The 60,948-nt window shown below is 49.6% G+C and overlaps 15 non-coding genes across 15 annotated transcripts; all 15 read left to right on the forward strand.

Moving 5' to 3' along the window:
• Positions 1-306: 306 nt before the first annotated feature.
• Trnak-cuu lies at positions 307-379 on the forward strand. Its single transcript has one exon. It is a non-coding gene; the product is annotated as a tRNA-Lys (tRNA).
• Positions 380-700: 321 nt separating this feature from the next.
• Positions 701-772, forward strand: Trnat-agu. Its single transcript has one exon. It is a non-coding gene; the product is annotated as a tRNA-Thr (tRNA).
• Positions 773-7,541: 6,769 nt separating this feature from the next.
• On the forward strand, positions 7,542-7,614 carry Trnak-cuu. Its single transcript has one exon. It is a non-coding gene; the product is annotated as a tRNA-Lys (tRNA).
• Positions 7,615-7,935: 321 nt separating this feature from the next.
• On the forward strand, positions 7,936-8,007 carry Trnat-agu. The gene has a single exon. It is a non-coding gene; the product is annotated as a tRNA-Thr (tRNA).
• A 6,767-nt stretch (positions 8,008-14,774) lies between these two features.
• Positions 14,775-14,847, forward strand: Trnak-cuu. Its single transcript has one exon. It is a non-coding gene; the product is annotated as a tRNA-Lys (tRNA).
• Positions 14,848-15,168: 321 nt separating this feature from the next.
• Positions 15,169-15,240, forward strand: Trnat-agu. Its single transcript has one exon. It is a non-coding gene; the product is annotated as a tRNA-Thr (tRNA).
• A 6,762-nt stretch (positions 15,241-22,002) lies between these two features.
• Trnak-cuu lies at positions 22,003-22,075 on the forward strand. Its single transcript has one exon. It is a non-coding gene; the product is annotated as a tRNA-Lys (tRNA).
• Positions 22,076-22,396: 321 nt separating this feature from the next.
• Trnat-agu lies at positions 22,397-22,468 on the forward strand. Its single transcript has one exon. It is a non-coding gene; the product is annotated as a tRNA-Thr (tRNA).
• Positions 22,469-40,575: 18,107 nt separating this feature from the next.
• Trnak-cuu lies at positions 40,576-40,648 on the forward strand. The gene has a single exon. It is a non-coding gene; the product is annotated as a tRNA-Lys (tRNA).
• A 321-nt stretch (positions 40,649-40,969) lies between these two features.
• Positions 40,970-41,041, forward strand: Trnat-agu. The gene has a single exon. It is a non-coding gene; the product is annotated as a tRNA-Thr (tRNA).
• A 489-nt stretch (positions 41,042-41,530) lies between these two features.
• Positions 41,531-41,603, forward strand: Trnar-ucg. The gene has a single exon. It is a non-coding gene; the product is annotated as a tRNA-Arg (tRNA).
• Positions 41,604-42,043: 440 nt separating this feature from the next.
• Positions 42,044-42,116, forward strand: Trnak-cuu. The gene has a single exon. It is a non-coding gene; the product is annotated as a tRNA-Lys (tRNA).
• Positions 42,117-42,437: 321 nt separating this feature from the next.
• Positions 42,438-42,509, forward strand: Trnat-agu. The gene has a single exon. It is a non-coding gene; the product is annotated as a tRNA-Thr (tRNA).
• A 6,693-nt stretch (positions 42,510-49,202) lies between these two features.
• Positions 49,203-49,275, forward strand: Trnak-cuu. Its single transcript has one exon. It is a non-coding gene; the product is annotated as a tRNA-Lys (tRNA).
• A 321-nt stretch (positions 49,276-49,596) lies between these two features.
• Positions 49,597-49,668, forward strand: Trnat-agu. The gene has a single exon. It is a non-coding gene; the product is annotated as a tRNA-Thr (tRNA).
• The last annotated feature ends 11,280 nt before the right edge of the window (positions 49,669-60,948 follow it).

Genomic DNA, 60,948 nt, shown 5'->3' on the forward strand with positions numbered 1-60,948 from the left:
GGGGTTGTGTAGCGAAATTTTCGGCACAGTGCCGATCAGGAGAGATTTTTGGAACTACTGCGTCTGACTCAGGACCCAAGAGCTACGCCACAGGCGTGTGCGCACAGTCTAGCATGTGTGTTGAATAATGGTGCTGATAGCCACGTATCATTTCAAGTAGATTTGATGCCTTTCGGAAAATTTATTTCATTGAATAGGAATTGTAGCTCATTTGTGGCAGCAGGAAATAAGCTGTAGTCAAAAGGATCTTCCATAGATGGTCGCAGGTCGCATAAATACTGTATGGCTCGTGACGCGTTGTGTGGAGCCCGGCTAGCTCAGTCAGTAGAGCATGAGACTCTTAATCTCAGGGTCGTGGGTTCGAGCCCAGCGCTGGGCGGTGGAAAATTTTGTGTCTACGCGGATGCAACCTGCGCCCCTCTCGTGAGCCTTGCGTAATGAACGTAACGGGTTACGACGATGCCTAGCTTCGTATGAATATCAGAGGAATGGTTTTTGAAGCTGAAAGTAGCTCTGAAATGAAATAAAAGTGTTGTTTTGGAATTTTAGGCGTACATCGATATCGTGTGAGATGTGTAGGAAAGCAGCAGCTGTGCTAACTAAATACAAATAATGGTCGCTAATGCGGTGCGTTTCCAGCTGAAGGGCTCCGATTGACTGGTCCATAAGATTGAAGTACCCGAATAGTGCGGTAGGCGGCGCCTCCTTAGCTCAGTGGCAGAGCGCTGGTCTAGTAAACCAGAGGTCGTGAGTTCGATCCTCACAGGAGGCAAAAGAATTTTGTAACAGCCCCTTCTACCGTAGATCTTTCGAAAAAAGCTGTCAAGGATAAAAAAAATTCAGTTCCACTTGAGACGCGCTGGAGTGAATAAGTGTCGCGAGCTCCGAGTCCCTAGCGGTGTTTACGTTTTGCTGTTTGTCTCTCATCGCGTGTTGTGTTCCCGTTCCGTGTTTCAGTATCGTGTTGTATCGTTTGTCAGTTGTGTTTTGTCAAGTTTAAGTGCTATTCGCCCTTGGCGGGTTGATTAGCGTCATGTCACGTTTATTTCCACGGATGAATACAATCAAGTTTCAGTTTGACAAGTCCACCAGGTCCGTTCAACCAAGCTCTCTTGAAGTGCACGACTGGATTGTGGATGTTGTTGGCATTACATCGGAGCAAGTGCATACTGCTTATTACGATCTGGAGCAGTATTGTTTTTTCGTCAAACTGCTGGACCCTCTTGTGATGGAGCGTTTACTGGCAAACCATGGTGGCACGATCGACTTTCTTCACCGTGATGGAACAGTGAGTACTGTTACAATTTCTACTGCTGATCTCGAGTACAAAATTGTGAGAGTGTTTAACTTGCCACCTGAAGTAGAGAATTGCTATCTGCGAGAGGTCTTATCTGCATATGGCGAGGTTAGGACTATTAGGAATGAGTTGTGGTCTCGTGAACACCGGTTGCAATGCTACAGTGGAGTGAGATCTGTAGAGATGCATGTTAAAGTCAGCATTCCGTCACATAATATGGTTTGTGGGTACAAGGTACTAGCCACCTATGCCGGTCAGACGCCCACCTGTCATATCTGTAATGAGAGTGGGCATCTGCGTCAGGATTGTCCGCGTCGCGTATTTGTCCTGAAAAACACTCTGCAGAGGAGGCAGCGGCTGACGTTCAGTGACGTTCTGATGAATGGTAAAGTTGAACAGCCTGCTGCTACTTCACCTTCCGCAATTAGTACCGAACCTATTACGCTCGATGGCAATCAACTTACGGCGTCTTCTGTCGATGCGCACTCTGAAACGGCTGCTAGTGAACGGAGCAATTCCAGTCAAAAGAGACCTCATGACTCAGTTAGTGACTCCTCAGATGAGGAAGAATCTAACCAAGCGAACCCTGTTCAAAAGCAAAAATCCAGTTCTGGTGACGGCGGGTCAGAAGTGAACGTTATGGAGGTCGAATCCACGTCTCAGGGCGGGAATGTTAAGGTATCTGCGGTAGCTGTTGCGATGCCTGCAACTGCTACTGTCCAGGTTGGGACAGAAAGCTCTCCCAAAGCGACAGCAGAGGCCGAGGGGCAGGAATGTGAATCTTCTTTTCCCGTTACTGAGCGGCCTGATGTGGCGACTGCCAGTGACTTGGCAGTTTCCAATACCGAAGAACGGCAACTTATGGCACAGGATTTGCCAGGTCCCCCACGTGATAGTCACAGTAGGCAACAGGTTTCGCAGCATAAAGGCGTTTCTCAAACTCATGCCATGACTCAAGATCCTCAACGACGCCGCTTGAATCCTCCGCCGAACGTAACTCACAGTCGAAGTCAGATAAGGCGCGAAGCGGCTAAATTAGAAAGAAAATCACCTGAAGGCAAAGTAGCACCCCCCCCAGGGGCACTTCGAGAACGCCGACGCCGATTGTCCTGCAGGTCCGCCCACGACTTCTATAGTTGCCACCGATGCACAAACTTAGCAGCATTACTACCTGAATTGAGCCTACATGATTATGTGCACTTCATTGGGCGTTCTTATACTCTCAGATATATAGTGTACGGTGCCCCACATACGCGAATACAAGTGCGTGTCGCTAGTTTGACATAATGAGTCAAACTTATAACATTGTAACTCTGAATATCAACAGAACTACTTCGCACTTAAAAAAATTATCTTTGAAACAATTTATTTACGAATCGGGGGCGGACATAATTTTGTTGCAAGAAGTCATGTTTACTGATTTTCATATACCTGGCTTTAACGCTTTTTTTCAACGTCTCATCAGACGATAGTACAGGAACTGCTATAATGAGTCGTGTCGGGATACCAGTAGTGATACTGGATAAACTTGAATCCGGAAGAGGCTTAAGATGTCAGGTTTATGATGTCACGATTTTAAATGTTTATGTTCCATCGGGTACCACTAAAAAGTCAGAGAGGGCCAAATTCTTCAAGGAAGATGTTGTGTATTTGCTTCGGAATAATCCTATCAAGGTCATTGTTGGAGGTGATTTCAATTGTGTTGTCCATCGGAAAGACCAGACGCCACATTTTAATTATTCTCAGGAGCTTCATGAATTACTTAAAACTATGCGATACAAGGATGCCTGGGAAGTCCTCTTCCCTACGTTAGTCAAATATACGTTTCTTACTTCGCCCTCATGTAGTCGCATTGATCGAATATATGTCTCTGAGAATATTAGCACTCACGTACTAAATGCGGACGTCATCCCCACGTATTTTTCCGACCATTGCGCTCTCTCCGTTTCCATAACATTGGTCAAGCAGTCCACTCGCGCATACCGCAACCAATGGACCCTCAATATCGCGCATTTAAAAGATGACGATCTTGAAGATTGCGTTCTCGACACGTGGACGAAATGTTTAAGATCAATTCAGAATTACGGAACCAAAACCGAGTGGTGGGTCAAACTTGCTAAGGTGAAGTTGAGACAAACATTAAAAAATTACAGTTTTCACAAACGTATGGCAGAAAAAAGGACTATTGAATTCTACTACACGGTTTTACGAGAACTCCATGAACAGTCACATGGGTCAGACACTCACCTAGCACGGATCAAACGAGTAAAAGCCAAACTTTTAAGCATCACACGGAAACGGTTAGACGGATTGAAAATCAAATCAAAAGCAAAATCTCTCTTGGAGGATGAAACAACCTCAATGTACCATTTGATGAAACATCAGTCTAATCGGCGACGTACTTTTCTTGAGGATCTCAAACTGGAAGACGGTAGGGTACTCACAGACCAAGGTGACATTGTCGGTGCACTCCATCGGCATTACGAATTGCTCTACAACGAGGACCAGTCTGGTAACTGTGATGGCTTTGAAGTCATCAACTCATTACGTAATTTAATCACCATAGATGACAATAATTCCTTGTTTGTTGACTTCACAGTCGACGAGGTGTTCGACCTGGTAAAGACATCTCTTCCAAATAAATCAGCGGGTCCAGACGGTATTCCTAAAGAGTTTTATCAACGGTATTGGCATATCATTGGAACAGTGTTTACTGAGGTCATTAATGAACTCGTGAGAGGAGGTGCAATTCCATCAGAACTCAAAGAGGGCAAACTTGTCTTGATACCGAAAAGCACGGGCCAGAAGAAAATCGATAACTTTCGTCCTCTCATGCTCATGAATTATGACTATAAAACATTAGCAAGGGCGGTTAAAGAACGGATGACTCCCCTACTCCGGAAAGTTATCCACACCCATCAAGCCTGTTTTCCTGGACGGACAATAATGACTACCATCTCTGAATTTCGTGATTTGATTTCTGTTGCTGCAGTCACAAATATTAAATGCGCGATATTATTCCTAGACTTCTGCAAGGCCTTTGACCAAGTCAGTCATCGATACGTGGAACTTGTTTTGCAGCAGCTGGGGTTTTCGGATCGTGCGGTGCGTATTATTCATCAACTGATGACTGGAATTACGGCGAAAATCATTGTAAATGGACAGTCGACGAAAGTTATTCATGTTCGGAGGGGCGTTCCGCAGGGCAGCCCGCTGTCAATGTTGTTATATGTTCTCTCGTTGGAACCTTTTCTACGACAGATCAATGAACGATTGACTGGAGTGACTGTTTCTGGGGCCACCATATCCGCCAGAGCTTACGCCGATGACGTAGGAGTTGTCATACGACACGGCGGTGAAATAGCCATCCTCAAAGCAGAGATTGATAACTACAATAGAGCATCAGGTGCGAAGATTAACGCACAAAAGAGTAAGTTGTTGAATCTTCGAGGCTTCGAGAACGTACACATCTCTTGGGCCACTCTGGTGGACCATCACAAGACGTTAGGCATAAGCTTCAACAAGTGCCCCATGAAGATGACAGCAACCAACTGGAGAGAGACAACCAACAAGATACGAGGAGCGCTGCGTGAACTTAGCTGGCGCTCTACGAATCTCCTGCAGACAATTCGAATCATAAACACCTATGTTTTCTCTAAAGCGTATTACATTGCACAGATCTTTCCAGTACCTAGAATGCAAGCCAAACTTATCATGAGACTGGCTAATAGACAAGTCTGGAAAGGGAATCTTTTTAAAGTGCGACTCGTCACCCTGACCCAATCGAGGGCAGCAGGGGGTTTAGAACTCACTAACATTGCGAGGAAAGCGAGAGCGTTGTACCTAAAAAGAACCTTATTTATGATTAATCTTGCCCACAGTAACGTCACTTCTCAACTATTCCAGGTAGTCCGGCCAGAATGCATGAAATCACCGATCAACGTGGGAAAACTAAACTATAAGTTAAAGCATATACGAGAATTTTACGTAGACATCAGCTACTTAGGTGATGACATTCTCCGCGCGACCAACATAACTTCCAAGAAACTATTAGAACACTGGGACACATCTGACATCCCAAGTAAAATCGAAGCACAATATCCGGCCATTTTATGGCACAATGTATGGACCAATATTAACCTCCCTATCCACTCCTCTGAGGTGACGTCCACGTGGTACAGAGTCGTCAATGACATAGTGGCCACCAACGAAAAACTCCAAAGGATTGGGCTTAGTGACACGTATTACTGTTGTCAATGTGGACTAGTCGACACTCTCCTCCATCGCTTTACGTGTGCCGGGCATCTGCGAAACTGGGATTGGACTAAGACCAAAGTTGGAATCCTCACCCGCCGTGGTGGACGAAATCACACAACAGAGATGCTTTTACGCCCACAGGAAAAATACTACCCTGCAACCAAACACAACAGTGTGATGTGGCTCTTAGGCCATTTCGCAAACTATGTAATAAACGTAAAGGGACCTGACAACATAATAGACTACAAATTGTACATGGAAACGGCCTACTGGAGAACGAAAGCATTACGCCATTACAAAAGCCTCTTTGTGAACATGCTAGATATTGTTTTTGAGAAGACTGGTGTAGGGTAAGCGTCCATGTCAAGTTACGAGTACTTCGCTTGGCCTGACAGCGTGAAAAAAAAAAAAAACAAAAAAAAAAGAAAAGAAAAAGTGACTAGGATACTTGGCTTTCACATAGGAGGATAACAATAAAAATTAAACAAATAAAAAAGGATAAGGCGTCGAAATTCGGTATAAAAAAAAAGAAAAAAAGTGGCTAGGATACCTGGCTCTCACCCAGGAGGCCCGGGTTCGATTCCCGGTATCGGAATCGCGCGTTTTTGTTAAAAAAAAATAAAAAAAAATGGATAAGGCGTCGGACTTCGGATCCGATAAGAAAAAAAAATAATAAATAAAAAAAAATGGATAAGGCGTCGGACTTCGGACCCGATAAGAAAAAAAATAAAAAATAAAAAAAAATGGATAAGGCATCGGTCTCCTAAACTGGGAATTGTGGGTTCGAGTCCCACCAGAGGTACACGTTTTACTCACTAGGGCAAAATCACTCTCACCACATACAGGCGTAAATAAAAAAAAAAAAAAGTGGCAGAGCGCTGGTCTAGTAAACCAGAGGTCGTGAGTTCGATCCTCACAGGAGGCAAATGAATTTTGTAACAGCCCCCTTTACCGTAGATCTTTCGAAAAAAGCGGTCAAGGATAAAAAAAATTATGAATGGGTGCGGTATTTAAGAAATGCTCTCGCAAATGAATAGTGCGAATGGTGCTATTAAAGTAGGCACCAGAAACTGCTCCTTTTGCCAGTCTCCGGAGAATGCCGACGTGGAATACTTAGTTCTTGTGATGTATTTTCTACCCCTGGTAGAGACCCTCGTGGTTGTCGTAGTCGTCGTCGGCGTCGGCGCCGCCGCCGCTTTGGTAATAGCGGCAACTCGCCATTGTATGACATAGGGTGAGGTACCTTCTGCAAGCGACTGAGATGGCAGTAAGCGATTGAAGCTGATTTGCAACCTCTTGTTTGATCAGCGTCATAAGGGCTTGAATGTAACTTGCGACGGGACACAGCAAGAAGTAGCGTCGCCCTTTTAGTACTGAAATTGGAGATGGAGAATTGCGTGAAAGATGGGAAATTCATTCCGGCAAGCGTACAAATGGCGACAATGAGGTGTGTGTGGGGAAGCATATTAGGCCAGTGACCGTGTGGCCTAATGGATGAGGCGTCGGTCTTCGCATCCGAAGATTGCAGGTTCGAATCCTGTCACTGTCGAGTTTTTCCAGTTCTGCAAAAGATGCATGCTGTTTTACTGAGATGTTTGAGTTCTACAAATCTAGTTGAAAGTTGCTGCTGTCCGCTTCCTGGCTGCAAACCGGCGTCTACCTGAAGCTCAAGCAAGACAAAGGGGTTGTGTAGCGAAATTTTCGGCACAGTGCCGATCAGGAGAGTTTTTTTGGAACTACTGCGTCTGACTCAGGACCCAAGAGCTACGCCACAGGCGTCTGCACACAGTCGAGCATGTGTGTTGAATAATGGTGCTGATAGCCACGTATCATTTCAAGTAGATTTGATGCCTTTCGGAAAATTTATTTCATTGAATAGGATTGTAGCTCATTTGTGGCAGCAGGAAATAAGCTGTAGTCAAAAGGATCTTCCATAGATGGTCGCAGGTCGCATAAATACTGTATGGCTCGTGACGCGTTGTGTGGAGCCCGGCTAGCTCAGTCAGTAGAGCATGAGACTCTTAATCTCAGGGTCGTGGGTTCGAGCCCAGCGCTGGGCGGTGGAAAATTTTGTGTCTACGCGGATGCAACCTGCGCCCCTCTCGTGAGCCTTGCGTAATGAACGTAACGGGTTACGACGATGCCTAGCTTCGTATGAATATCAGAGGAATGGTTTTTGAAGCTGAAAGTAGCTCTGAAATGAAATAAAAGTGTTGTTTTGGAATTTTAGGCGTACATCGATATCGTGTGAGATGTGTAGGAAAGCAGCAGCTGTGCTAACTAAATACAAATAATGGTCGCTAATGCGGTGCGTTTCCAGCTGAAGGGCTCCGATTGACTGGTCCATAAGATTGAAGTACCCGAATAGTGCGGTAGGCGGCGCCTCCTTAGCTCAGTGGCAGAGCGCTGGTCTAGTAAACCAGAGGTCGTGAGTTCGATCCTCACAGGAGGCAAAAGAATTTTGTAACAGCCCCTTCTACCGTAGATCTTTCGAAAAAAGCTGTCAAGGATAAAAAAAATTCAGTTCCACTTGAGACGCGCTGGAGTGAATAAGTGTCGTGAGCTCCGAGTCCCTAGCGGTGTTTACGTTTTGCTGTTTGTCTCTCATCGCGTGTTGTGTTCCCGTTCCGTGTTTCAGTATCGTGTTGTATCGTTTGTCAGTTGTGTTTTGTCAAGTTTAAGTGCTATTCGCCATTGGCGGGTTGATTAGCGTCATGTCACGTTTATTTCCACGGATGAATACAATCAAGTTTCAGTTTGACAAGTCCACCAGGTCCGTTCAACCAAGCTCTCTTGAAGTGCACGACTGGATTGTGGATGTTGTTGGCATTACATCGGAGCAAGTGCATACTTCTTATTACGATCTGGAGCAGTATTGTTTTTTCGTCAAACTGCTGGACCCTCTTGTGATGGAGCGTTTACTGGCAAACCATGGTGGCACGATCGACTTTCTTCACCGTGATGGAACAGTGAGTACTGTTACAATTTCTACTGCTGATCTCGAGTACAAAATTGTGAGAGTGTTTAACTTGCCACCTGAAGTAGAGAATTGCTATCCGCGAGAGGTCTTATCTGCATATGGCGAGGTTAGGACTATTAGGAATGAGTTGTGGTCTCGTGAACACCGGTTGCAATGCTACAGTGGAGTGAGATCTGGAGAGATGCATGTTAAAGTCAGCATTCCGTCACATAATATGGTTTGTGGGTACAAGGTACTAGCCACCTATGCCGGTCAGACGCCCACCTGTCATATCTGTAATGAGAGTGGGCATCTGCGTCAGGATTGTCCGCGTCGCGTATTTGTCCTGAAAAACACTCTGCAGAGGAGGCAGCGGCTGACGTTCAGTGACGTTCTGATGAATGGTAAAGTTGAACAGCCTGCTGCTACTTCACCTTCCGCAATTAGTACCGAACCTATTACGCTCGATGGCAATCAACTTACGGCGTCTTCTGTCGATGCGCACTCTGAAACGGCTGCTAGTGAACGGAGCAATTCCAGTCAAAAGAGACCTCATGACTCAGTTAGTGACTCCTCAGATGAGGAAGAATCTAACCAAGCGAACCCTGTTCAAAAGCAAAAATCCAGTTCTGGTGACGGCGGGTCAGAAGTGAACGTTATGGAGGTCGAATCCACGTCTCAGGGCGGGAATGTTAAGGTATCTGCGGTAGCTGTTGCGATGCCTGCAACTGCTACTGTCCAGGTTGGGACAGAAAGCTCTCCCAAAGCGACAGCAGAGGCCGAGGGGCAGGAATGTGAATCTTCTTTTCCCGTTACTGAGCGGCCTGATGTGGCGACTGCCAGTGACTTGGCAGTTTCCAATACCGAAGAACGGCAACTTATGGCACAGGATTTGCCAGGTCCCCCACGTGATAGTCACAGTAGGCAACAGGTTTCGCAGCATAAAGGCGTTTCTCAAACTCATGCCATGACTCAAGATCCTCAACGACGCCGCTTGAATCCTCCGCCGAACGTAACTCACAGTCGAAGTCAGATAAGGCGCGAAGCGGCTAAATTAGAAAGAAAATCACCTGAAGGCAAAGTAGCACCCCCCCAGGGGCACTTCGAGAACGCCGACGCCGATTGTCCTGCAGGTCCGCCCACGACTTCTATAGTTGCCACCGATGCACAAACTTAGCAGCATTACTACCTGAATTGAGCCTACATGATTATGTGCACTTCATTGGGCGTTCTTATACTCTCAGATATATAGTGTACGGTGCCCCACATACGCGAATACAAGTGCGTGTCGCTAGTTTGACATAATGAGTCAAACTTATAACATTGTAACTCTGAATATCAACAGAACTACTTCGCACTTAAAAAAATTATCTTTGAAACAATTTATTTACGAATCGGGGGCGGACATAATTTTGTTGCAAGAAGTCATGTTTACTGATTTTCATATACCTGGCTTTAACGCTTTTTTTCAACGTCTCATCAGACGATAGTACAGGAACTGCTATAATGAGTCGTGTCGGGATACCAGTAGTGATACTGGATAAACTTGAATCCGGAAGAGGCTTAAGATGTCAGGTTTATGATGTCACGATTTTAAATGTTTATGTTCCATCGGGTACCACTAAAAAGTCAGAGAGGGCCAAATTCTTCAAGGAAGATGTTGTGTATTTGCTTCGGAATAATCCTATCAAGGTCATTGTTGGAGGTGATTTCAATTGTGTTGTCCATCGGAAAGACCAGACGCCACATTTTAATTATTCTCAGGAGCTTCATGAATTACTTAAAACTATGCGATACAAGGATGCCTGGGAAGTCCTCTTCCCTACGTTAGTCAAATATACGTTTCTTACTTCGCCCTCATGTAGTCGCATTGATCGAATATATGTCTCTGAGAATATTAGCACTCACGTACTAAATGCGGACGTCATCCCCACGTATTTTTCCGACCATTGCGCTCTCTCCGTTTCCATAACATTGGTCAAGCAGTCCACTCGCGCATACCGCAACCAATGGACCCTCAATATCGCGCATTTAAAAGATGACGATCTTGAAGATTGCGTTCTCGACACGTGGACGAAATGTTTAAGATCAATTCAGAATTACGGAACCAAAACCGAGTGGTGGGTCAAACTTGCTAAGGTGAAGTTGAGACAAACATTAAAAAATTACAGTTTTCACAAACGTATGGCAGAAAAAAGGACTATTGAATTCTACTACACGGTTTTACGAGAACTCCATGAACAGTCACATGGGTCAGACACTCACCTAGCACGGATCAAACGAGTAAAAGCCAAACTTTTAAGCATCACACGGAAACGGTTAGACGGATTGAAAATCAAATCAAAAGCAAAATCTCTCTTGGAGGATGAAACAACCTCAATGTACCATTTGATGAAACATCAGTCTAATCGGCGACGTACTTTTCTTGAGGATCTCAAACTGGAAGACGGTAGGGTACTCACAGACCAAGGTGACATTGTCCGTGCACTCCATCGGCATTACGAATTGCTCTACAACGAGGACCAGTCTGATAACTGTGATGGCTTTGAAGTCATCAACTCATTACGTAATTTAATCACCATAGATGACAATAATTCCTTGTTTGTTGACTTCACAGTCGACGAGGTGTTCGACCTGGTAAAGACATCTCTTCCAAATAAATCGGCGGGTCCAGACGGTATTCCTAAAGAGTTTTATCAACGGTATTGGCATATCATTGGAACAGTGTTTACTGAGGTCATTAATGAACTCGTGAGAGGAGGTGCAATTCCATCAGAACTCAAAGAGGGCAAACTTGTCTTGATACCGAAAAGCACGGGCCAGAAGAAAATCGATAACTTTCGTCCTCTCATGCTCATGAATTATGACTATAAAACATTAGCAAGGGCGGTTAAAGAACGGATGACTCCCCTACTCCGGAAAGTTATCCACACCCATCAAGCCTGTTTTCCTGGACGGACAATAATGACTACCATCTCTGAATTTCGTGATTTGATTTCTGTTGCTGCAGTCACAAATATTAAATGCGCGATATTATTCCTAGACTTCTGCAAGGCCTTTGACCAAGTCAGTCATCGATACGTGGAACTTGTTTTGCAGCAGCTGGGGTTTTCGGATCGTGCGGTGCGTATTATTCATCAACTGATGACTGGAATTACGGCGAAAATCATTGTAAATGGACAGTCGACGAAAGTTATTCATGTTCGGAGGGGCGTTCCGCAGGGCAGCCCGCTGTCAATGTTGTTATATGTTCTCTCGTTGGAACCTTTTCTACGACAGATCAATGAACGATTGACTGGAGTGACTGTTTCTGGGGCCACCATATCCGCCAGAGCTTACGCCGATGACGTAGGAGTTGTCATACGACACGGCGGTGAAATAGCCATCCTCAAAGCAGAGATTGATAACTACAATAGAGCATCAGGTGCGAAGATTAACGCACAAAAGAGTAAGTTGTTGAATCTTCGAGGCTTCGAGAACGTACACATCTCTTGGGCCACTCTGGTGGACCATCACAAGACGTTAGGCATAAGCTTCAACAAGTGCCCCATGAAGATGACAGCAACCAACTGGAGAGAGACAACCAACAAGATACGAGGAGCGCTGCGTGAACTTAGCTGGCGCTCTACGAATCTCCTGCAGACAATTCGAATCATAAACACCTATGTTTTCTCTAAAGCGTATTACATTGCACAGATCTTTCCAGTACCTAGAATGCAAGCCAAACTTATCATGAGACTGGCTAATAGACAAGTCTGGAAAGGGAATCTTTTTAAAGTGCGACTCGTCACCCTGACCCAATCGAGGGCAGCAGGGGGTTTAGAACTCACTAACATTGCGAGGAAAGCGAGAGCGTTGTACCTAAAAAGAACCTTATTTATGATTAATCTTGCCCACAGTAACGTCACTTCTCAACTATTCCAGGTAGTCCGGCCAGAATGCATGAAATCACCGATCAACGTGGGAAAACTAAACTATAAGTTAAAGCATATACGAGAATTTTACGTAGACATCAGCTACTTAGGTGATGACATTCTCCGCGCGACCAACATAACTTCCAAGAAACTATTAGAACACTGGGACACATCTGACATCCCAAGTAAAATCGAAGCACAATATCCGGCCATTTTATGGCACAATGTATGGACCAATATTAACCTCCCTATCCACTCCTCTGAGGTGACGTCCACGTGGTACAGAGTCGTCAATGACATAGTGGCCACCAACGAAAAACTCCAAAGGATTGGGCTTAGTGACACGTATTACTGTTGTCAATGTGGACTAGTCGACACTCTCCTCCATCGCTTTACGTGTGCCGGGCATCTGCGAAACTGGGATTGGACTAAGACCAAAGTTGGAATCCTCACCCGCCGTGGTGGACGAAATCACACAACAGAGATGCTTTTACGCCCACAGGAAAAATACTACCCTGCAACCAAACACAACAGTGTGATGTGGCTCTTAGGCCATTTCGCAAACTATGTAATAAACGTAAAGGGACCTGACAACATAATAGACTACAAATTGTACATGGAAACGGCCTACTGGAGAACGAAAGCATTACGCCATTACAAAAGCCTCTTTGTGAACATGCTAGATATTGTTTTTGAGAAGACTGGTGTAGGGTAAGCGTCCATGTCAAGTTACGAGTACTTCGCTTGGCCTGACAGCGTGAAAAAAAAAAAACAAAAAAAAAAGAAAAGAAAAAGTGACTAGGATACTTGGCTTTCACATAGGAGGATAACAATAAAAATTAAACAAATAAAAAAGGATAAGGCGTCGAAATTCGGTATAAAAAAAAAGAAAAAAAGTGGCTAGGATACCTGGCTCTCACCCAGGAGGCCCGGGTTCGATTCCCGGTATCGGAATCGCGCGTTTTTGTTAAAAAAAAATAAAAAAAAATGGATAAGGCGTCGGACTTCGGATCCGATAAGAAAAAAAAAATAATAAATAAAAAAAAATGGATAAGGCGTCGGACTTCGGACCCGATAAGAAAAAAAATAAAAAATAAAAAAAAATGGATAAGGCATCGGTCTCCTAAACTGGGAATTGTGGGTTCGAGTCCCACCAGAGGTACACGTTTTACTCACTAGGGCAAAATCACTCTCACCACATACAGGCGTAAATAAAAAAAAAAAAAAGTGGCAGAGCGCTGGTCTAGTAAACCAGAGGTCGTGAGTTCGATCCTCACAGGAGGCAAATGAATTTTGTAACAGCCCCCTTTACCGTAGATCTTTCGAAAAAAGCGGTCAAGGATAAAAAAAATTATGAATGGGTGCGGTATTTAAGAAATGCTCTCGCAAATGAATAGTGCGAATGGTGCTATTAAAGTAGGCACCAGAAACTGCTCCTTTTGCCAGTCTCCGGAGAATGCCGACGTGGAATACTTAGTTCTTGTGATGTATTTTCTACCCCTGGTAGAGACCCTCGTGGTTGTCGTAGTCGTCGTCGGCGTCGGCGCCGCCGCCGCTTTGGTAATAGCGGCAACTCGCCATTGTATGACATAGGGTGAGGTACCTTCTGCAAGCGACTGAGATGGCAGTAAGCGATTGAAGCTGATTTGCAACCTCTTGTTTGATCAGCGTCATAAGGGCTTGAATGTAACTTGCGACGGGACACAGCAAGAAGTAGCGTCGCCCTTTTAGTACTGAAATTGGAGATGGAGAATTGCGTGAAAGATGGGAAATTCATTCCGGCAAGCGTACAAATGGCGACAATGAGGTGTGTGTGGGGAAGCATATTAGGCCAGTGACCGTGTGGCCTAATGGATGAGGCGTCGGTCTTCGCATCCGAAGATTGCAGGTTCGAATCCTGTCACTGTCGAGTTTTTCCAGTTCTGCAAAAGATGCATGCTGTTTTACTGAGTTGTTTGAGTTCTACAAATCTAGTTGAAAGTTGCTGCTGTCCGCTTCCTGGCTGCAAACCGGCGTCTACCTGAAGCTCAAGCAAGACAAAGGGGTTGTGTAGCGAAATTTTCGGCACAGTGCCGATCAGGAGAGTTTTTTTGGAACTACTGCGTCTGACTCAGGACCCAAGAGCTACGCCACAGGCGTCTGCACACAGTCGAGCATGTGTGTTGAATAATGGTGCTGATAGCCACGTATCATTTCAAGTAGATTTGATGCCTTTCGGAAAATTTATTTCATTGAATAGGATTGTAGCTCATTTGTGGCAGCAGGAAATAAGCTGTAGTCAAAAGTATCTTCCATAGATGGTCGCAGGTCGCATAAATACTGTATGGCTCGTGACGCGTTGTGTGGAGCCCGGCTAGCTCAGTCAGTAGAGCATGAGACTCTTAATCTCAGGGTCGTGGGTTCGAGCCCAGCGCTGGGCGGTGGAAAATTTTGTGTCTACGCGGATGCAACCTGCGCCCCTCTCGTGAGCCTTGCGTAATGAACGTAACGGGTTACGACGATGCCTAGCTTCGTATGAATATCAGAGGAATGGTTTTTGAAGCTGAAAGTAGCTCTGAAATGAAATAAAAGTGTTGTTTTGGAATTTTAGGCGTACATCGATATCGTGTGAGATGTGTAGGAAAGCAGCAGCTGTGCTAACTAAATACAAATAATGGTCGCTAATGCGGTGCGTTTCCAGCTGAAGGGCTCCGATTGACTGGTCCATAAGATTGAAGTACCCGAATAGTGCGGTAGGCGGCGCCTCCTTAGCTCAGTGGCAGAGCGCTGGTCTAGTAAACCAGAGGTCGTGAGTTCGATCCTCACAGGAGGCAAAAGAATTTTGTAACAGCCCCTTCTACCGTAGATCTTTCGAAAAAAGCTGTCAAGGATAAAAAAAATTCAGTTCCACTTGAGACGCGCTGGAGTGAATAAGTGTCGCGAGCTCCGAGTCCCTAGCGGTGTTTACGTTTTGCTGTTTGTCTCTCATCGCGTGTTGTGTTCCCGTTCCGTGTTTCAGTATCGTGTTGTATCGTTTGTCAGTTGTGTTTTGTCAAGTTTAAGTGCTATTCGCCATTGGCGGGTTGATTAGCGTCATGTCACGTTTATTTCCACGGATGAATACAATCAAGTTTCAGTTTGACAAGTCCACCAGGTCCGTTCAACCAAGCTCTCTTGAAGTGCACGACTGGATTGTGGATGTTGTTGGCATTACATCGGAGCAAGTGCATACTTCTTATTACGATCTGGAGCAGTATTGTTTTTTCGTCAAACTGCTGGACCCTCTTGTGATGGAGCGTTTACTGGCAAACCATGGTGGCACGATCGACTTTCTTCACCGTGATGGAACAGTGAGTACTGTTACAATTTCTACTGCTGATCTCGAGTACAAAATTGTGAGAGTGTTTAACTTGCCACCTGAAGTAGAGAATTGCTATCCGCGAGAGATCTGCATATGGCGAGGTTAGGACTATTAGGAATGAGTTGTGGTCTCGTGAACACCGGTTGCAATGCTACAGTGGAGTGAGATCTGTAGAGATGCATGTTAAAGTCAGCATTCCGTCACATAATATGGTTTGTGGGTACAAGGTACTAGCCACCTATGCCGGTCAGACGCCCACCTGTCATATCTGTAATGAGAGTGGGCATCTGCGTCAGGATTGTCCGCGTCGCGTATTTGTCCTGAAAAACACTCTGCAGAGGAGGCAGCGGCTGACGTTCAGTGACGTTCTGATGAATGGTAAAGTTGAACAGCCTGCTGCTACTTCACCTTCCGCAATTAGTACCGAACCTATTACGCTCGATGGCAATCAACTTACGGCGTCTTCTGTCGATGCGCACTCTGAAACGGCTGCTAGTGAACGGAGCAATTCCAGTCAAAAGAGACCTCATGACTCAGTTAGTGACTCCTCAGATGAGGAAGAATCTAACCAAGCGAACCCTGTTCAAAAGCAAAAATCCAGTTCTGGTGACGGCGGGTCAGAAGTGAACGTTATGGAGGTCGAATCCACGTCTCAGGGCGGGAATGTTAAGGTATCTGCGGTAGCTGTTGCGATGCCTGCAACTGCTACTGTCCAGGTTGGGACAGAAAGCTCTCCCAAAGCGACAGCAGAGGCCGAGGGGCAGGAATGTGAATCTTCTTTTCCCGTTACTGAGCGGCCTGATGTGGCGACTGCCAGTGACTTGGCAGTTTCCAATACCGAAGAACGGCAACTTATGGCACAGGATTTGCCAGGTCCCCCACGTGATAGTCACAGTAGGCAACAGGTTTCGCAGCATAAAGGCGTTTCTCAAACTCATGCCATGACTCAAGATCCTCAACGACGCCGCTTGAATCCTCCGCCGAACGTAACTCACAGTCGAAGTCAGATAAGGCGCGAAGCGGCTAAATTAGAAAGAAAATCACCTGAAGGCAAAGTAGCACCCCCCCAGGGGCACTTCGAGAACGCCGACGCCGATTGTCCTGCAGGTCCGCCCACGACTTCTATAGTTGCCACCGATGCACAAACTTAGCAGCATTACTACCTGAATTGAGCCTACATGATTATGTGCACTTCATTGGGCGTTCTTATACTCTCAGATATATAGTGTACGGTGCCCCACATACGCGAATACAAGTGCGTGTCGCTAGTTTGACATAATGAGTCAAACTTATAACATTGTAACTCTGAATATCAACAGAACTACTTCGCACTTAAAAAAATTATCTTTGAAACAATTTATTTACGAATCGGGGGCGGACATAATTTTGTTGCAAGAAGTCATGTTTACTGATTTTCATATACCTGGCTTTAACGCTTTTTTTCAACGTCTCATCAGACGATAGTACAGGAACTGCTATAATGAGTCGTGTCGGGATACCAGTAGTGATACTGGATAAACTTGAATCCGGAAGAGGCTTAAGATGTCAGGTTTATGATGTCACGATTTTAAATGTTTATGTTCCATCGGGTACCACTAAAAAGTCAGAGAGGGCCAAATTCTTCAAGGAAGATGTTGTGTATTTGCTTCGGAATAATCCTATCAAGGTCATTGTTGGAGGTGATTTCAATTGTGTTGTCCATCGGAAAGACCAGACGCCACATTTTAATTATTCTCAGGAGCTTCATGAATTACTTAAAACTATGCGATACAAGGATGCCTGGGAAGTCCTCTTCCCTACGTTAGTCAAATATATGTTTCTTACTTCGCCCTCATGTAGTCGCATTGATCGAATATATGTCTCTGAGAATATTAGCACTCACGTACTAAATGCGGACGTCATCCCCACGTATTTTTCCGACCATTGCGCTCTCTCCGTTTCCATAACATTGGTCAAGCAGTCCACTCGCGCATACCGCAACCAATGGACCCTCAATATCGCGCATTTAAAAGATGACGATCTTGAAGATTGCGTTCTCGACACGTGGACGAAATGTTTAAGATCAATTCAGAATTACGGAACCAAAACCGAGTGGTGGGTCAAACTTGCTAAGGTGAAGTTGAGACAAACATTAAAAAATTACAGTTTTCACAAACGTATGGCAGAAAAAAGGACTATTGAATTCTACTACACGGTTTTACGAGAACTCCATGAACAGTCACATGGGTCAGACACTCACCTAGCACGGATCAAACGAGTAAAAGCCAAACTTTTAAGCATCACACGGAAACGGTTAGACGGATTGAAAATCAAATCAAAAGCAAAATCTCTCTTGGAGGATGAAACAACCTCAATGTACCATTTGATGAAACATCAGTCTAATCGGCGACGTACTTTTCTTGAGGATCTCAAACTGGAAGACGGTAGGGTACTCACAGACCAAGGTGACATTGTCCGTGCACTCCATCGGCATTACGAATTGCTCTACAACGAGGACCAGTCTGATAACTGTGATGGCTTTGAAGTCATCAACTCATTACGTAATTTAATCACCATAGATGACAATAATTCCTTGTTTGTTGACTTCACAGTCGACGAGGTGTTCGACCTGGTAAAGACATCTCTTCCAAATAAATCGGCGGGTCCAGACGGTATTCCTAAAGAGTTTTATCAACGGTATTGGCATATCATTGGAACAGTGTTTACTGAGGTCATTAATGAACTCGTGAGAGGAGGTGCAATTCCATCAGAACTCAAAGAGGGCAAACTTGTCTTGATACCGAAAAGCACGGGCCAGAAGAAAATCGATAACTTTCGTCCTCTCATGCTCATGAATTATGACTATAAAACATTAGCAAGGGCGGTTAAAGAACGGATGACTCCCCTACTCCGGAAAGTTATCCACACCCATCAAGCCTGTTTTCCTGGACGGACAATAATGACTACCATCTCTGAATTTCGTGATTTGATTTCTGTTGCTGCAGTCACAAATATTAAATGCGCGATATTATTCCTAGACTTCTGCAAGGCCTTTGACCAAGTCAGTCATCGATACGTGGAACTTGTTTTGCAGCAGCTGGGGTTTTCGGATCGTGCGGTGCGTATTATTCATCAACTGATGACTGGAATTACGGCGAAAATCATTGTAAATGGACAGTCGACGAAAGTTATTCATGTTCGGAGGGGCGTTCCGCAGGGCAGCCCGCTGTCAATGTTGTTATATGTTCTCTCGTTGGAACCTTTTCTACGACAGATCAATGAACGATTGACTGGAGTGACTGTTTCTGGGGCCACCATATCCGCCAGAGCTTACGCCGATGACGTAGGAGTTGTCATACGACACGGCGGTGAAATAGCCATCCTCAAAGCAGAGATTGATAACTACAATAGAGCATCAGGTGCGAAGATTAACGCACAAAAGAGTAAGTTGTTGAATCTTCGAGGCTTCGAGAACGTACACATCTCTTGGGCCACTCTGGTGGACCATCACAAGACGTTAGGCATAAGCTTCAACAAGTGCCCCATGAAGATGACAGCAACCAACTGGAGAGAGACAACCAACAAGATACGAGGAGCGCTGCGTGAACTTAGCTGGCGCTCTACGAATCTCCTGCAGACAATTCGAATCATAAACACCTATGTTTTCTCTAAAGCGTATTACATTGCACAGATCTTTCCAGTACCTAGAATGCAAGCCAAACTTATCATGAGACTGGCTAATAGACAAGTCTGGAAAGGGAATCTTTTTAAAGTGCGACTCGTCACCCTGACCCAATCGAGGGCAGCAGGGGGTTTAGAACTCACTAACATTGCGAGGAAAGCGAGAGCGTTGTACCTAAAAAGAACCTTATTTATGATTAATCTTGCCCACAGTAACGTCACTTCTCAACTATTCCAGGTAGTCCGGCCAGAATGCATGAAATCACCGATCAACGTGGGAAAACTAAACTATAAGTTAAAGCATATACGAGAATTTTACGTAGACATCAGCTACTTAGGTGATGACATTCTCCGCGCGACCAACATAACTTCCAAGAAACTATTAGAACACTGGGACACATCTGACATCCCAAGTAAAATCGAAGCACAATATCCGGCCATTTTATGGCACAATGTATGGACCAATATTAACCTCCCTATCCACTCCTCTGAGGTGACGTCCACGTGGTACAGAGTCGTCAATGACATAGTGGCCACCAACGAAAAACTCCAAAGGATTGGGCTTAGTGACACGTATTACTGTTGTCAATGTGGACTAGTCGACACTCTCCTCCATCGCTTTACGTGTGCCGGGCATCTGCGAAACTGGGATTGGACTAAGACCAAAGTTGGAATCCTCACCCGCCGTGGTGGACGAAATCACACAACAGAGATGCTTTTACGCCCACAGGAAAAATACTACCCTGCAACCAAACACAACAGTGTGATGTGGCTCTTAGGCCATTTCGCAAACTATGTAATAAACGTAAAGGGACCTGACAACATAATAGACTACAAATTGTACATGGAAACGGCCTACTGGAGAACGAAAGCATTACGCCATTACAAAAGCCTCTTTGTGAACATGCTAGATATTGTTTTTGAGAAGACTGGTGTAGGGTAAGCGTCCATGTCAAGTTACGAGTACTTCGCTTGGCCTGACAGCGTGAAAAAAAAAAAAACAAAAAAAAAAGAAAAGAAAAAGTGACTAGGATACTTGGCTTTCACATAGGAGGATAACAATAAAAATTAAACAAATAAAAAAGGATAAGGCGTCGAAATTCGGTATAAAAAAAAAGAAAAAAAGTGGCTAGGATACCTGGCTCTCACCCAGGAGGCCCGGGTTCGATTCCCGGTATCGGAATCGCGCGTTTTTGTTAAAAAAAAATAAAAAAAAATGGATAAGGCGTCGGACTTCGGATCCGATAAGAAAAAAAAAATAATAAATAAAAAAAAATGGATAAGGCGTCGGACTTCGGACCCGATAAGAAAAAAAATAAAAAATAAAAAAAAATGGATAAGGCATCGGTCTCCTAAACTGGGAATTGTGGGTTTGAGTCCCACCAGAGGTACACGTTTTACTCACTAGGGCAAAATCACTCTCACCACATACAGGCGTAAATAAAAAAAAAAAAAAGTGGCAGAGCGCTGGTCTAGTAAACCAGAGGTCGTGAGTTCGATCCTCACAGGAGGCAAATGAATTTTGTAACAGCCCCTTTTACCGTAGATCTTTCGAAAAAAGCGGTCAAGGATAAAAAAAATTATGAATGGGTGCGGTATTTAAGAAATGCTCTCGCAAATGAATAGTGCGAATGGTGCTATTAAAGTAGGCACCAGAAACTGCTCCTTTTGCCAGTCTCCGGAGAATGCCGACGTGGAATACTTAGTTCTTGTGATGTATTTTCTACCCCTGGTAGAGACCCTCGTGGTTGTCGTAGTCGTCGTCGGCGTCGGCGCCGCCGCCGCTTTGGTAATAGCGGCAACTCGCCATTGTATGACATAGGGTGAGGTACCTTCTGCAAGCGACTGAGATGGCAGTAAGCGATTGAAGCTGATTTGCAACCTCTTGTTTGATCAGCGTCATAAGGGCTTGAATGTAACTTGCGACGGGACACAGCAAGAAGTAGCGTCGCCCTTTTAGTACTGAAATTGGAGATGGAGAATTGCGTGAAAGATGGGAAATTCATTCCGGCAAGCGTACAAATGGCGACAATGAGGTGTGTGTGGGGAAGCATATTAGGCCAGTGACCGTGTGGCCTAATGGATGAGGCGTCGGTCTTCGCATCCGAAGATTGCAGGTTCGAATCCTGTCACTGTCGAGTTTTTCCAGTTCTGCAAAAGATGCATGCTGTTTTACTGAGTTGTTTGAGTTCTACAAATCTAGTTGAAAGTTGCTGCTGTCCGCTTCCTGGCTGCAAACCGGCGTCTACCTGAAGCTCAAGCAAGACAAAGGGGTTGTGTAGCGAAATTTTCGGCACAGTGCCGATCAGGAGAGATTTTTGGAACTACTGCGTCTGACTCAGGACCCAAGAGCTGCGCCACAGGCGTCTGCGCACAGTCGAGCATGTGTGTTGAATAATGGTGCTGATAGCCACGTATCATTTCAAGTAGATTTGATGCCTTTCGTAAAATTTATTTCATTGAATAGGATTGTAGCTCATTTGTGGCAGCAGGAAATAAGCTGTAGTCAAAAGGATCTTCCATAGATGGTCGCAGGTCGCATAAATACTGTATGGCTCGTGACGCGTTGTGTGGAGCCCGGCTAGCTCAGTCAGTAGAGCATGAGACTCTTAATCTCAGGGTCGTGGGTTCGAGCCCAGCGCTGGGCGGTGGAAAATTTTGTGTCTACGCGGATGCAACCTGCGCCCCTCTCGTGAGCCTTGCGTAATGAACGTAACGGGTTACGACGATGCCTAGCTTCGTATGAATATCAGAGGAATGGTTTTTGAAGCTGAAAGTAGCTCTGAAATGAAATAAATGTGTTGTTTTGGAATTTTAGGCGTACATCGATATCGTGTGAGATGTGTAGGAAAGCAGCAGCTGTGCTAACTAAATACAAATAATGTTGGCTAATGCGGTGCGTTTCCAGCTGAAGGGCTCCGATTCACTGGTCCATAAGAACAAAGTACCCGAAAAGTGTGCTAAGCGGCACCTCCTTAGCTCAGTGGCAGAGCGCTGGTCTAGTAAACCAGAGGTCGTGAGTTCGATCCTCACAGGAGGCAAATGAATTTTGTAACAGCCCCTTTTACCGTAGATCTTTCGAAAAAAGCGGTCAAGGATAAAAAAAATTATGAATGGGTGCGGTATTTAAGAAATGCTCTCGCAAATGAAAGTGCGAATGGTGCTATTAAAGTAGGCACCAGAAACTGCTGCTCCGCATTCGATGGTTGGATTCCCTCTCTTCTTCATCGAAGAGTTTCACTGCCTGGGCTACTCTCAGGGTGCACCTTCGACGTGGAAGTTCCCTGCCGTGTCGTCTGCTTGCCGTCCATACTGCCTGCCGGTCCTCGCCGCCGCCGGCGTCGCCGCCTGCCGGGGCTCGCCGCCCCCGCCTGGTCGCCGCCTGCAGGTGCTCGCCGCCGCCTCGCCGCCGCCGCCGCCGCCGCCGCCGCCGCCTGCCGGGGCTTGCCGCCGCCGCCGCCGCCATCCGGTGCCGCCCGGTCGCCGCCATCGCCGCCGTCCTGACCCTGGTCTACGGCCGTCTTCGTCTTCATCCGTCTTCGTCTTTGTCTTTGTCTGTCCCCAGTTTCTGTCCTTTCCTCTTCGTTCTGTTCGTTCTTGTTTCTCTCTCCCGTCATGTCCGCCCCCACCACCACTGTCACTACTACCACCACCGCCATTGTCTATACCTCCCCTTCCGCCGAGCTCCGGCTCGGGTGGTGGCCCGTCGGGCCACTGCCCATGCCCAGCTCTCCCCGTCACCTTCGCCATCACCGCCGCCATTGCCACCATCATCGTCATCGCCGCCGTCGCCTTCGCCTTCACCGTCACCGTCACCATCTCCGGCGCCGACTCCGGCCCCGGGTGTGGTGTCACCGCCAGACACCACACTTGCTAGGTGGTAGTTTAAATCGGCCGCGGTCCATGTAGTACATGTCGGACCCGCGTGTCGCCACTGTGATCGCAGACCTAGCGCCACCACCAAGGCAGGTCTCGTGATACGAGAGTGGACTCGACCCCAGTTGTACGAGAACCAAGCTACCGCCCAGTTGTACGCGAACCTAGCTATCGCCCAGTTGTACGAAGCCTTTCTCTCTCATTAGCCGAGAGACATAATAGCCATCAGCTAAGTTAATGGCTACGAACTAGCAAGGAGCCATTTGTATCAGTGCCTATAGCTTCGAGTATTCAAGAGAGATGTATTCCAAGGAATCAATAAAAGTTAAGTAAAAAGCATCTACATACTTTTCTTCGTATTCATTATAAGTTCTCATGTTCCAGACTTCACGCCCGTCTGCATTAGTCTAGCGTTCCTTTCTTTTGGCTACTACCGTGTGGCGTAACAGTCTTGTTACGTCACTACACCGGGACCTGCCCCTCCCCGCCACCTTCCCATTGTTCCCGTCCCCCACACCTCCTCCTCCGCCGTCAAGCGCCCCTGTGGCACTCCTGCTTCCTCTGCTTCCAAAACGGCTGCGTCTCGTCCTCCTTCCCCCACCCATGATGCCATGGAAGTCTCCCCGCCTGTCCCTGCCCCCTCATCCTCCTCCTCTCTCCCTTCCTCCTACCGCTACCTCCTCTCCCATCCTGATCCCTCTCTCCTTGAAGCCCGGAACCTCACCCTCTTCCTTCACCAGCATTGTCCTGGTGCCCCCATCTCCCTCCTCACTCCTCGCCGCGATTCGGTCCTCATCTCCTCCCCCAGCCCAACCCTCCACACCTACCTCCTTTCCCGCATCCCTGTCACCCGCTTTGGCCCTCATCCCTCTCTCACCCGAGCTCCTTCACCACCTCTCTCCCGCCAACCCCAACCTCCGCGTCGCCCGCCAACTCTCACCGCCGTGATCACTCGGCTTAGTCCAGTGATCACGGAAGAGGAGGTGTTGGCGGAGCTCCAGGCGCATCCCCATTTGGAGGTGCGTGAGGCTCGCCGCATACATAACGCTGCCGGCCCCACCAGCCTTATGCGGGTTTTTTCTGAGCACGCCCCCTCCATTGACCGTCTCCTGAAGGAGGGTGCCCACCTTTTTAACCAGCGGTACAAGGTCGACCCCTCCCGTTCCCCTCCTCAATCCCTGCGCTGCCAGAGGTGTCTGCGCTATAACGCGCACCCCACAGCTAAGTGCCGCGAGGCCCCCACCTGCCCGCATTGTCGGCAAGCGCACTTCCTCAGGCAGTGCCCTAACCTCCAATCCCCTCCTTCCTGCAATACCTGCAATCTCCCCCATCCCACCTACTCCCAAAAGTGTAAAGCCCGACCCCCTCCAACCACTCCTGAACTCACCGTCCCTGTCCGTCCCCTGGACGCCCCCACCCCTCCTGGCAATTCCCTTCGTCCCCCCCCCCACCGCTGAGGACATCATCAGGTTCCTTACCATCGTCCTCCAGAATGTTCATCCCTTTCAGCGCCCACACACCCTCCAACAGATCTCCCTCGACGCCCGTTCCATATTCCAACTCAAGATTTACGCCACCTACTCCAACAACCAGGCCGATTTCACTTTCTCCTGCCTCGACACCCTCGTCTAAATCCCTATCATGGCGCGTCAGCAATGTATCCTTTTCAACAACATCCGCTCCCTACCCGCCAACAGGAACCTCTTCCTGCACACCCTTGCCACCCACCGCGTGGATGCCTTCCTCCTTAATGAAACCTTCCTCCAACCCCACCACACCATTCACACTTCGCCCTACCTCCTCCACCGCTCCGATAATCCCCTCCCAATTGCGCGTGGCGGAGTTGCCATTGGTCACCACCGCCAGATCCCCGTTCGGCTCCAACCTCTCCTTCCCGACCCCACCGAACACCTGATCCTTAGCCTCTTCTTCCCCGGCCTTACCGTTACCTGCGCCACCATCTATGGCCGCCCCAACGCTCCTATTCCCTTCGACTTCCTCTCCCACGTCGATCGTACCTTTTCCTCCTACGTGATCGCCGCCGACCTCAACATCCAAAGTCGTTCCACTGCCCAGTTACGGCGATGGCATCAGTTCCTCTCCACCCTTCAAGGTGACCTCGTCCCCAACCCCCGGCATACCCGTCCTGAATCCAACTCCACTCCTGATGTTATCCTCTCCTCCCCCAATCTCCTTGGCCGCATAACGGTGGATGTCCTGGAGCCTATTGGTAGCGACCATCTCCCTGTCCTCGTCACCGTTTCAGACGGTCGTCGCCCTCGCCCTGACCCTCGTACTGACCCTCCCCCTAAGTATGTCCACGACTATTCCCGAGCCGACTGGAATGCCTACCGGGATACCCTTTCCACCCAGGTCGATAGCCACCCTCTCACCTACCACCACCCTGACGATGTCACCCATGCCGCCTCCTTTCTCCAGCAGACCTTGTCTGAGGCCGTGGAGGCCCACGTTCCTACTGTCGCCATCCACCCCCACCGTCCTACCTTACCCCCACAATCCGTTCTCCTCCTCCGTGAATCCCGTCGTCTCTACCGTGCCTTCCTCCGCACGCGTGACCCGGACACACTACGACGCCACCGGCAACTCCAGCGACACGTTCGTAATTTGCTCGCGGCTAAGAAACGACGGGACTGGCGACAGACATGCACCCGTTTAAATGCAACCCTACCAATCAACTCGTCCAAGTTCTAGTCGGCCTTCCGTCGCCTTACCGGAACTAAACCCTCCCCCTAATACCCTCTTCTCCACGATGATCACCCCTTCCCTGACACCCTTAGTAAGGCCAATCACTTTGCCTCCTACCTCTCCGATGTCTTCTCCATCCCCGACGATCCCCAGTTCGATTACTCCCTCTTCCCGGATATCCGCGATCGAACTGACACCTCTGTCCCTCCCCTCGCTCCTGGTTTCCAGTACTTGGACAACATTACACACACGGAACTCAATGCCCCTATCACTACACAGGATCTCATTGTTACACTCCGCACCAAACGCAACACCGCTCATGGTCACGATCGTGTCACCTACCGTCACCTTCGTGAAGCTCCTGTCTCTTTCCTCTCCACCCTGGCCAGGCTCTACAATGTAGTCCTGTCCACCGGTTACTACCCCGACCTGTGGAAAACCTCCCGTATCCTCATGTTCCTTAAACCTGGCAAACCGCCGTCCGCCGTCTCCTCCTACCGTCCCATCAGCCTTACCTCGGTCTTCAGCATGGTCCTGGAATCTATCCTCACCTGTCGCATCCACCAGCATCTCCGCCAGCACCGCCTCCTTCCCGTCACCCAGTGTGGCTTTCGGCCGTCCTTCTCTTCCGACGACCTTCTCCTTCACCTCACTTATCTCCTTCCCGAACAGCTTAATTCCCGTCGCTCCGCAATCTTCCTCTCCCTGGACCTCGAACGTGCATATGACCGCGTATGGGATTCCGGTCTCCTCTTCAAGCTCCAAACCTTCGCCCTTCCCATTAACTACGTCCGTCTGATCGGCTCCTTTCTCTCCCACCGTCCTTCCTATGTCACCATCCATAACACCGATTCCTACACCTTTTTCCCCTCCGCCAGTGTGCCCCAAGGCTCCGTCCTCTCCCCCCTTCTGTACCTGTTGTACACGGCGGACATGCCGCCGCCGTCACCCCCCGTCCACCTTCTCCAATTTGCCGATGACACCGCCCTCCTTGCCCTTGCCCCCACCCTACAGCGCTCCCAACGCCTTCTCCAATCCCATCTTGACCGGTTCACCGCTTGGTGCAACCAGTGGTTGCTCAAGGTCAATCCCTCCAAAACCCAGGCGATCATTGTAGGCAAAACCACCCCTTCCTTCCGCCTCCTTGATTTCTATCTCACCGTCTATGGCCGTCCTATCGCCCTCACTCCCACCCTTAAGTACCTTGGCGTCACATTCGACCGTCGCCTCTCCTGGACTCCCCATCTCCAGACAATCCAAGCCAAGGCACGTTCCCGACTCCGTCTCCTCAAGCTCCTTTCCGGCCGCACGTGGGGTCTGGACCCCTCCACAATCCTCCACACCTATAAATCCCTCATCCGCCCTATCCTTTGTTACGCCCATCCAGCCTGGATCTCCGCCCCCCCTACCTTCTATAAATCCCTCCAAATCCTTGTACGCCATGCTCTCCGCCTTGCCTATCGCATCCGTCTCCCCTCCCCCACGCGGATCCTGTATGATCTCATCCCCTTCCCCCACCTCCTGCTTTTCCTTGAAAGAATACGTATCCTGTACACCTCACGTAAACTTGATCCTCCTCACCCGCTCGTTTCCCCGATCCTCTCCCACCCCCGCCCGCTGCCGCGCCTGTATTCCCACGTCCCACCCGGTCTCCATCTCTCCACCCTCCTTACCCTTTCCCAAGGTGGCTTCCGCCAGCTCCCCCTCCCTGATGATGTCCTCGTCCCCTCCATCTATCCCACTTATCAACTTTGATCCTCCCCCCTACCTCCTATGTCCTCTCCTTTAGGCACCCTCCCTCCCTCCCTTCCCTTTCCTCCTCTTTCCTATGCCCCCTCCCTCCACCCCTCTCCACCGGGCTTCACCTCCCCCTTCCTCCCTCCCCCTTCTCTCCTTTGCCCATGGCACCTCTGCTCCCCCCTCTCCCATTCCCCTTCCCATTCCTCCTCCTCCACCTCCTCTCTTGGCAGGTCCCCGGACTCGTACACGCTCAGTGAACATTCGCGCGCCGGAGATCATCGCCGTCAGTGTTTCGTGTGTGTGCCTTCGTTTGTGTGTAGTGTTGTTCGCCGTCACGCCCCCACCGTTCACGTGCCGTCGCCATCATCCATGTTCTGTGCATCGTGTCGCCCAGTGTTAGTGATGTTTCTCGTCTAGTGTGAACGGATACATGTTTTTTGATTTTTAGTGTCTACATTTTTTTTGCCCACCGTTATTACTGTCTACTCTGTGCCACCTTTCTGTACTACTTGTTGTAACACTCAAGGCTGAAGAGCGGCGTATTGTGCTGCTGCCAGCCAGCCTTTGTATAAGGTGTTAAAATCACAATAAAGAAAAAAAAAAAAAACTGCTGCTTCATTCGAGGCTTGGATTCCCTCTCTTCTTCATCGAAGACTTTCGCTGCCTGGGCTACTCTCAGGGTGCACCTTCCACGTGGAAGATTCCCGCCGTTTCCTTGCCGTGTCGTGTGCTTGCCGTCCATACAGCTCGCCGTCCGGCCCTCCTCGCCACCGCCGCCGCCGCTTGGTCGCCGCCTTCCGGTCCTCGCCGCCGCCGCCGCCGCCGCCGCCGCCGCCTGCCGGTCGCCGCCGTCGCCGTCCGAGCCGCCGTTTGGTCACCGCCTTCCGGTCCTCGCCGCCGCTGCCACCGCCGCCGCCGCCTGCCGGTCGTCGCCGTCGCCGTCTGGTCGCCGCCGCCGCCCTTCTCGCGCGCCGCTGCCATGGTCCAACCCCCCACCACCACCACTATCATTTTCACCTCTCCCTCCGCTGCTCCAACCACCATCACATGGAGCTCCTCCTCCACCCCACTTCCCGTCCTTCCTTCTCTCCCTGTCCACCCCACCCCTGCACCACTTTCGGCTGTAACCACCCCCAACTCCTCCTCCCCTATCACTGTCGCCCCTTCGACAGCAACTGACTTTCCGCCGCTCCCCGCACCGCCTCCGACAGGCTCCAGGCCAGCACGGATCTCTGCTCGACGTTCCACAGTCTCAGTGACACCCACGCCCCCTCCGTCTGCGTCATCCGCTGCTCAGGGTGGTCCTGCCCCCCAGCATCTCCCCCTGCAACCCGTACCCCTGCCCCCTCTCCACCCGGTCGTGCCCACGAAACCTTCAAAGCGCCCCAATGTTGACCCTTCCCCCGCAGTCTCCTCCAAAAAAAACCCCAACCCTCGTGACCCACCCACCCCATGGACGCGGCTCCGACCCCCGCCCCCACCCCGCCTGCCACCCACACCTTTGTACTCTCCAATCCTGGCCCTCAATTCCTTGATGCCCACTCCCTCACCCTCGCCATCCGGAAATATTACCCCAATGCTCCCATCTCCCAACTGATTCCTCGCAAGGACTTGGTCCTCATCAAATCCCCCAGTGCTTCCCTCCACACCGATCTCCTCTCCCGCATCCCCCGTATCCAATTTGGCCAACGTGCAACCCTCACCCCCTACCACACCCCGTCCTCTCCCCGTCAGCCTCAACCTCCCCGGCGTCCGCCAACCTTCACCGCTGTGATCACGAGGCTTAGCCCCCTGATCACGGAGGCTGAGGTGTTGGCGGAACTCAACTCCCGGCCCGACATTGAAATCCGCTCGGCCCGTCGCATCTTCAATGATGCCGGGCCGACTTTTCTCATGTGGATATTGGTTGGTTGCTTGTTTTTGGGGACGGAGACCAGACAGCGAGGTCATCGGTCTCATCGGATTAGGGAAGGACGGGGAAGGAAGTCGGCCGTGCCCTTTGAAAGGAACCATCCCGGCATTTGCCTCAAGCGATTTAGGGAAATCACGGAAAACCTAAATCAGGATGGCCGGACGCGGGATTGAACCGTCCTCCTCCCGAATGCGAGTCCAGTGTCTAACCACTGCGCCACCTCGCTCGGTCTCATGCGGATATTCACCGAATCCTGCTCCTCCATTGACCGCCTCCTCACCGAGGGAGCCCTCATCTACAATCAGCGCCATAAGGTGGACCCCTCCCGTTCCCCCGTCCAATCCTACCGCTGCCAACGCTGTCTCACCTACAACGACCACATTACCTCTGCCTGCAGGATCCCCCCTACTTGTCCCCACTGCAAAGCTTCCCACTTCCTCAAGCATTGCCCCAACCTCACCTCTCCCCCCTCCTGCAACACTTGCAACGAACCACATCCTACCTACTCCTCCAAGTGTAAAGCGAAACCTCCACCAGTAACCCCTGAGCTCACCGTGCCTGTCCGTCCGGTTGATGACCCCATCCACCCCAACAACTCGCTCCGCCCTCCCCCTACTGCTGAGGACATCATCCGTTTCACCACCATTGTGCTCCAAAACATCCACCCCTTCCAGCGCTCACACACTCTTTCCCAAATCGCCCTCGCTGCCTGTTCCATCTTCCATCTTACCACCTATGCCACATACTCCCACAACCAGGCCCACTTCACCTTCACCCCCCTCACCACCCTTGTCTAACTCTCCACTCCCATGGTACAACAACCGTACCATATCCTGTACCACAACATTCGCTCCCTGCCCACCCACAAACTCCTCTTCCTCCACAGCCTACATCACCACCGCGTGGATGCCTTCGTCCTAAATGAAACCTTCCTTCAACCCCGTATCTCCGTCTCCACGGCTCCTTACACTCTACACCGCACCGATAACCCGTACCCTCTCGCGCGTGGCAGAGTTGCTATAGGCCACCTCAAGCACCTCCCTGTCCGGCCCCAACCTCTCCTTAACAATCCTGCCAAGCATCTCACCCTCAGTCTCTTCTTCCCCACCCTTACCATCACCTGTGCCACCATTTATGTCGGCCCTCGCACCCCCATCCCGTACATCCCGTACGATTTCCTGGCCCACATTGACCGCACCTTCTCCACCTACGTGTTTGCCTCCGACCTCAATATCGACAGCCGTGATCCTGCCGACCTCCGGTGGTGGCATCAGTTTCTCACCACTCTCCAGGGAGACCTGGTTCCCCTGCCTCAGCACACCCGGCCCGAATCCAACACCACTCCTGATGTGGTCCTTGCCTCTCCTAACCTCCTTGGGCGCATCACTGTGGATGTCCTTGACCTCATTGGCGGTGACCATGCTCCTGTCCTCCTCACTATCTCTAACAGTCGCCATCCCCGCCACGCTCCACGCCCTGACGTCCCTCCTAAACTTGTCCACGATTATCCCGTGCCAACTAGGATGCCTACCGGGATTCCATTCACACCCAGGTTGACGGCCACGACCTTACCCTCCAGTCTCCTGATGACATCGCTCGCGCTGCTGCCTTCCTGCACCAGACATTGTCTGACGCCGTCGCCACCCATATCCCCACCAAAGCCATCCACCCTCACTGCCCCGCCCTGCCTCCACAGGCCATCCTTCTCCTTCGAGAGTCCCGCCGCCTCTACCGCTCTTTTCTCCGCACTCGTGACCGAGATACACTTACCCGCCACCAGCAATTACAGCGACACATCCGCAACCTGCTTGTTGCGAAGAAACGCCGAGCCTGGCGCCAGACATGTACACAACTCAACACCATGCTCCCCATCAACTCTTCCAAGTATTGGTCTGCTTTCCACCGCCTTACTGGGAACCGCCCCACCCCCCAGTACCCTCTCCTCCTTCATGACCGTCCCTTTCCTGACAACCTCAGTAAGGCCAACCACTTTGCCTCCCACCTCTCTGATGTTTTTTCCATCCCAGATGATCCCCACTTTGATTATTCCCTCTTCCCTGATGTCATGGACCATACGAATACCTCTGTTCCTCCCCTTGCTCCTAGCTTCCAGTACTTGGGCCACACCCCGCCTTCTGCCCTTAACACTCCCATCACTACACAGGACATCAGCCTCACACTCCGCACTAAACGCAACACTGCTCCCGGCCGCGACTGCGTTACCTACCGCCACCTCAAACACTGCCCTCCCTCCTTCCTTTCCCTCCTTGCCACCCTCTACAATGTCATCCTTGCCACTGGCTTCTATCCCGACCTGTGGAAAACCTCCCGTATCCTGATGTTCTCCAAACCCAATAAGCCTCCATCTGATGCCTCTTCCTATCGTCCTATCTGTCTCACATCGGTGTTCAGCAAGCTCTTGGAATCCATCCTTTCCCGGCGCATCCATCTCCACCTCCACCAAAACCACCTCCTCCCAAACACCCAATGTGGCTTTCGACCTTCCTTCTCTGCTGATGACCAACTCCTCCGCCTCACTCATCTCCTCTCCCTCCAGCTTAACTCCCGTCGCTCCGCCATTTTTGTCGCACTTGACCTTGAAAAGGCCTACGACCATGTCTGGCATCCCGGTCTCCTGTTTAAACTCCAAACCTACGCCCTTCCTATCAACTACATCCGTCTGGTGGCCTCCTTCCTCTCCCACCGCCCCTCCTATGTTACCATCCATCATGCCACTTCCCACACCTTCTACCCCTCTGCCGGTGTGCCCCAGGGCTCTGTCGTCTCCCCTCTCCTCTACCTTCTGTACACGGCAGATATGCCCCAACCCCCCCCTCCAGTACACCTCTTGCAATATGCTGATGACACCGCATTCCTCGCCCTCGCTCCTACCCTCCAACGGTCCCAACGCCTTCTCCAGAATCACCTTGACCTTTTTGCTGCATGGTGTAACCAATGGCTCCTGAAACTCAATCCTTCCAAGACCCAGGCAATCTTCGTTGGTCGTACCACTCGCTCCTTCCGGCTCCTGGATTTCTCCCTTACTGTCTGCGCACATCCTGTCCGCCTCACTCCCACCCTCACCTACCTTGGTCTCACCATTGACCGTCACCTCACCTGGATACCTCATCTCCGCTCCATCCAATCCAAAGCCCACAACCGCCTCCGACTCCTCAAACTCCGCTCTGGCCGGACATGGGGGTTGCACCCCTCTACCATCCTCCACACCTACAAATCCTTCATCCTTCCCATCCTCTGTTATGCCAGTCCTGCCTGGATATCTGCCCCCCCCCCCAAATTCTATCAGTCCCTCCAGATCCTTGAGCGTCATGCACTGTGCCTCGCCTTCCGTATCCGCCTCCCGTCCCCCACGTGGATCCTCTATGATCTCATTCCTTTCCCCCATCTGCTCCTATTCCTAGAACATATCCGCATCCTCTACACCTCCCGCCGTCTTGAACCCCCTCACCCCCTGGTTGCTCCTCTCCTCTCCCATCCCCGCCCCCTGCCACGTCTTCACCGTTGTGTCCCCCCTACCCTCCATCTCTACACCCTCCATCTCTTTTCCCAAGGTGGCTTCCGTCAACTCCCCCTCCCGGATGATGCCCTCTCTCCCTCCATTTATCCTTCCTATCAACTCTGATCCTCAATCCCCCTCCTTTCCTCTGTCCTCTCCCTGGGCTCCCTCTTCCCCCCCCCCCCCACTTCCGTCCTGTTTTCTCCCCACTACACCTCTCCCTCCCTCCCTTCTCCCCCCCAGTCCTTTTGTATTCCCCTCCTCTGCCTACTCCACTCCCTGTCGCGTCTGCCCCCCACCCCTCTTATGGGTCCTCATCCTCCTTCAGCTCCTTTCCCGGCTCCCCCCATCGCTTTTACTCTCCTTTCCCCCCTTTTTTTCCCATCTTCTGTCCAGTTTCCCCCACCTGCTCTCGACTGTGGTGTCACATTTGCCAACTTTTTAGTGCAGTGTTCCAGTGACTATTCAGTGTTGTTTGTCTTTCTCGTGTTGCGAGCAGAAACCATGCTGTCGCTAGGTGTGAATTTTATGTCCTTTGCGAACGGAATCCAGACTGTCGCCGTGTTTTTTTTAATTGTCTAATGTTTTCCCTGTCTGCTTCGTATGTATTTTAATTCACGTCATCATCCCTGTGTTGTTGTTTTAAGTTCCACGATTTCTTTTCTTCTTGTTACTCTCTAAGTCTCCGATTTTATCGCCTGTTTTTTTTATTATTTGTTCTCTTGATCTTTGTCACAAAATCTGTCGGCTGAAGAGCGGCATACTAAGCTGCTGCCAGCCCGCCCTCTTCAATAAATGAAAAAAAAGAAAACTGCTGCTTTTGGCAGTCTCCGGAGAATGCCGACGTGGAATACTTAGTTCTTGTGATGTATTTTCTACCCCTGGTAGAGACCCTCGCGGTTGTCGTCGTCGTCGGCGCCGCCGCCGCTTTGGTAATAGCGGCAACTCGCCATTGTATGACATAGGGTGAGGTACCTTCTGCAACCGACTGAGATGGCAGTTAGCGATTGAAGCTGATTTTCAACCTCTTGTTTGATCAGCGTCATAAGGGCTTGAATGTAACTTGCGATGGGACACAGCAAGAAGTAGCGTCGCCCTTTTAGTACTGAAATTGGAGATGGAGAATTGCGTCAAAGATGGGAAATTCATTCCGGCAAGCGTACAAATGGCGAAAATGAGGTGTGTGTGGGGAAGCATATTAGGCCAGTGACCGTGTGGCCTAATCGACATTCGCTGCTCGGCCGCCGAGCCGGACGGACGTGTGGCGGCAGCGCTAGGAGGGCTGGCGTAAACAGCGGCTGTGTGGCTGTTACGAAGGTCAGTAGAGCTCCTTGTTTACTTTGCATCTTTCAGTGATATAAAATGACAAAATGAACAAAATTAACTGTGAAAGAAGAGATACGGTTAGATTCGCTTTTGATTGGACCTGTAAAAGACCAAAGGCCTTTGAGATCAAAAGGTGGCTTTCAGAAACAGTTAAGATCACGGGAGACGAAATTATTGGCGTTCATCTTTCTTTTGTTTCCAATTCTGTCTTTTTTGAAATTGATTTCCTCTGACTTGTGCTCCTCGATAGTTGACAAGTGTGGCGGCAAAATGAAATTTAATCATGCAGACGGAACCGTCAGTGACGTTCTTGTTTCCCATGCTGGGCTAGGTATTCGAACAGTGAGAGTTTTCGAACTGCCGTTCGAGGTCCCTGCCGGAGCAATCAATGCTGCTCTTCAGCCCTATGGTAGGGTTATATCTAATATTGCAGAAAAATGGTCGGAGCAACACATGTTTCCGGTTTTGAATGGAGTTAGACAGATTAAGATTGAGCTCTTACGACATATCCCATCTTACTTGAATATTTGTGGCCATCGCGCTCTCATAATTTATGATGGGCAGCCACGGACTTGTGCGTTATGTAACGCCCCAGGGCACGTCAGAAGTGAGTGCAGTAGAAGGCGTGTTCCTCAGTTACTGACTAACGAGGCGGCTGTCCCAGGACAAGTTGTTAGCATGCAAGTGACGTACGCTGCCGCGGCAGCTAGCCGGGCCCCCTATCAACAGAATATGACCGAGCAGTCGGGACCTTCCGACGCGCGCACGGCAACGGGACGCACCGCGGAGTTGACTACCGATGACAATCAGAATCTGGCCAGTAATGACGTCACTGAGGACGCACCGCGCTTGCCCTCTGAGTCTGACAACTCTTCCAACGAGCGACCAACTTCATCGATCATACCTGATGTAGACATGGCAGAGTGCGAAGCGGTAGTTACACACGAAAAGGCCAACATCCCAGAGGGAACTACAGTAGATGGACATAAAGAGGCAGTGATACAACAGAAAACTGACAACCACACAGATGATAGGACACCACGGACAGGTTCAGGAAACGTCAAAAGGAAAGGAGGGGCGCAAGAAGACGAACCAATGACACCACCCGTCTCACGCGTCGTAGAAACAGCAGCAACTGCCAACTCCGAAATTAATGGAGCTCAAAAATCTTCCACCACGAAGGCGGGACAGGTGACTTCTCCTCGACCTTCCATGGAGTCGCCGGGAAGTTCACCAAAGGTTTCACCGACGATTTCACCGAAATCATCAAAAAATAAAAAGAGACGCAGAGCACATCAAGCTGCAGAGAATTTGGCCCCTCCTTTAAGAGAGCGGCTGAAGAAGATACAGGAGACCGAAAGGGAGGACGAAGATACACAAAAGGAAGTGGTCGGCGAGTCTTCGGATCGGAACAAGGGACCAGAACGGGCTGACACGCCACCCGGAACATATGAACCCTTGCATGACAATACGGCATCAGATATGGACAATGAAACCAGACTTGGACAAGGACATGGACACGACATCACCGAGCCACGATTTAACTGGGCGGACGAAAAGGAGGATCAGAGCGATGAAATGGGGGCGGAAGGGGATTTTGAGGAAGAATTTTTTTTATTAAAAATTGTCACACCGAGCTTTAAGAAGAAAGAAACAAAAAAGAAAAAAAGAAGGAAAACCGTCAATGGAATAAAAGTAAAATAAAATAACACTATATATATCTAACCTGAAGTTATTGTACGCGGTTCCAATATCGTGTCCTCTGTCTACTGTCTCGTAGCGTCTCACAGTGGAACATACATATAACGTGACCACCTTAAACATAAATAAAATTCAGAGTCAAGCAAAGGTAGCTGCACTGAAGGACTTTCTGTATCAGTCAGATACAGATATCGCCTCCCTGCAGGAAGTTAATGTCAAAGAATTGTATGTTTCAGGGTACAAAGAGGTGTTGAATGTGGCACCAGAAAACGCGTGTGGAACAGCCATCCTTGCTAAAGAAGGGATCGAGATGACAAACGTGTGCCTTTTAGAGTCGGGGAGGGGAATTAGCTGCAAAATTTTTAACACCACTTTTATAAACCTATACGCACCTTCAGGCAACAATGCGAGACGTGAGAGGGCAGCCTTTTTTAAAAGTGACATTTTATTTCTACTCCAAAAAACCCTGCAGAAATTGTCATTGGTGGAGATTTTAATTGCGTTTTAAATAAAAAGGATCAGCGACCAACTTTTAACTTCTCGCAAGAACTGCAGGCTTTGGTCACCAACATGAAGTGGTTTGACGCATGGGAAATAGAATATCCGACACTGGTTCGCTTCACATATATCACTGGTGCTACACAGAGCAGAATCGACAGAATATATGTCACCCCCATTTTAGGCACTAAAGTCAGTAGTATCGAGGTGATACCAGCTGCCTTCTCTGACCACCTCGGAGTGAGATGCAGCATCAAATTAACCAAGCAAAAGACATATTGGGGTCGCCCACTATGGAAATTAAATATCAATACCCTCTCTGAAAACGCTCTAGCTTTCAAGATGCAAGAAACTTGGCAGTCTGTGTTAAGGATGCGTACTAAATATAGAACAACTATTGAATGGTGGACTATGGCCGCTAAGAAAAAGATAAGGGCAGCGCTGATATCTTACGCCAAGGAAAGGGCAATGTGGTCAAGACACACAATGGAGTTTTACTACTCTTGCTTAAGAGACCTTTACGACCAACCAATGTCTCAGGACGTCTTTATCAATATTAAAAACGTTAAAGCCAAAATGATAAGTATCAAGAGGGTACATTTGGAGGGATTACAAGTCAAATCACACACTAGGACGACGGTGGAGGCAGAAAATACCTCCATTACCACTTGATACAACACACAAAAAACAGAAGAAGAAATTTTATTGCCAGCCTCAGAACGGAAGATAACAGAGTCCTGACAGAACAAAGGGATATCTTAACTGAAGCACATAGATATTTTCAGCAATTATATTCTGGAAATGCTACTGACGACAACTCAGTACAAGAGTTTTTACAGAACTCCGGAATAGAGGCAGTCATTACAGAGGAGGAGAACAGAGGTTTAACGATAGACATTACGAATGACGAGGTTTTTGATATAATCAAATCTTCACCTTCACATAAGTCTCCAGGCCCAGACGGCCTGCCTGTGGAGTTTTATAGGACCTTTTGGCACCTAATAGGTTCCCAATTCACGGAAGTAGTTAATGACGTCTTGAGGGGAGAGGCAATTCCTGCTGCTTTCAAGGAAAGTGTAACTGTACTACTTCCAAAGGGAAGGAGTACGGACACGAAAGATATTACTAAAATCAGGCCGATCAGTCTAATGAACTCAGATTACAAGGTAGTTGCACGTGTAATTAAAGAACGAATGGTACCGATTTTAGGAAAAGTCATTGGATGCCACCAGACGTGTCTCCCTCGACGTACCATTTTTAAGTCTGTATGTGAATATCGAGACATTATTTCTATTTTCTCATCATCGTCAGCGGATGGAGGCATTGCATTCATTGATTTTGCTAAAGCGTTTGACAGAGTCAACTACGAATATCTGTTCAGCATCTTGAAACACATAGGTTTCAATGATGGCAACTTAGCGGTTTTAATGAACATCGTCAGAGGCATACGAACCAAAATCTCGATCAATGGACAATATACTAATGAAGTATTGATATCTAGTGGAGTTCCTCAGGGAAGTCCTTTGTCCATGTTGTTTTATGTGGTTTCTCTGGAACCCCTTTTACGGCTTTTGAACACAACCTTAGAAGGCATAACAATAGCTGGGCTGAAGACGGTTACAAATGCATACGCTGACGATGTGGGGGTTCTAGTAAGGAGCGATGATGACTGTGCCCAGCTAACAGACAAGTTATTGCTTTATTGCACGGCAACTGGTGCGAGGATAAATGAAACGAAAAGTTCCTTTTTAAATTTACATGGTCTTGACAATGTGCAGCTACCGTGGGCAAGCAGGGTGGACCGTCACACTGCTTTGGGCATATCGTTTTACAGTTGCCCATTAAGAACGACGGCAGCTAATTGGAAACAGGTGTTAGGAAAAATCAGAGGCAGCTTAATACTGCATGAAACGAGAGACTTAAATATCAAGCAAAGAATTAAACTAATCAACTGTGCAGTTCTTTCGAAAGCTGCATATGTCGCTCAGATCTTACCCACACCTCCAGAAATAGTGAAATCTATAATGAGCACAATCTGTCGATACGTATGGAAAGGCCATATTTTTAGAGTAGCAGTAGGAACGACTACATCGAGACCCGAAAACGGAGGCCTAGGGCTGACAGACCTTCGGAGGAAAAACACTGCCCTCTTCATTAAAAGAACGCTGAAACTTATAGAAACACAGCCGAACAGCATAACTGCCGCTCTATTTGACCTTCTCAAACCCGGAAGCATGCAGCCGCCAGTAGATGTTCACAACATAAATTACAACCTGAAGCGTATTAAAGATTTGTATGTAGAATTAAGCTACTTGACATGCATTTTAACAGACAAAAATAAGAGGACAAGTAAATATATAGTAGAGAAGTTACGATCACGCGAAAACCAAAATAAAATGGAGCTGAAGTATCCAAACAAAAACTGGGAAAAATATGGGCAAATATAAATAACAAAACACTGACTACGGAAGTGCAAGCGTCATGGTACAAAGTTGTCAACGACATTATTAGTACCAATGAAAAACTGTATTCAGTAGGACTACAAGCAACCAATGTGTGCCCAAAATGTCACAATTTGGACTCCTTAAAGCATCGCTTCATCTGTAATGGATACAAGAATATTTGGAATGACATTGTATTGCAAGTCGCTTTTCTCAAACGGATCGATGGAAGAGAAATCACATTAAACGATATACTCTTCCCAGAAGAAATTTCCTTTCCACCACAAAAAAACAATGTCATCTTGTGGCTATTCGGAAATTTTGTCAATTATGTTGTTAACAACAAAGGCAATGATAATCTACGAGAATATCGAGAATATATGAAAGACGAATACTTCAAAATATACCGGAACAAAGACCATAAAAAGAAGTTCGGAAATATGATGCAAATTTTGTTTCAGTAACAAGGCATCGGTTAATACCTAAATAATATGAAATCGACAGAACAAGACAGACTGCGAAAGTAGGGGATTGCTGTTGAGGGTGAAGTACGGTGGGGACTTCGTGTGCCCCAGGACCGATACGGTAGCCGTGAAGGCCTCAACAGAACCCCGAAAAGGCTTGTTTTCCCACGAAGTAACAGGAGTCATGCCACAGCACAAGAATAGTAAGGAAAAACTATTCTCATGCAAAAGACGTGCATCACTGAAGAAGTTTAATTACCTATCTTACTTTTTATTTTTGCTTCTCTCTCACTTTTGTTTAAATTCTAATGGAAGAATACTTTGCGTTCTGTTAATGCAGTCAATAGTATTATAGAGAGAGTTATTTTCACCGTAATCAATTCGGATTACTATTTACAATTTTCTAACATTGTCTTCAAGAGGCAATTTAGTTTCATAACCCATTAAAAACAACAACAACAACAACAAAAAATAAAAATAAAAAAAAATTAAAAAAATGGATAAGGCGCCGGACTTCGGATCCGAAGATTGCAGGTTCGAATCCTGTCACGGTCGAGTTTTTCCAGTTCTGCAAAAGATGCATGCTGTTTTACTGAGTTGTTTGAGTACTACAAGTCTAGTTGAAAGTTGTTGCTGTCCGCTTCCTGGCTGCAAACCGCCGTCTACCTGAAGCTCATGCAAGACAAAGGGGTTGTGTAGCGAAATTTTCGGCACAGTGCCGATCAGGAGAGTTTTTTTTTTTGGAACTACTGCGTCTGACTCAGGGCCCAAGAGCATGTGCGTTGAATAATGGTGCTGATAGCCACGTATCATTTCGAGTAGATTTGATGCCTTTCGGAAAATTTATTTCATTGAATAGGATTGTAGCTCATTTGTGGCAGCAGGAAATAAGCTGTAGTCAAAAGGATCTTCCATAGATGGTCGCAGGTCGCATAAATACTGTATGGCTCGTAACGCGGTGTGTGGAGCCCGGCTAGCTCAGTCGGTAGAGCATGAGACTCTTAATCTCAGGGTCGTGTGTTCGAGCCCAACGCTGGGCGGCGCAAAATTTTGTGTCTACGCGGATGCAACCTGCGCCCCTCTCGTGAGCCTTGCGTAATGAACGTAACGGGTTACGACGATGCCTAGCTTCGTATGAATATCAGAGGAATGGTTTTTGAAGCTGGAAGTAGCTCTGAAATGAAATAAATGTGTTGTTTTGGAATTTTAGGCGTACATCGATATCGTGTGAGATGTGTAGGAAAGCAGCAGCTGTGCTAACTAAATACAAATAATGGTCGCTAGTGCGGTGCGTTACCAGCTGAAGGGCTCCGATTCACTGGTCCATAAGAATAAAGTACACGAAAAGTGCGCTAGGCGGCGCACCCTTAGCTCAGTGGCAGAGCGCTGGTCTAGTAAACCAGAGGTCGTGAGTTCGATCCTCACAGAAGGCAAATGAATTTTGTAACAGCCCCTTTTACCGTAGATCTTTCGAAAAAAGCGGCCAACGAACAAAAAAATTATGAATTTGTGCGGTATTTAAGAAATGCTCTCGCAAATGAAAGTGCGAATGGTGCTATTAAAGTAGGCACCAGAAACTGCTGCTTTTGGCAGTCTCCGGAGAATGCCGACGTGGAATACTCGTCGTCGGCGCCGCCGCCGCTTTGGTAATAGCGGCAACTCGCCGTTGTATGACATAGGGTGAGGTACTTTCTGCAACCGACTGAGATGGCAGTAAGCTATTGAAGCTGATTTGCAACCTCTTGTTTGATCAGCGTCATAAGGGCTTGAATGTAACTTGAGATGGGACACAGCAAGAAGTAGCGTCGCAGTTTTAGTACTGAAGTTGGAGATGGAGTATTGCGTCAAAGATGGGAAATTCATTCCGGCAAGCGTACAAATGGCGAAAATGAGGTGTGTCTGTGGAAGCATATTAGGCCAGTGACCGTGTGGCCTAATGGATAAGGCGTCGGACTTCGGATCCGAAGATTGCAGGTTCGAATCCTGTCACGCTCGAGTTTTTCCAGTTCTGCAAAAGATGCATGCTGTTTTACTGAGTTGTTTGAGTACTACAAGTCTAGTTGAAAGTTGCTGCTGTCCGCTTCCTGGCTGCAAACCGGCGTCTACCTGAAGCTCAAGCAAGACAAACGGGTTGTGTAGCGAAATTTTCGGCACAGTGCCGATCAGGAGAGTTTTTTTTTGGATTTACTTCGTCTGACTCAGGACCCAAGAGATACGCCACAGGCGTCTGCGCTCAGTCGAGCATGTGTGTTGAATAATGGTGCTGATAGCCACGTATCATTTCAAGTAGATTTGATGCCTTTCGGAAAATTTATTTCATTGAATAGGATTGTAGCTCATTTGTGGCAGCAGGAAATAAGTTGTAGTCAAAAGGATCTTCCATAGATGGTCGCAGGTCGCATAAATACTGTATGGCTCGTAACGCGTTGTGTGGAGCCCGGCTAGCTCAGTCGGTAGAGCATGAGACTCTTAATCTCAGGTTCGTGGGTTCGAGGCCCATGCTGGGCGGCGCCAAGTTTTGTGTCTACGCGGATGCAACCTGCGCCCCTCTCGTGAGCCTTGCGTAATGAAAGTAACGGGTTACGACGATGCCTAGCTTCGTATGAATATCAGAGGAATGGTATTTGAAGCTGAAAGTAACTCTGAAATGAAATAAACGTGTTGTTTTGGAATTTTAGGCGTACATAGATATCGTGTGAGATGTGTAGGAAAGCAGCAGCTGTGATAACTAAATGCAAGTAATGGTCGCTAATGCGTTGTGTTTGCAGCTGAAGGGCTCCGATTCACTAGTCCATAAGAACAAAGTACCCGAAAAATGCGCTAGGCGGCGCCTCCTTAGCTCAGTGGCAGAGCGCTGGTCTAGTAAACCAGAGGTCGTGAGTTCGATCCTCACAGGAGGCAAATGAATTTTGTAACAGCCCTTCCTACAGTAGCCCTTTCGAAAAAAGGGGTCAAGGAGAAAAAGATTGATGAAGGGGTGCGGTATTTAAGAAATGCTCTCGCAAATGAATAGTGCGAATGGTGCTACTAAAGCAGGCACCAGAAACTGCTGCTTTTAGCAGTCTCTGGAGAATGCCGCCGTGAAATAGTTCTTGTGATGTATTTTCTACCCCTGATAGAGGTCGTCGTCGTCGGCGCCGCCGCCGCTTTGGTAACAGCGGCAACTCGCCATTGTATGACATAGGGTGAGGTACCTTCTGCAACCGACTGAGATGGCAGTAAGCGATTGAAGCTGATTTGCAACCTCTTGTTTGATCAGCGTCATAAAGGCTTGAATGTAACTTGCGATGGGACACAGCAAGAAGTAGCGTCGCCCTTTTAGTACTGAAATTGGAGATGGAGAATTGCGTCAAAGGTGGGAAATTCATTCCGGCAAGCGTACAAATGGCGAAAATGAGGTGTGTGTGGGGAAGCATATTAGGCCAGTGACCGTGTGGCCTAATGGATGAGTCGCGCTTCAGCTGTGCTACCGTGTGGACGTGTGTACTGCTGCGCTCCGATTGTGTTGTTTACATACGTGTACTGCTGTTGTCTCCTTTGCTTGCTGTCCGTTCATCTTCGTGTTTGTGTATCGTCGTTAGTGTTTGGCTGTTCATCACCGTTCTGTCACTCGCCGGAATTTCGGTTTTTTAACCGGAGTTTCATCCCTGTTCTGAATCATGTCTACGAACGTCAGGAAAAACACACTGGTCTTCGCTTTCGACAAGGAAACCCGTCATATCCAGCCAACGTCACTGGAAATACACGATTGGATTACTGAGGTAATTGGTGTCAACTCTGATTCCGTCCATACAATGCAGTTAGACAATGATAAATACTGTATTTTTGTTAAGTTTGAGAGCTCGGTGACGATAGATAGACTTTTAGCAAAGTGGGGTAGTGAAGTAGAATTCATTCACAGAGACGGCTCGAAGAGCAAAGTTCGGATCTGGCGAGCTGATATTGTTTACACTACCGTTCGCATGCTTAACTTACCTATTGAAATTGATAATGATTTAATTAAGGATGCGCTTTGCAAGTATGGTGACGTGAAATCTGTTAATAATGAACGTTGGTCTCGTCACTACAAACTGCAGTGTTTTAACGGAATTCGATCTGTGGAGATGGACATCAAGACCAATATTCCGTCTCATATATTTGTAAATGGCTACAGGGCGCAAATTGTGTATTCAGGTCAAGTACCGACCTGTCATGTTTGTAATGAGTCTGGCCACTTTAGACAGGATTGTCCGCGGCGGGTTTTTGTATTGAAAAGCAATCTAACGCAACGCCAGAAACTTACCCTAAACGATGTCTTGCCAAATAATGTATCTGTCCCGTTGGGTGTGGATACTGCCCAAGCAAACCACTCTGATTTATCCGTAAATGATATTACTCAATTTCCAAGTTTAGATAAAAAGCCTGATGTTGACACCCCCGCATCCTCCGAATTGCAGACAAAAAAACGGCCCCATGAGATAACTGATAGCTGTTCTGACGACGAGTTGTCTGACAAATCTCCCTCCGCACGCAAACAAAAACAATGCGAGGAGGAAGTAATGCCGTAACTCCAGGAAATGCAGATGAACGCTTGTAAACAATCAGAACGTAAACAATTGGTGGGAAACTGCGAAAACGGGGATGTTTCTAGCAATAACCGCGAAACATCAGGAGGGGACACAGCTTGCAAAGACGTGCAGCCTCCTGACAGTCACGAGAAACAATTAGTGTGTCTGGCTCAACCCTCTGTAACGGCTAGTGCTTCCCCGAAGGGTACTGACCACACGACAGGACTAAGCAGTACAGGCCGTGTCGTACAGCTGGACGACCTGACGGGATCGGCGTCACAACCGACCACCACAAAACCCGTCACAGAGCCTTCAGATGTCCCACGAAGGAAGATAAAGCCACAACCGAATGTCAATGCTCCTCGTAATCAAGCGAAGTTAAAGAGCGTGAAAAGTGACATGAAACCCCAAAATGTGCGTTACGAAACTGTCAGGCACGGGTCATTGAAAGAATCTCCTGAGGAACTTCCTGATAATCAATCTTCTACTGATTCAGGAGGGAAATCTCAAACCTAGACTGCACTAATACTGTAATTTGCAACCTCTCCATGGGACGTTCTGTTCTGTCTAAATTTTCTGTGTCTCCTAAGTAATAATTTAGTCGCATGTTATTTACTCACCGTCCTAACATCCAACGAGTACTAACGCAATGACCCAGTGTTATACTATTGCTACTGTCAATATTAATAAAATACGGTCGGCATTGAAAATAGCAGCGCTAAAAGAATTTTTATATGATTCGGGAACTGATATAGCCCTGCTGCAGGAAGTTGTCACGTCGGATTTAAATATTCCCGGGTATGTTACTCACCTAAATGTCTCCCACGAAACTAGCGTTGGGACAGCCTTTTTAATCCGGGATGGGATTCCAGTAACGGAAGTAGAACGACTGGAATCTGGAAGGGGAATAGGGCTCAAGATTTATGACGTGTCCCTTATTAACTTGTATGCCCCTTCCGGCAGCTCACATAGATCTGACAGAACACGATTTTTTAAAGACGAGGTAATATACTTACTACGCAAAAACCCCAGTCACCTTATAATGGGGGGTGATTTTAATTGCGTCCTCAACAGGAAAGATCAGAGTCCAAATTTTAATTATTCTGCTGAATTAAAACATCTCGTTACTAGCTTAAAGCTAAAGGATGCTTGGGAATGCAAACACCCTGCTGTTGTCGAGTACACTTATGCAACTTCCAATGCATGCAGCAGAATCGACAGATTCTACATTACCGACAATCTCGAAACGGCTTTATTGAAAACAGAAACGATTCCTGTCTACTTTTCGGACCACTCCGGTGTGTTGGCCTGTATAAATTTACAAGCGCAGCCAATACGCCGCTTCAAAAACCAGTGGAATTTAAATGTCTCGCTGTTACAAGACCGTGAATTAGAAGATCAGATAAAAGACGCATGGGCGTTATGCCTGCGTGCTCTTCCTAGATACGCGACTACCATAGAATGGTGGACAAAAATGACAAAGCCGAAACTTAGAAAGACGATAATGCAATATAGCTTTCAGAAGGCCAGAGATCTTAAGAACACTATAGAGTTCTATTACTCAGTACTCAGAGAGCTATATGGTCAAACATCTGGTTCACATCTTCGCCTGACAGATATCAAAAAAATTAAGGCTAAATTACTCAGCATTAAGAGGCATCAACTGGAAGGACTTAAAATAAAATCCAAGGCGAAATCTGTCTCAGAGGACGAAACAACTTCCCTATACCACCTTCTGAAGCACGCTCAAAACAGAAGAACAATGCTTATCGACGAATTACGGACGACGAATGGTACAAGTCTTAGGACACAGAAAGAGATTTTGAATGAGATCTATCGCTACTTCGATAACTTATATTCTGAAAATTCCAGCTGCGAGGAATCTATTGATGATTTCCTCGACTTTCTTGTGCCACAGCTGACGGATGATGACAACGTTACCTTCCTGTCGCACGTCTGTAATGAGGACGTTTATGTGACCCTGTGTACCTCCCCTCTGAAAAAATCTCCAGGTCCTGATGGTCTACCTGCAGAATTTTACGTCCACTATTGGCCGATAGTGGTAGGGACAATTACAGCGATTGTAAATGAAGTTCTTCAGGGCGCAATGATACCCTCTGAATTTAAAGAAAGTAAAATAGTCCTTATCCCCAAAACTAAAGGACACAAAGATCTTACTAACTTCCGACCGATTTCGTTGCTCAATGCGGACTATAAAATAATAGCCAGAATTCTCAACAAGAAAATTTCATCCTTAGCAAGTAGACTGATTAGTCCGTATCAACACTGCATTGCAGGTAAAACTCTGTTTCACAATTTAGCGGAATTTCGGGATATAATTGCAATCACTTCCGTCACTAACATCAAATGTGCCCTTGTTTTCCTGGATTTTCATAAAGCATTCGATCTCGTGAATCATATCTACCTTTTCAAGACGTTAAAAAAGCTCGGTTTCCAGGAACGAGCCTTAAACGTAATAAAAAACGTGGCGACGGGAATAAACGCATGCATAGCAGTTAACAGTCAGGCAACGAGAAAATTCCAAATACGACGCGGTGTTCCTCAGGGAAGCCCCCTTTCTATGTCACTATTTGCCATTTCACTGGACCCATTTCTTAAACGTATTCACGATAAATTAACAGGTATAACACTGTCAGGGTGCAAAACAGCTATAAAAGCTTATGCTGATGATGTAGGCGTCATAATCAGAAATAATGACGATGTAGCTACGTTAGCTGCAGTGATTCAGACTTACTGCAGTGCGTCCGGGGCAAATTCAAATGAAAAGAAAAGCAAAATTTTACATCTTAGGGGTTTTGAGCACATAAACGTAGAGTGGGCAAAGCTGGTCAGGCAGCATACGACGCTTGGTGTCACATTGACCGCATGCCCAATGAAAATGACTGCGTTGAATTGGAAAGCTGCGGCACGGAAAGTGCAGGGTGCTATAATGGAAAATTTATCACGGAATATAAATCAGATTCAGAGGATTAAGTACATCAACACGTGTATCTTAGCTACAGCATACCACACTGCTCAGCTCTTTCCACTACCCAAAATGATAGCCAAGAACATAACGTCCAGAATCACAAATTTTCTGTGGAAAGGAGAACTGTTTCGCGTAACCGCCAAAGTGGCTACCTTACATCCCCGAAATGGTGGTTTAGGTCTAATCAATATTACCGACAAAGCCTCTGCACTCTTCGTCAAAAGGCAACTAACTATCATTAGAGAAGTACCGGAAAGTATTTCAAGCCGACTTTTTGAAATTCTAAAACCTCGCAGTCTGCAGCCTCCTATTGATGTGCAAAAAATTAACAATCGTCTCCAGCACGTGAGAGCCTTTTATATTGAACTTAGCTGCTTGAGGGACGAAGTTACACGGCTACGTCACCTAACGTCAAGAGATATTATGCGGGTCTGGGAGACATGTCAAGGAAAGAATAAAGTAGAGAGACAGTTTCCTCACATACACTGGACTGCTATCTGGCAAAACATCAATTTAAAATTTTATCTTCTGACATAAGAACAGCATGGTACAAAGCCGTTAATAATATCATTAGCACCAACGAAAGATTATATGAAATTGGCCTCAGTGACACCAATCTATGTCAATGATGTCGACTAGTGGACACAATTATCCATCGATACACTTGCGGCGGCAATATACATATCTGGAATTGGCTCAAGGTGCAAATAGCTCTCATTACAAGGTCTTCACCTCAGTACATCTCGCTGTCAGTGCTGCACAGACCACAAGACCGTTATTTTCCAGAGACGAAGAATAATGCCGTCTATTGGCTCCTAGGAAACTATGTAACTTACGTAACTCATGACGCTGGAACTGGCACCGTTACAGATTTCAAGATATACCTACAGTGCAAATACCACAAAATACGTACGTATGCAGACCACAAGAAGAAATATGGTAATATGCTACAAATTATATTTGATAGAATGGGGATAGGCTAAAAACCATCAACCTAAAGCACACAGTATTGAGTGACTATATTACTATGTGCAGAATCATTGTCTGTTTCATTTCTTATACTTTCATTTTGTTGATTTTCCACTATGACAAAATGGTCAAAAACGATAACAAATAAAAAAAATTTAAAAAAATTAAACAAAAAATGAAGGCAGGAACAACAAGTAGAAGATTGAGTTATATTTTTCATTTTATGCACACGGAGAGCCATTACTTATTTCACGAATGACTTCTTTTCATTTAATCATGATAATATAAAGAACCATACAAAAAAGAGGAAACACAAATTAAAAAAAATTAAAAAAAAACATTAACAAAAAATAAAAAATAAATAAATTTGCTAAAGTGGGCAGTTAAATTTTTGGATCATAGGAGCGACAAGGTAGAAAATCAATGATGGGTATGGTGGAGACATTGTGGCCAGGCCTCAGATTATTCTTGACCCCTGCCCACTTCGCCTCCCTCTGCCTATTACTTATAGAAAAAAAAAAGTGGTTAACAAAAAAAAAAAAAAAAAGCTGGTAGAGCGGTGGACTGTAGTGGAGGACAAAAAAAAAAAATTGGATAAGGCGTCGGACTTCGGATCCGAAGATTGCAGGTTCGAATCCTGTCACGGTCGAGTTTTTCCAGTTCTGCAAAAGATGCATGCTGTTTTACTGAGTTGTTTGACTACTACAAGTCTAGTTGAAAGTTGCTGCTGTCCGCTTCCTGGCTGCAAACCGTCGTCTACCTGAAGCTCATGCAAGACAAACGGGTTGTGTAGCGAAATTTTCGGCACAGTGCCGATCAGGAGAGTTTTTTTTTGGAACTACTGCGTCTGACTCAGGACCCAAGAGCTACGCCACAGGCGTCTGCACACAGTCGAGCATGTGTGTTGAATAATGGTGCTGATAGCCACGTATCATTTCAAGTAGATTTGATGCCTTTCGGAAAATTTATTTCATTGAATAGGATTGTAGCTCATTTGTGGCAGCAGGAAATAAGCTGTAGTCAAAAGGATCTTCCATAGATGGTCGCAGGTCGCATAAATACTGTATGGCTGGTAACGCATTGTGTGGAGCCCAGCTAGCTCAGTCGGTAGAGCATGGGACTCTTAATCTCAGGGTCGTGTGTTCGAGCCCCACGATGGGCGGCGCAAAATTTTGTGTCTACGCGGATGCAACCTGCGCCCCTCTCGTGAGCCTTGCGTAATGAACGTAACAGGTTACGACGATGCCTAGCTTCGTATGAATATCAGAGGAATGGTTTTTGAAGCTGAAAGTAGCTCTGAAATGAAATAAATGTGTTGTTTTGGAATTTTAGGCGTACATCGATATCGTGTGAGATGTGTAGGAAAGCAGCAGCTGTGCTAACTAAATACAAATAATGGTCGCTAGTGCGGTGCGTTTCCAGCTGAAGGGCTCCAATTAACTGGTCCATAAAAATGAAGTATCCGAAATGTGCGCTAGGCGGCGCCTCCTTAGCTCAGTGGCAGAGCGCTGGTCTAGTAAACCAGAGTTCGTGATTTCTATCCTCACAGGAGGCAAATGAATTTTGTAACAGCCCCTTTTACCGTAGATCTTTCGAAAAAAGCGGCCAAGGATAAAAAAAATTATGAGTGGGTGCGGTATTTAAGAAATGCTCTCGCAAATGAATAGTGCGAATGGTGCTATTAAAGTAGGCACCAGAAACTGCTGCTTTTCCCCCCACCGTCCTACCTTACCCCCACAATCCGTTCTCCTCCTCCGTGAATCTCGTCGTCTCTACCGTGCCTTCCTCCGCACGCGTGACCCGGACACCCTACGACGCCACCGGCAACTCCAGCAACACGTTCGTAATTTGCTCGCGGCTAAGAAACGCCGGGACTGGCGACAGACATGCACCCATTTAAATGCAACCCTACCAATCAACTCGTCCAAGTTCTAGTCGGCCTTCCGTCGCCTTACCGGAACTAAACCCTCCCCCTACTACCCTCTTCTCCACGATGATCACCCCTTCCCTGACACCCTTAGTAAGGCCAATCACTTTGCCTCCTACCTCTCCGATGTCTTCTCCATCCCCGACGATCCCCAGTTCGATTACTCCCTCTTCCCGGATATCCGCGATCGAACTGACACCTCTGTCCCTCCCCTCGCTCCTGGTTTCCAGTACTTGGACAACATTACACACACGGAACTCAATGCCCCTATCACTACACAGGATCTCATTGTTACACTCCGCACCAAACGCAACACCGCTCCTGGTCACGATCGTGTCACCTACCGTCACCTTCGTGAAGCTCCTGTCTCTTTCCTCTCCACCCTGGCCAGGCTCTACAATGTAGTCCTGTCCACCGGTTACTACCCCGACCTGTGGAAAACCTCCCGTATCCTCATGTTCCTTAAACCTGACAAACCGCCGTCCGCCGTCTCCTCCTACCGTCCCATCAGCCTTACCTCGGTCTTCAGCAAGGTCCTGGAATCTATCCTCACCCGTCGCATCCACCAGCATCTCCGCCAGCACCGCCTCCTTCCCGTCACCCAGTGTGGCTTTCGGCCGTCCTTCTCTTCCGACGACCTTCTCCTTCACCTCACTCATCTCCTTTCCGAACAGCTTAATTCCCGTCGCTCCGCAATCTTCCTCTCCCTGGACCTCGAACGTGCATATGACCGCGTATGGCATTCCGGTCTCCTCTTCAAGCTCCAAACCTTCGCCCTTCCCATTAACTACGTCCGTCTGATCGGCTCCTTTCTCTCCCGCCGTCCTTCCTATGTCACCATCCATAACACAGATTCCTACTCCTTTTCCCCCTCCGCCGGTGTGCCCCAAGGCTCCGTCCTCTCCCCCCTTCTGTACCTGTTGTACACGGCGGACATGCCGCCGCCGTCACCCCCCGTCCACATTCTCCAGTTTGCCGATGACACCGCCTTCCTTGCCCTTGCCCCCACCCTACAGCGCTCCCAACGCCTTCTCCAATCCCATCATGACCGGTTCACCACTTGGTGCAACCAGTGGTTGCTCAAGGTCAATCCTTCCAAAACCCAGGCGATCATTGTAGGCAAAACCACCCCTTCCTTCCGCCTCCTTGATTTCTATCTCACCGTCTATGGCCGTCCCATCGCCCTCACTCCCACCCTTAAGTACCTTGGCGTCACCCTCGACCGTCGCCTCTCCTGGACTCCCCATCTCCAGACAATCCAAGCCAAGGCACGTTCCCACCTCCGTCTCCTCAAGCTCCTTTCCGGCCGTACGTGGGGTCTGGACCCCTCCACCATCCTCCACACCTATAAATCCCTCATCCGCCCTATCCTTTGTTATGCCCATCCAGCATGGATCTCCACTCCCCCTACCTTTTATAAATCCCTCCAAATCCTTGAACGCCATGCTCTCCGCCTCGATCGCATCCGTCTCCCCTCCCCCACGCGGATCCACTTCGATCTCATACCCTTCCCCCACCTCCTCCTTTTCCTTGAAAGGATACGGATCCTGTACACCTCCCGCAAACTCGATCCTCCTCACCCACTCGTCTCCCCGATCCTCTCCCACCCCCGCCCGCTGCCGCGCCTATATTCGCACGTCCCACCCGGTCTCCACCTCTCCACCCTCCTTACCCTCTCCCAAGGTGGCTTCCGCCAGCTCCCCCTCCCTGATGATGCCCTCCTCCCTTCCATCTACCCCTCCTACCAACTTTGATCCTCCCGCCCTCCTCCTGTACTTATTCCTCCGTGCACCCTCCCTCCCTCCTCTCCCTTTTCCCTCCCTCCTCCTTTCCACCCCCCTCCTCCCCCGGGCCTCCCCTCCCCTGTTCCTCTCCTCCTGCCCCCGACTCCTCAGCCATTGGCATCCTTTTTCTCCCCTCTCCCCCACCTCCCCCTTCTACCCCTCTTGGCAGGTCCCCGGACTCGCACACGTTACGTGGACATTCGCGCGCCGGAGGTCGCCGCCATCAGTGTTTTGTGTGTTTAGTGTTTAGTGTTTAGTGTTCACCGTCCCCTCCATCGTTCACCAGTGCCATCATCATCTTCAGTGGTTGTGCGTCGTCTCATCAGCTAGCAGTGTGGATTATCCACGAGTGTGAACGGCTCCTTGATTGTCTCTATGTGTCTCCTGTTTTATTGCCCACCGCTCTGTGACTTATGTGTCTTCTCACTGTTTTTGCTGCTTGTGTCTTTATGGCTGAAGAGCAGCGTAGTGTGCTGCTGACAGCCTGCCTGTTCTACAGGTTTTAAAATAACAATAAAGTAAAAAAAAAAAAAACTGCTGCTTCACATTCGAGGGTTGGAATCCCTCTCTTCTTCATCGAAGAGTTTCACTGCCTGGGCTACTCTCAGGGTGCACCTTCGACGTGGAAGATCCCCGCCGTTTCCCTGCCGTGTCGTCTGCTTGCCGTCCATACTGCCTGCCGGTGCTCGCCGCCGCCGCCGCCGGTTGGTCGCCGCCTTCCGGTCCTCGCCGCCGCCGCCGCCGTCGCCGCCTGCCGGGGCTCGCCGCCGCCGCCGCCTGGTCGCCGCCTGCCGGTGCTCGCCGCCGCCGCCGCCGCCTGCTGATCGCCGCCGTCGCCGTCTGCGCCGCCGTTTGGCCGCCTTCCGGTTCTCGCCGCCGGCGCCGCCGCCGTCGCCTGCCGGGGCTCGCCGCCGCCGTCGCCTGCCGGTGCTCGCCGCCTGCCGGTCGCCGCTGTCGCCGTCTGGTCGCCGCCGCCACCCTTCTCGTGCGCCGCCGCCATGTCCCAACCCACCACCACCACCACTATCATTTTCACCTCTCCCTCCGCTGCTCCAACCACCATCACATGGAGCTCCTCCTCCACCCCACTTCCCGTCCTTCCTTCTCTCCCTGTCCACCCCACCCCTGCACCACATTCGGCTGTAACCACCCCAACTCCTCCTCCCCTATCACTGTCGCCCCATCGACAGCTACTGACTTTCCGCCGCTCCCCGCACCACCTCCGACAGGCTCCAAGCCAGCACGGATCTCTGCTCGACGTTCCACAGTCTCAGTGACACCAACGCCCCCTCCGTCTGCGTCATCCGCTGCTCAGGGTGGTCCTGCCCCCCGCCATCTCCCCCTGCAACCCGTACCCCTGCCCCCTCTCCACCCGGTCGTGCCCGCGAAACCTTCAAAGCGCCCGAATGCTGACCCTTCCCCTGCAGTCTCCTCCAAAGAAACCCCCAGCCCCCGTGACCCACCCACCCCCATGGACGCGGCTCCGACCCCCGCCCCCGCCCTGCCTGCCACCCACACCTTTGTCCTCTCCAATCCTGACCCTCAATTCCTTGATGCCCTCTCCCTCACCCTCGCCATCCGGAAATACTACCCCAATGCTCTCATCTCCCAACTGATTCCTCGCAAGGACTCGGTCCTCATCAAATCCCCCAGTGCTTCCCTCCACACCGATCTCCTCTCCCGCATCCCCCGTATCCAATTTGGTCAACGTGCAACCCTCACCCCCTACCACACCCCGTCCTCTCCCCGTCAGCCTCAACCTCCCCGGCGTCCGCCGACCTTCACCGCCGTGATCACGAAGCTTAGCCCCGTGATCACGGAGGCTGAGGTGTTGGCGGAACTCAACTCCCGGCCCGACATTGAAATCCGCTCGGCCCGTCGCATATTCAATGATGCCGGGCCGACTTTTCTCATGCGGATATTCACTGAATCCTTCTCCTCCATTGACCGCCTCCTCACTGAGGGAGCCCTCATCTACAATCAGCGCCATAAGGTAGACCCCTCCCGTTCCCCCGTCCAATCCTACCGCTGCCAACGCTGTCTCACCTACAACGACCACGTTACCTCTGCCTGCAGGAACCCCCCTATTTGTCCCCACTGCAAAGCTTCCCACTTCCTCAAGCATTGCCCCAACCTCACCTCTCCCCCCTCCTGCAACACTTGCAATGAACCACATCCTACCTACTCCTCGAAGTGTAAAGCGAAACCTCCACCAGTAACCCCTGAGCTCACCGTGCCTGTCCGTCCTGTTGATGCCCCCATCCACCCCAACAACTCGCTCTGCCCTCCCCCTACTGCTGAGGACATCATCCGTTTCACCACCATTGTGCTCCAAAACATCCACCCCTTCCAGCGCTCACACACTCTGTCCCAAATCGCCCTCGCTGCCTGTTCCATCTTCCATCTTACCACCTATGCCACATACTCCCACAACCAGGCCCACTTCACCTTCACCCCCCTCACCACCCTTGTCTAACTCTCCACTCCCATGGCACAACAACCGTACCGTATCCTGTACCACAACATTCGCTCCCTGCCCACCCACAAACTCCTCTTCCTCCACACCCTACGTCAGCACCGGGTGGATGCCTTCGTCCTAAATGAAACCTTCCTTCAACCCCGTATCTCCGTCTCCACGGCTCCTTACACTCTACACCGCACCGATAACCCGTACCATCTCGCGCGTGGCGGAGTTGCTATAGGCCACCTCAAGCACCTCCCTGTCCGGCCCCAACCTCTCCTTAACAATCCTGCCGAGCATCTCACCCTCAGTCTCTTCTTCCCCACCCTTACCATCACCTGTGCCACCATTTATGTCCACCCTCGCACCCCCATCCCGTACGATTTCCTGGCCCACATTGACCGTACCTTCTCCACCTACGTGATTGCCGCTGACCTCAATATCCACAGCTGTGATCCTGCCGACCTCCGACGGTGGCATCAGTTTCTCACCACTCTCCAGGGAGACCTGGTTCCCCTGCCTCAGCACACCCGGCCCGAATCCAACACCACTCCTGATGTGGTCCTTGCCTCTCCTAACCTCCTTGGGCGCATCACTGTGGATGTCCTTGACCACATTGGCAGTGACCATGCTCCTGTCCTCCTCACTATCTCTAACAGTAGCCATCCCCGCCACGCTCCACGCCCTGACGTCCCTCCTAAACTTGTCCATGATTATCCCGTGCCAACTGGGATGCCTACCGGGATTCCATTCACACCCAGGTTGACGGCCACGACCTTGCCCTCCAGTCTCCTGATGACATCGCTCGCGCTGCTGCCTTCCTGCACCAGACATTGTCTGACGCCGTCGCCACCCATATCCCCACCAAAGCCATCCACCCTCACTGCCCCGCCCTGCCTCCACAGGCCGTCCTTCTCCTTCGAGAGTCCCGCCGCCTCTACCGCTCTTTTCTCCGCACTCGTGACCGAGATACACTTACCCGCCACCAGCAATTACAGCGACACATCCGCAACCTGCTTGTTGCGAAGAAACGCCGAGCCTGGCGCCAGACATGTACACAACTCAACACCATGCTCCCCATCAACTCTTCCAAGTATTGGTCTGCTTTCCACCGCCTTACTGGGAACCGCCCCACCCCTCAGTACCCTCTCCTCCTTCATGACCGTCCCTTTCCTGACAACCTCAGTAAGGCCAACCACTTTGCCTCCCACCTCTCTGATGTTTTTTCCATCCCAGATGATCCCCACTTTGATTATTCCCTCTTCCCTGATGTCATGGACCATACGAATACCTCTGTTCCTCCCCTTGCTCCTAGCTTCCAGTACTTGGGCCACACCCCGCCTTCTGCCCTTAACACTCCCATCACTACACAGGACATCAGCCTCACACTCCGCACTAAACGCAACACTGCTCCCGGCCGCGACTGCGTTACCTACCGCCACCTCAAACACTGTCCTCCCTCCTTCCTTTCCCTCCTTGCCACCCTCTACAATTTCATCCTTGCCACTGGCTTCTATCCCGACCTGTGGAAAACCTCCCGTATCCTGATGTTCTCCAAACCCAATAAGCCTCCATCTGATGCCTCTTCCTATCGTCCTATCTGTCTCACATCGGTGTTCAGCAAGCTCTTGGAATCCATCCTTTCCCGGCGCATCCATCTCCACCTCCACCAAAACCACCTCCTCCCAAACACCCAATGTGGCTTTCGACCCTCCTTCTCTGCTGATGACCAACTCCTCCGCCTCACTCATCTCCTCTCCCTCCAGCTTAACTCCCGTCGCTCCGTCATTTTTGTCTCACTTGACCTCGAAAAGGCCTACGACCGTGTCTGGCATCCCGGTCTCCTGTTTAAACTCCAAACCTACGCCCTTCCTATCAACTACATCCGTCTGGTGGCCTCCTTCCTCTCCCACCGCCCCTCCTATGTTACCGTCCATCATGCCAATTCCCACACCTTCTACCCCTCTCCCGGGGTGCCCCAGGGCTCTGTCCTCTCCCCTCTCCTCTACCTCCTGTACACGGCAGATATGCCCCAACCCCCCCCTCCAGTACACCTCTTGCAATATGCTGATGACACCGCATTCCTCGCCCTCGCTCCTACCCTCCAACGGTCCCAACGCCTTCTCCAGAATCACCTTGACCTTTTTGCTGCATGGTGTAACCAATGGCTCCTGAAACTCAATCCTTCCAAGACCCAGGCAATCATCGTAGGTCGTACCACTCGCTCCTTCCGCCTCCTGGATTTCTCCCTTACTGTCTGCGCACGTCCTGTTCACCTCACCCCCACCCTCACCTACCTTGGCCTCACCATTGACCGTCACCTCACCTGGATACCTCATCTCCGTTCCATCCAATCCAAAGCCCACAACCGCCTCCGACTCCTCAAACTCCTCTCTGGCCGGACATGGGGGTTGCACCCCTCTACCATCCTCCACACCTACAAATACTCCATCCGTCCCATCCTCTGTTATGCCAGTCCTGCCTGGATATCTGCCCCCCCCCCCCAAATTCTATCAATCCCTCCAGATCCTTGAGCGTCATGCACTCCGCCTCGCCTTCCGTATCCGCCTCCAGTCCCCCACACGGATCCTCTATGATCTCATTCCTTTCCCCCATCTGCTCCTATTCCTCGAACATATCCGCATCCTCTACACCTCCCGCCGTCTTGAACCCCCTCACCCCCTGGTTGCTCCTCTCCTCTCCCGTCCCCGCCCCCTGCCACGTCTTCACCGTTGTGTCCCCCCTACCCTCCATCTCTACACCCTCCATCTCCTTTCCCAAGGTGGCTTCCGTCACCTCCCCCTCCCGGATGATGCCCTCTCTCCCTCCATTTATCCTTCCTATCAACTCTGGTCCTCCATCCCCCTCCTTTCCTCTGTCCTTTCCCTGGGCTCCCTTCCCCCCCCCCCTTCTGTCCTGTTTTTCCCCCCACTAAACCTCTCCCTACCTCCCTTCTCCCCCCCAGTCCTTTTGTATTCCCCTCCTCTGCCTACCCCACTCCCTGTCGCGTCTGCCCCCCACTCCTCTTATGGCTCCTCATCCTCCTTCAGCTCCTTTCCCGGCTCCCCCCTTCGCTTTTACTCTCCTTTCCCCCCCCTTTTTCGTTTACTCATCTTCTGTCCAGTTTCCCCCCACCTGCTCTCGACTGTGGTGTCACATTTGCCAACTTTTTAGTGCAGTGTTCCAGTGACTATTCAGTGTTGTTTGTCTTTCTCGTGTTGCGAACAGAAACCATGCTGTCGCTCGGTGTGAATTTTATTTCCTTTGCGAACAGAATCCAGACTGTCGCCATGTTTTTTTTAATTGTCTATTGTTTTCCCTGTCTACTTCGTATGTATTTTTATTAGCGTCATCATCCCTGTGTTGTTGTTTTAAGTTCCACGACTTCTTTTCGCCTTGTTACTCTCTAAGTCTCCGATTTTATCGCCTGTTTTTTTATTACTTGTTCTCTTGCTCTTTGTCACAAAATCTGTCGGCTGAAGAGCGGCGTCTAAGCTGCTGCCAGCCCGCTCCCTTCGGGGGGAATTGAAATTCAATAAATGAAAAAAAAAAACTGCTGCTTTTCATCAGAGGGTTGGATCCCCTCAGTCGACGACGTCAGGTTGGAACGCCTGGGCTGCTCTCAGGTTGTTATCTCCGTCTTCGGCGGTTGTGTCTGTCTGTCTGTCTCTCTGTCTGCTGTCGCTGTCCGTCCGTCTGTCTGTCCGTCTGCCTGCCTGACTGTTTGCTGCCGTGTGCTGTCCGTCCGTCCGTCTGTTCGTCGCCGCCGCCAGCCGGTGCCCGCCGCCGCCGCCGCCGCCAGCCGGTGCCCCCCGGTGCCCGCCGGTGCCCGCCACCGCCGCCGCCGCCGCCGCCGCCGCCAGTGCCCGCCACCGCCGCCACCATCCGGTGCCCGCCGCCGCCGCCGCCGCCGTCCTGACCCTGGTCTACGGCCGTCTTCATCCGTCTTCGTCTTTGTCTGTCCCCAGTTTCTGTCCTCTCCTCTTCGTTCTGTTCGTTCTTGTTTCTCTCTCCCGTCATGTCCGCCCCCACCACCACTGTCACTACTACCACCACCGCCATTGTCTATACCTCCCCTTCCGCCGCCTCCACCACTATAACTTGGTGTGCCCAGTCCGACCCCCCTCCTTCCATTCCGCCTCTCCTCACTCTCCCTTCACCCTCTATCTTTGTCGCACCCTCTCCCGCTTCTTCCTCCCGCTCCTCTCGTTCTGATCCCTTTCCCCCACTCCCCCAGCCTGTCACTGCAGCTCCGGCTCGGGTGGTGGCCCGTCGGGCCACTGCCCACGCCCAGCTCTCCCCGTCACCTTCGCCATCACCATCGCCACTGCCACCATCATCGTCATCGCCGCCGTCGCCTTCGCCTTCACCGTCACCGTCACCATCTCCGGCGCCGACTCCGACCCCGGGACCTGCCCCTCCCCGCCACATTCCCGTTGATCCCGTCCCCCACACCTCCTCCTCCGCCGTCAAGCACCCCTGTGGCACTCCTGCTTCCTCTGCTTCCAAAAAGGCTTCGCCTCGTCCTCCTTCCCCCACCCATGATGCCATGGAAGTCTCCCCGCCTGTCCCTGCCCCCTCATCCTCATCCTCTACCCCTTCCTCCTACCGCTACCTCCTCTCCCATCCTGATCCCTCTCTCCTTGAAGCCCGGAACCTCACCCTCTTCCTTCGCCAGCATTGTCCTGGTGCCCCCATCTCCCTCCTCACTCCTCGCCGCGATTCGGTCTTCATCTCCTCCCCCAGCCCAACCCTCCACACCTACCTCCTTTCCCACATCCCTGTCACCCGCTTTGGCCCTCATGCCTCTCTCACCCCAGCTCCTTCACCACCTCCCTCCCGCCAACCCCAACCTCCGCGTCGCCCGCCAACTCTCACCGCCGTGATCACTCGGCTTAGTCCAGTGATCAGGGAGGAGGAGGTGTTGGCGGAGCTCCAGGCGCATCCCCATTTGGAGGTGCGTGCGGTTCGCCGCATACATAACGCTGCCGGCCCCACCCGCCTTATGCGGGTTTTTTCTGAGCACGCCCCCTCCATTGACCGTCTCCTGAAGGAGGGTGCCCTCCTTTTTAACCAGCGGTACAAGGTCGACCCCTCCCGTTCCCCTCCTCAATCCCTGCGCTGCCAGAGATGTCTGCGCTATAACGCGCACCCCACAGCTGAGTGCCGCGAGGCCCCCGCCTGCCCGCATTGTCGGCAAGCGCACTTCCTCAGGCAGTGCCCTAACCTCCAATCCCCTCCTTCCTGCAATACCTGCAATCTCCCCCATCCCACCTACTCCCAAAAGTGTAAAGCCCGACCCCCTCCAACCACTCCTGAACTCACCATCCCTGTCCGTCCCCTGGACGCCCCCACCCCTCCTGGCAATTCCCTTCGTCCCCCCCCCAACGCTGAGGACATCATCAGGTTCCTTACCATCGTCCTCCAGAATGTTCATCCCTTTCAGCGCCCACACACCCTCCAACAGATCTCCCTCGCCGCCCGTTCCATATTCCAACTCAAGATGTACGCCACCTACTCCAACAACCAGGCCCATTTCACCTTCTCCCGCCTCGACACCCTCGTCTAAATCCCTATCATGGCGCGACAGCAACGTATCCTTTTCAACAACATCCGCTCCCTAGCCACCAACAGGAACCTCTTCCTGCACACCCTTGCCACCCACCGCGTGGATGCCTTTCTCCTTAATGAAACCTTCCTCCAACCCCACCACACCATTCACACTTCGCCCTACCTCCTCCACCGCTCCGATAATCCCCTCCCAATTGCGCGTGGCGGAGTTGCCATCGGTCACCACTGCCAGATCCCCATTCGGCTCCAACCTCTCCTACCCGACCCCACCGAACACCTGATCCTTAGTCTCTTCTTCCACGGCCTTACCGTTACCTGCGCCACCATCAATGTCCGCCCCAACGCTCCTATTCCTTTCGACTTCCTCTCCCACGTCGATCGTACCTTTTCCTCCTACGTGATCGCCGCCGACCTCAACATCCATAGTCGTTCCGCTGCCCAGTTACGGCGATGGCATCGGTTCCTCTCCACCCTTCAAGGTGACCTCGTCCCCATCTCCACTCCTGATGTTATCCTCTCCTCCCCCAACCGCCTTGGCCGCATAACGGTGGATGTCCTGGAGCCTATTGGTAGCGACCATCTCTCTGTCCTCCTCACCGTTTCAGACGGTCGTCGCCCTCGCCCCGACCCTCGTACTGACCCTCCCCCTATATCTGTCCACGACCATTCCCGAGCCGACTGGAATGCCTACCGGGATACCCTTTCCACCCAGGACGATAGCCACCCTCTCACCTACCACCACCCTGACGATGTCACCCATGCCGCCTCCTTTCTCCAGCGGACCTTGTCTGAGGCCGTGGAGGCCCACATTCCTACTGTCGCCATCCACCCCCACCGTCCTACCTTACCCCCACAGGCCGTTCTCCTCCTCCGTGAATCCCGTCGTCTCTACCGTGCCTTCCTCCACAGGCGTGACCCGGACACACTACGATGCCACCGGCAACTCCAGCGACACGTTCGTAATTTGCTCGCGGCTACGAAACGCCGGGACTGGCGACAGACATGCACCCGTTTAAATGCAACCCTACCAATCAACTCGTCCAAGTTCTGGACGGCCTTCCGTCGCCTTACCGGAACTAAACCCTCCTCCTA

The sequence above is a fragment of the Schistocerca piceifrons genome, chromosome 7 (assembly GCF_021461385.2).
Source record: "Schistocerca piceifrons isolate TAMUIC-IGC-003096 chromosome 7, iqSchPice1.1, whole genome shotgun sequence".
Taxonomy (NCBI): Eukaryota; Metazoa; Arthropoda; class Insecta; order Orthoptera; family Acrididae; genus Schistocerca; species Schistocerca piceifrons.